We start from the raw sequence: 65546 nt of genomic DNA on the forward strand, positions 1-65546 counted from the left end.
CGAAGATTTTGTAGTCCGTGCTGAGGAGGGAGACCGGGCGCCAGTTCTTAAGGAGGCGGAGATCGCCCTTCTTAGGCAGCAGGACGATGACTGCCCTGCGCCAAGAGAGGGGCATCTCCCCGGTCGCCAGACTTTCCCCCAGGACCCGCGCGTAGTCGCTCCCCAGGACGTCCCAGAACGCCCTGTGGAACTCCACGGTCAGCCCGTCCAGCCCCGGGGATTTTCCCCTCGAGAGCCGGGCGAGGGCACCGGTCAGCTCCGCCAGGCTTAGCGGAGCTTCCAGATTTTCGGCGTCCTCCGGGCTGACCTTCGGCTCCTTGTGCATGAATCCCAAAAAGTTGGTTTGCAGGTGCAGCAGGTAATCAGGAAGTCGAATGGAATGTTGGCCTTCATTGCGAGAGGGATGGAGTACAAAAGCGGGGAGGTCCTGCTGCAACTGTATAGGGTATTGGTGAGGCCGCACCTGGAGTACTGCGTGCAGTTTTGGTCACCTTATTTAAGGAAGGATATACTCGCTTTGGAAGGGGTACAGAGACAATTCACTAGGCTGATTCCGGAGATGAGGGCGTTGCCTTATGATGATAGATTGAGTAGACTGGGTCTTTACTCATTGGAGTTCAGAAGGATGAGGGGTGATCTTATAAAAACATTTAAAATAATGAAAGGGATAGACAAGATAGAGGCAGAGAGGTTGTTTCCACTGGTTGGGGAGACTAGAACTAGGGGGCACAGCCTCAAAATACGGGAGAGTCAATTTAAAACCTAGTTGAGAAGGAATTTCTTCTCCCAGAGGGTTGTGAATCTGTGGAATTCTCTGCCCAGGGAAGCAGTTGAGGCTAGCTCATTGAATGTATTCAAATCACAGCTGGATAGATTTTTAACCAAGAAGGGAATTAAGGGTTATGGGGAGCGGGCGGGTAACTGGAGTCCACGGCCAGATCAGCCATGATCTTGTTGAGTGGCGGAGCAGGCTCGAGGGGCTAGATGGCCTACTCCTGTTCCTAATTCTTATGTCCTTATGTTCTTATGTAACGTGGACGAGGAAGAGAAGGGGATCAAGGATGGGTCCTGAGAGGACTCCAGAAGTAATGGTGCAGGCATGGAGCAGGTGGGGGAAGAGAAGCTATAGTTGGAGAAGCCATGGCTACAATTGAATAGTGGAACCAAGCGAGGGCAGAGTAAGGATAATGCCCCACAGTCACGGAGGATGCCATTTGTGACTTTGATTAGGGCTATTTCAGGGCTGTGGCAGGGATGGAAATCTAATTGGAGGGATTTAAACACATAGTTGTGGGAAAGATGGGCACGGATTTGGGAGGGGGACAACACATTCCAGGATATTGGAGAGGAAAGGGAGGTTGGAGGTGGGGTAGAAGTTTGCAAGGACTGAGGGAGTCAAAGATATGGGATCAGCCTCAACATGTGTGCTGACACACAGCTCTACCTCACGACCACCTCTCTCAATCCCTCCACTGCTTCTGTGTTGTCAGACTGTTGCTTCTACATTGATTTATTATTTTTATTGGTGAGGCCACACCTGGAATACTGCGTACAGTTTTGGTTTCCATATTTAAGAAAGGATATACTTGCTTTGAAGGCAGTTCAGAGAAGGTTCACTAGGTTGATTCTGGAGATGAGGGGGTTGACTTCTGAGGAAAAGTTGAGTAGGTTGGGCCTCCACTCATTGGAATTCAGAAGAATGAGAGGGGGTACTTGTGCACGAAACACAAAAGGTTAGTATGTAGGTACATCAAGTGACCAGGAAGGCCAATGGAATCTTGGCCTTTATTGCAAAAGTGAAGGAGTATAAAAGCAGGGAAGTCTTTCTACAGTTATACAGGGTATTGGTGAGGCCACACCTGGAATACTGCGTGCAGTTTTAGTTTCCATATTTACGAAAGGATATATACTTGCTTTGGAGGCAGTTCAGAGAAAGTTGACAAGGTTGATTCTGGGGATGAGGGGGTTGACTTATGAGGAAAGGTTGAGTAGGTTGGGCCTCTATTCAATGGAATTCAGAAGAATGAGAGATGATCTTATCGAAATGTATAAGATTATGAGGGGGCTTGACAAGGTGGATGCAGAGAGGATGTTTCCACTGATAGGGGAGACTAGAACTAGAGGGCATAATCTTAGAATAAGGGGCCACCCATTTGCAACTGAGATGAGGAGAAATTTCTTCTCTCAGAGGGTTGTGGATCTGTGGAATTCGCTGCCTCAGAGAGCTGTGGAAGCTGGGACATTGAATAAATTTAAGAGAGAAATAGACAGTTTCTTAAATGATATGGGAATAAGGGGTTATGGAGAGTGGGCAGGGAAGTGGAGCTGAGTCCATGATCGGATCAGCCATGATTCTATTAAATGGTGGAGCAGGCTCGAGGGGCCGTATGGCCTACTCCTGCTCCTATTTCTTATGTTCTTATGTGATCTTATCGAAACGTATAGGATTATGAGGAGGCTTGACAAGGTGGTTCCAGAGGATGTTTCCACTGATAGGGGAGACTAGAGTTAGGGGGAATAATCTTAGAATAAGGGGCCACCCATTTAAAACTGAGATGAGGAAGAATTTCTCCTCTCAGAGGGTTGTAAATCTGTGGAATTCGCTGCCTCAGAGTGCTGTGGAGGCTGGGTCATTGAATACATTTAAGACAGAGATGGACAGTTTCTTAACCGATAAGGGAATAAGGGGTTATGGAGAGCGGGCAGGGAAGTGGAGCTGAGTCCATGATCGCATCAGCCATGATTGTATTAAATGGTGGAGCAGGCTCGAGGGGCTGGATGGCCTACTCCTGCTCCTATTTCTTATGTTCTTCTGTTCTTATTGTCCTCAGTTTTATTTTCTATTCATTCTTACTTTATCATGTTTCTTAATGACATGCCAGTGTTAAAGTTCTTTTGAAAAATATCTCCTTGTATAACACAGTGACTTAAAACACTCTGATATATACAGTATATGTATCTTGAAACTACAAAGAAACAGTGACTGACAACAAATTATTAATGAAAAACTTTTCAAAAATATGTAGACAACAGCACCACCTGGTGCTTGATAGCACATTCAAAATCTACAAGTTTAGTGTCAGTGAGGAGCCGAAAGCACCTTGTACCAATGCTAAACTTGGAGTGTAAATGCGTATGAAGGAACAAACTGAATCCAAAGTGAGATTCCCTCCTCCAAGGAGTCATGCTGTCTTTCATTCTGGGGCAAAGTCAGGCCCTGACACTCCTGTGAAGCGCCTTGGGAAGTTTTACTACATTAAAGGTGCTATATAAATGTGGGTTGTTGTTGACACTAGATACAGGCTGCATTTAGACTATAACTACAGTGTCACAGTGAAGTAAAGCTGTTTCCTATTGACACTGCAGTTTTAGTGTGAATACACACTGCAAAAGAACTCGAGTGACATGTTGACGCATTGTTACTCAGGAAGACCATCCTCTGAGTCACTGTCTCTATCCACCTCACACTCCCCACGTGTCTACTGGACAGTTCCAGTACTCGGGCTCCCTCCACCTGTGACTGTGGTGCCCCTCCTAGATGGTCACTCACTTCCTTCTTTCTACTCAGCCCCTGTCCTACCCCTCTTCCTCTGTGAGCTGCCGGTTCTTGCTCGAGTTCTTAAACATTTGGCAGGACAGAAATTGTATTTGAAGTAGTTTGTGAACCTACTTGATTCCATTCTCATTCTCATTGGATATATTCAAGAGGGAGTTAGATATGGCCCTTACGGCTAAAGGGATCAAGGGGTATGGAAAGCAGGAAAGGGGTACTGAGGGAATGATCAGCCATGATCTTATTGAATGGTGGTGCAGGCTCGAAGGGCCGAATGGCCTACTCCTGCACCTATTTTCTATATTTCTATGTTTCTATGTTATAATCCCGAATTCAGCGGTGGTAATGACGGGTGAACTATCAGCGTTCGCCATCATTACCCCTCTGAAACTGACCATAACTTCAGGATTTAGCGCATGCGCCTGAAGTTGCAATCAGTCATTCCTGGCTCCACCCCAGGCTGCGCTGCTCCCCAGAGCCGGCAATCAGAGAATCAGTTGAACGGACGAAAACTTAAGCTTTTCTGCTCTAATATCGCTGGTAAACAACGCATAAAAATTTAAGCCTTGTTGGAATAGGTGTAACTGTGGTTTTAATGGAATATTGACTGCTGAACAACCATTCTATCCCTGAAAACTAATTTTGTATTTCTGAAATGTCAAATTTCTCCATTATAATAAAAATGACTAGATTTTTAAAATAATATATTTTTTTAAGTTTGTTTATGATATTTCAGTTTTTATCTTAACCCCATGTGTATGTCCCAATCTTTATTTTGCTCTCTGTAAAAAAAAAAAATAAAAGTGAATTGACACTCAGTGCTTTTTATTTCCTGGTTTGCAGTCTGTGAGAATTCTTCAATGTGATTGGCTGTTTAGACAGCTTGATGACATCACTGCTGCTCTATGCTAGGGATTCCCTTTTGACAGCACTACAATCAATTTAACATCGAGGAAGGTAACGTTTTTGCCATAGAGATCGCGAGATCTTTGTGGGCAGCTTTCTTCGAGGTCAGTGGCAATCGCTGTCACTTCACCACTGACTGCAAATTCCGGACCAATATCTGAATCAAGACAAGAATACAGTTAAGAAATATTGAGAAAAAAATGCATTTATAAAGGAAGACAGTACAAGAAAATTTACAATCAATTAATTACTTTTGAACTGTAGTCACTATTGCTTTGTACGCAAATTCAGCAGCTAATTTGCATACAGCAAAGTCCCGTAAACAGCCTTGTGATTAATGATCAGTTAATCTGCTTCTGATGGTGAGGGATACCTGTGAGTCAGGACACCGGGAGAACTCCCCTTCTCTTGTATGAATTGAGCCAAGGGATCTTATACATCTATCTAAGCGAGTCTTCAGGGCCTCTGTTTAATTTCTCATCTGAAGATGGCACCCCTGACAATGTAGGCATTCCTCAGTACTGCACTAAAGTGTCAGCCTAGAGCTCAAGTCTTGGAATAGAGATCAAACCCACAATCTCCGGTCTCAGAGGTGAGAGTGCTACCGATTGACCAAGCTGACATTTACAAATAATTTATTTTTCCATTATTTCTCCAAACCTAATTTTAGATTTTCATTGCCCTTTTTTGAATTAGCAGGCAGGTGACCTCAATGCTGCTCTGGAACCAGACCCTCAAGCCCAAAAGCAGGCAGGGGCCGAGGCAGACAACAACCTTGACAGCGTGAGGCCCGGTGATTTTGACTCCTTAGGCCTTGTCAGCCTCCTGTCCAAAGATGGCAGGAAGCAGCAGCTGGCCAATGTTGGGCAACAGGAGGCCATCGCTCAGGTAAGTGACCGAGAGGGGATTCAGGAGAGCCTCACAGTTGGTGGGGGGGAACTGAAGTCCGGGGCAAGGGAATCCTAAACATTTCCTTGTGAGGCTTGCCGGAACACTCCTGCTCCTCCAGGCCCCACAAGGAAACTCCAAACACTTACCTTTTTGGGCCTATTCTGGCCCCGGCTCTAGTTCCCGCCAGGTTGGTTGAGCCTGCTCCGCCATTTAATACGATCATGGCTGGTCCGATCATGGACTCAGGTCCACTTCCCTGCCCGCTCCCCGCTTCCTCTGCAAGATCCGCCCAGTGCCACTTTCGACGTGGCCTGGAGCGAGCGGGAGGGGAGTGGCGCAACTGACCTCCCACCCGTTGAGCTCCCATATTCATGCGGGCGGGGGTCGGTGCCAGAACGGGGGTGGACCGTTAGTTGGAGGCTGGTCTGTCCCCGACGGTAGGTGTGAAGATCCTGAAAAAAAGGTTAGTGAGCATTTTATATATTTTTTTCCACAGCGACTTGCCTGGATGGTCTTACCCTTGAAGGTCTTCCGATAGTTTTTTTTATTTTTCCTAATGATTTTTTTTCCAGCTGTTCGACCCTCCGTGGGCCCGACTCCATCCTCGGCGGCACTTGGGTGGCAAGCGCCTCTGCCGCCGAGAACGAGACCTCCCGGGCACTGCCACCCATATTGGCGGTGTACGTCGATCATTTGCCGCCTGCTGACCTTCGAGGGACCTCAGCGATGAATATCCCGCCGAAAGTACCGTACGGTACCTCGGCGGCCATCGGCGACACTTTGGGCAGCACCTGGGCGGGCGGAGGCCTCGACCAAATTTAGCCTCTCAGTTGTTACTGTAACAAATATTAAAAACATAAATTTAGAGGATTTTTAATATATCTGGTGGATGTCTGTGAGCATTGCTCACAGTAAGGCTGTGCATACAACCTCGCTTTTACCTGTGTTGCTGGTTCTCGCTGCTCTCCTGCTTCTCTTTATCTCTTTTCTGTTCTATTTCACCCCTTCTTTTTTTTTTCCTCTCCCTATCCTCTTCTACTTCTCTCTGTTTTTTTTTCCGTTCAGGTGAGAAGTGGCGGATGGTTTGGTGTGGCACTGGCAGGGTTACCTGCTGAGGGTTACGGGCTCTATTGCGACTGGTGTACACAGAGCGCCAGTCAGGCAGCGAGCCAAAAGCCATATTTTCAGGTGAGTGGTGGGCAAGGGTGCCTAGTAGCCCGATGACCAGGGTGTCCCAAGTCAGGGCGCACGGGCAGGCCCTGGGGAAAGTGGGCAGGAACAGAGAAACCTGAGGCCTTAAATAGAATCATAGAATGGTTACAGCACAGAAGGAGGCCATTCAGCCCGTCGAGCCTGTGCCGGTCTCTGCAGGAGCACTTCATCTAGTGCACATCCCCTGCCCTTTCCCCGTATCCCTGCAATTCTTTTTCCTTCAGGTACTTATTCAATTCCCTTTTGAAAACCATGATTGATTCTGCCTCCACCACTCATTCAGGCAGTGCATTCCAGATCCTAACCACTCGCTGTGTAAAAAAGTTTTTCCTCATGTCGCCTTTGGTTCTTCTGTCAATCACCTTAAATCTGTGTCCTCTGGTTCTCGACCCTCCCGCCAATGGGAACAGTTTCTCTCTCTCTACTCTGTCCAGACTCCTTCGTGATTTTGAACTCCTCTATCAAATCTCCTCTCAACCTTCTCTGCTCTACGGAGAACAACCCCAGCTTCTCCAGTCTATCCACGTAACTGAAGTCCCTCATCCCTGGAACCATTCTCGTAAATGTTTTCTGCACCCTTCACATCCTTTCTAAAGTGCGGTGCAATGAATTGGACACAATATTCCTGTTGAGGCTGGACTAGTGTTTTATAAAGGTTCATCATAAATTCCTTGCTTTTGTAAGTGAGGTCCTGTGAGGTTTTAAATAAACTTAAATTTAAAGCAAAGTAAAATTAAATAAACTTGAACTTACCTGCAGTGCCACCTAGAGGAACTGAACTGGGAGACAGAGCTTGGAGGAGCAGTCTCATCACTGAGCATTAGAATGACTGAAAGTAAGTATAATGTCAACTATACATACCCGATAATTAAAAGCAATATCCAGATGTTACACCCTGGCGTGATGCCCAAGCATGCCAAAATAGTGACACAAGAAGTGCACAGTAGGGAAAGGACATTTAATCATCATCATATCATATCATCAGCATAGGCAGTCCCTCGAATCGAGGATAACTTGCTTCCACGTCAAAAAGTTCACAGGTGTTTCAATGATGGACCTAAAATTCCAGGTCCCGAACTAAATCTTGAAGGGTGGAAGATGCCTGTGCATGGATTTTTTTTAACGTGTGATGACCATTGCACACCAGCCACCACACGGGCTTGACAGAGCTAGGTCTTGGTTCAGTAGCAAGGATTAACAAAGACAACTGGAGACCAGCTCTGCTGCATGGGCCTAGTGCGCGCACATATTGAAGTGTGGACGGGCCCATGCTGCCCCTGGGCCCTCGCTTTTTCTGGGCCCCGATCACATCCCTTTACAATCTCTCGCCGCTCCTCCGCCCTGACCTCGCCGCTCCAGCTGTATCTGCTCGCGCTCCATTCAATGTTATAATAACATATTGGTCAATCTCCTGTAGTGTTGCACGTGGTAAGTTGGAAAATATAGTTTTCCTCTTACCTGTCTTTGGTGTCATCATGCTGTTTCTCTCCCTGTCTCACCTGTTGTTTTTATCTCCCTCTTTTTTCTTCTTATTTCTCGCTTTGTTTTCTGCTGCATCTCTCTCTCTTCCTTTTATTTTGTTCTGGGTTGGATGTGGCGTGTGGCATGGAATGGTATCGCAGGGACAGGAACTGCTGGCGACAAGTGATGCGGGTTGTGAGGAAAATATTACCCCTCGCAGTTTGTTTCCTATTCCCTTCTTCAATCATTTGTGCTTGTCCCCTACTGCATCGCTCCAATTGCGTTCCTTACCCCTTCATCTCCCCTTCCTACCACCTACTCACTCCCATTACAACCTCTACATTTAAACTGCCCATTTTGTCATCCCCTCCCTCTTGCTCCGCTGTCATTCACCTCACCCTTAAAAATTCCATGTACTCCCATTACCCATATTGTTCCCCCAAGGTGAGTGGCCAGATGTCATAAGTACCCCCATCCTCAAGCTGTTTCTTCTCCTCTCCCTATCCCACCTTCCTGTCTGTTTTCCCTCAAAGAGGCATTGTTTACTTTCAAAATGTAACCTTCATGTTTTTAAATCAAATTAGAATGAAGAAAGACGCCGTCTGCCTTTCCCTTTCATTCTCTTTCTGTCTATCTCATATGTATTAGAAATTAGAATACAGGTATAAGCAATAATTAACAATTATATTTTGTAACTGTCAATAAAACACGGGTAAGATAATTAGTTGGCTTTAAAATTTAACTGTTTTGAAAACAACATTAGCATGATGACACTGTCGCTCTCTCTCTTCGCTCTCTCCTCCCCTCTGCCATTCTTTCTCTGATGCCAGTCTCTCTCTCTCTCCATCAGCATAATACTGTCTGAAGTTTATAGAAAACAAACGCTATGACAGCTTTGTAATCAGTAAATTGTTATTTCCCCTCACTTTCCCACATACACACAAATGCACAGATGTAGACACGGCCTCTCTTTTATTAAAACAAATATAAATGTGACCTCAAAGCTTTCAAAATCCTCTTTTTCAAAATTATTTGAAGAAAGCTACTGAGCAGAAGTTTCTATAAACTGAGGAAAAATATGGAATACAGCTGACTGAATGGTACTTATGCATCCTGGAAAATGAGGCACACTTCGCATGCTCAGACTGCACAAATACAACTCTGAGTCACAGCTCAAAGCAAAACTATCAAGTATAAACCCAGACTTTTGGGACAGACTGAGGCCTTCCGATAAAAACTTTAATGAAGACATTAAAGAAGATATTTGTTTGAATGGTTTATTTTGTTTAAGTCTGTGTTTTGGACATTAGAAATTTCAGTTACTGAAAAAAAATCAGAAAATATCTTGAACAATTTGTGGGAATCTGGTGAACAGACTGTGCGTCCACAGGGTGAGTTTAAATAGGCCAATCCCATTATAAAATGTGGGATATTATAATGGGAAAAAGTTGACTCAAAAAGTGCAGCAAAAACATAATAACAGAAAGTCAAATTGTGCAGACTGGAAATGTGCACGGGTGTAAGATTTTTAAGATTTACAGATATACATGATAGTTTGAATACTTCAATCCAGCATGAAAGGAATATTTACTGAATCGCTGGTGGATTCTTGACAGACCCTCATCCAGCGTAATGTTGCAGCTCAATTGTGAGAATTCCAATGTGTCTGATGTAATGGAGTCTTCATTCAGCTAACGCTGTAGGATTCCTGGGTGTATTCATATGTGGCTTCATGCACCATTACCAATATATGCAAATCATTGATTTTGCACTTTTGTTTTTATGCACATGGTGAGATAATTTTTCTTCTCCTGTCCATTGCTAATAGGGCAAGATCAATAAATGCTAAACAAAATCATATGTACTAATAATATGCATGTGCATGTAGGATCCACTGGTGACATTAGATATCCTTGACTTGAATAAATCTGCCCAGAACCGCTCAATATTTGTAGCCAATCCATTTAAGTCATTACCAAAAGTGTGTGCTTTGAATTGGTGCTGTTGAAATACTAACAACGAAACATCCTTTCGCTAATATTCAATAAAACCTTGCTTTTCCACCTATTATTTATTTAAAGATTCAAAGTGACTCCTGACAACGACTGGAAGCTACACAGATTAAAAAAAATAACATTTACAGCGGCTCTGTGGCTGTGATCAACTCTCGTTTAAAATACTTTTTACCAAAATCAATCACCCTAGCTCCGGAGTTCAAGGGGGACGTGACATTTTTGGAATTGTAAAAATCTAAATTTTCATTCGAAGAGGCGAATAATTGTTTTTGTTTGAAAAAAGATGTGAGGGGATACAGCTGTATAGACTGTTGCCATCACGCTAGACTGAAGTCATTTGTTAAAGATTATGGTAGCTGAAAATGTTTTAAAATCGCCTAGCTCGGCATCTGTAAGTCACTGGACCTGCTGATGCTCGAACAGTTACTTAGAGCTAATGGCCTCCATCGCTTATAACCACAATCATTGATTCTGCACAAAATGCAGCCTATGCACATGGTATTGATTCGTGTCGTGAATTTAAAAACTGCGATAATATTCTTCTCCTATCTCGGTGATGGATATCCCCAGTTGATCCCTTCTTTGAACGCTTGCCACATATAAATAATGCACATTACCAGTACAAGGCGGATGCAGCCCCCGTACACCAGTATGATCGGGGCAGCAGTTTCAGCTTTCACACAAGCAGGGCTAATACACACAACATATTGTGGACATAACTCACCTGCCTCAGCACCGTCCATAACAAAACCTCAGACACCGAATAGCCAGAATTTTGCCTTTTTATTTTTAAACAGAAAAACATTACGCAGAGAAGGAACAAAAGACAAATCTCCAAACAAGTACAGTTGCAACGGATTTAAGGGTTTTTTGTATTTTTGTCAAAACATACATTTTTTTTTATTCAGAAATAAATACACAAACTCAAAAATATATACAGGATTTTCTTCAAGTGTAAGGCCTCGGGGCATATAAACCTACAGTTTATTTAAAATAGAGTTTAATATGGCAGCATGTAGCCTCTGCTTCCTGGTTACATAAAGACAATTATATTCAAGATGGAAGCTCTCGCTTATATATGCTGACAGAAACCTGGAGTAGATGCATTGCAAACAGCCTGTCTTACTTATAGAGTTCCACAATGGAAGGATCACCCAGCTCATAAATTACACAGTGTTGAGCTTAAGGCTCTGCCCCCACCCACCCCCACCATGGCCTGATCAGGGAACTGGCTTTTATTCCGACCAGATCTTCCATCTTGAAAATCTTTGGTTTTGTCATTAAGAGACACCAGCCTGCACTCATGGAGAACTTGGCTGCTACACCAAGCTTTCTCTCAAACCAGTCGTTGGCTCCTCAAGTTCAGTGGTAGGCATCCAGGCTCACATTTAATGGGCTGTGATTAGGCAAATCTAAATCACTGCCGGGCCTCCCATTGCCTATGTCTTCATTGACCTGTAACATTCTCCATACCACTTGCATTCAACAAAAATACAAGTAAAGCTAGTCATGTATACTCAAGTTGTCACTAATGACTTTAGGCAGGCAAGTTTCCAGTTTGAAAGTGTTTCTCCTCCAGGGTGAGACATATATATGATTTAGATAATAAATAATTATGCCTTTCTTATGCAATCTGTCAAAAATTGATACTTCCTTTGCAGAATGCATATACTTCAGACTTAAGTAACATACATAGTGTGTTGTGATGACACTGAACATCTTTATAAACCAATAGGGAGGAGGGGAGGAAATTGCTTTTATATCCCATCCTCCTGAAAATGTTCCGACTCTTACAGAAAGGCAAAACAAGATGTTTTCCGGAGGTATCTAGATTTTATTCACACCTGTCCAGAAGATAGCAAGTCAGCAAACAATCTCGGAAAGAGACCTCGAAAGACGAGTAACTGAAGCCAAGTCAGAATTCATCTGTGAGGCAGCAGACGTACCCAGCTGAGAATTAAGACTGAAAGAGGTGCAGATTAAGAAACCATTCCCTTCCACACACAGAATCCTGGAAGAGTGCTGGACGGGCCATAATCCTATCAATCCTCTGGAAATACCCAAATACCAAGCCCTAGTGGGAAAAAAAAAGATGGGATCGATTTTTTGCCCGTTGAGTATGAATGAGTGGAAAATCTAGACCAGAGTCAGCACACACTGGTTCCTGGAACTTCTCTCTAAGGCTTCTTTAAACACCAACTAAGGCAAATTCTTAGATGTCCTCCTTACTGCAGCTCAGAAGGACATCTCCGTTAAGAGGTGAAAGACAGGACTTCTTCTCCACCCATCAATGTAAATTAAGGTGCTGCGGAAGATGGCTAAGTTTGGAAAAATCATACATCTATGCATGTACACAGAATAATGGCAATAAAACTACACCATGTACTAAACAAGATGCACTGTATCCAAGACAATTGTAACAAACTTTTTTTTTAAATGGTTCTGATCTGGGGGAGGGGAGAAAGAGAAGTAATGAAGCCACCTGCGAGATGGGGCTTGCTCATACGTTTTACCATTCAAATGTCAAAAGCACAGCTCCACAGATTTGATGTCAGCATTCAAACTTCTGCTTATCTCCACAATAAGCTGCTTCCCCAACTGAGAATAAAACCTGGAATGTTTCAGTATTTTTAAAGGGGCGGAGCTGTGTCCATTGTGGACAGCTGCCCGAGATGTTGCGGAGATAGATTGGTTCTGCAGCAGAGAGTTTATTTGCTGTTGCCCAAATAGTTTGACATTTTTATTGTTCCTTTTTATTAAAATGAAAACTTTGTTGCTGCGGGAGCAATTGGTGCCGCCGTTATTGCATCGCTGCCCAGTTGTTGTTGGTGTGCCGACACGGTAAAAGGTCAACTGAGACATTTTACCAAACAACTATACCCTTCAGTTCTATTTCTCATTAGTCGAACTGATCGGCTGAAGTCGACTTGAGGCTGCAAGGCAGCAACTTGGAAAGAAATTCTCCCACATGCTCTTACAGAATTCAACTCCTATCACCACTGTCATCATCATCATCATCATCATTGTCACTAGTTCTGGCCTAAGCTATTATTGAGACATCTCTCTGCTTTACAATCTGCAGTCTCAGCTGTCTTCACGTCTGAAAGCATTGAATTTATAGGTATTAATGGTACCACTGATGCCAGTGCATCTTATCTCTGGCCATATGCTGAATGTGGCCTAAGTATTGCAGATACCGTGGGCTGGATTTTCATGGGAAAGGCGTGTTGGGGGCGGAGGGTCTCCGATGTGGGCGGGAAACCCAGGAGAACGGGTTTCCCGTAGACCCCGCCGACTTTAACGGCACGACCTGATTTGCAACTGAAGCCTCTGTTCCCCCCTCATCAGCGGTGGGCGGTGGGGGGGGGGGGGGGGGAGTTGGGAGTGGGGAGGGGGATGGGAGGAGGATCGTAGAGGGTGGGTGGAGAAGGAAGGTTGGGACCTGCGGAGGATCGTGGGGCGGGGGGAAGGGTAGGAAGATCAAGGCCAAGGCTGGCCGCCGGAGGGTCGTGGCTGGCTTCATGCTGATGGGGAGGGCAGGGGGCAAGGGGTGGGAGAAAGATTGGAGCCGGCCTCAGGAGCATTGGTGGGGGGGGGGGGGGGGGCTCAGGGAAGGAGATCGGAGGCCTCCTGAGGGGTTCTCCAATCACAGGAGGTGGGCTAGGCAGGGACCCTGGATCCAGGAGGTAGGTATAAAGCACTTACCTCCTGGATGCTGCCGTTCTTGCCTTGGTGTAACTGCCGGGTTTTTACGAGGTGTGTAATAACCTACCAGCAACAATTAAACACAAAATGGAGATTAAAAAAGAGGCTTCCAACCTCATTAAAATATTTTAATTGATGTCCCGCCTCCTGGCAGATGATTGGCCGCCTGCCCCGCCCTGCCTCCATTAAAGCCAGAAGTGGGTGGGTTCAGGTTGGGATTCTGATTTTTTACAATTTAACTACCCCCCCACGCTCCAAACCCATCCTTATCTCAATTCTGTCAAGGAGCATCATTCCTATACAGAATTGTTATCATCGTCACTTTGTTGTCAGCACAGAGTAAGGATAAGAACAAATCAATAGCGGAGTTTCATTTAAATGCCTGTGCCCGCCATAAACAATGACCGGGATGATGAAACCTTGATGAATCCTCAACCTCAGCCGATATCATTTTGGATATCCAAATGGCGTCTCATTTCTTTGAAGTGTCCTAACACAGTTGAAATTCTATGCATGATGTCTCTTGCGCATTCACTAGTATTCTTAATGAGCCCACATAACAGGTAAACGCAGTTCTGTCGAAGGGTCATCGATTCGCAACATTAACTCTGTTTCGAGCATTTTCTGTTTTTATTTCAGATTCCAGCATCCGCAGTATTTTGGTTTTGTACTCATTTTAGGTGGTGGCTTGTCATATTTCTGATGTCCACCCTCTCTTTAGCAATGGATGTAATCTCAGTTTCTTTGGCACTGATGCAAGAGCCCAACATTTCTGCCCATGTTGATGGTGATAATGATGATGATGGAGTTACAAGGAGCATTTAACCCTCTAGCCAAGAATTCCTTCATGTAAGCCAGTTTAATTTAGGAGGGGAGGACAGTTGAGCTGCCAGACATGAAATCCAATGTAACATTCACAAAAGCAATCACTGCAACAGTTTCAAAGATATCAATCTGACCTGGAAAAACTTCTGTCTTGCAAGTCAACCACTTTCATTGGTAATTCCTCTGTAGCAGATTATCTCGGCAATAACTGAGCATTTCACTTATGCCCTATCACTTTCAGTACTCGTTTATGAGTGTTTCATGCTTGCGAATAATCCCATCAATTGTCTTGTACCAGTGTAATATCCTGTACCATTTCCACTTAATTACTTTAACTGCTGTTAAAAATATTCCACAGTAAACCAAACACTGCTGTAATCAGGAAATTAGCCCAACTCAAATCAGGTGGAGCTGTAAGATCAGCTACAATTTTGGTTCAGGATTCCAGATAGAAATTTAACAAAGGATAAATGGAATGTTAGTGCCAGAGTTAACATTTCTCTTCCCAAAAATATACATCCCATTGAATAAAACTACAGGATTAACAAATAGTCTAGAGCAAATTGCAAACTATTTTTGTCTGAATTTAATACAAGTGGCATACACAACATATTCACCAATAAGAATCATTACTAGGAAGCCTTTCCGGCTTCATAGGTGGCAGAGACATTCTCTTTTTTTTATGATGAGAAAGAGGGAAATTCAAAGTAAAGTAAAAGGTAATTACATTTAGTCTAAGGATATACTCAATTCTTTTCACGCTGTGCAATGTCATTCATATTACACACAGAATCATTGTTTTTCTGTTGTCAAATTAGAGAGCAGCTTCTTCTTGCTGATAAAACTACAGTGACAGGAATTTCCTGCCATGAAGATTCGTTGCAATCATTTTGGCTGACTTTTCTAGCATCGGAAAACAGAACCTGACCATAATTAGACCATCCCTTTCAGTATTATGTTCATGATTTCAATTAGTGGTTGAATTGCTCGTGAGCAGTAAAAGGGTCTGATATGCGTCCTTAATTACAGTATATTGGAAGATTATCATTTCTAATACAAAGTGCACACAGTTAATATTTTCAAGGCGACCACCGATGTACACAAACTAGGCAAAGAGGGTTTGAATTGTAAACTGACAAATATTAATATGAATTTGAATGGTCTGATTCATTGGTACTTTATGATCTGTGTTATCAAACATCAGAAATGCGCAAGCACATTAATGCCTCCAGTGTACATTTTTGTGTACGACCTTCAATTTTCATTATTAAAACTATATTCTGTTTTAAATTTTATTAGTAATGTCACAGAAATTTGTACCCCCAGCCAACTATTCCATCACCTCTTTACTTCAGTGGTGCGTATTGGCATTTGAATGCTGTCCCCCCTTACCCTGCTGAACAAACTAGACCCTGTTATAGTCACCACAGCTCAAACTGTGACTGGCATTGTAAGAGTTAAGAGCCACCCATAAATAGTCAACGGTTAACAGACAACTATAGAAAAACACGCAACAGTCATATTCTCATCAAACCGCTTTCATCACTAAATAAATCAATCCTACATGGTCGATTATCCTTGTAGCCAGAGATTTAGGGACCCCAGATGGATTTGGTTTTGTTTCATTCATTCAGAATAAAAAATACTTTCTCCTTTTTGTTAGCTGAGGGAATATGGTTTTAGTATATTTGTCAGTTTACAGTTACAGTATTAACAAACATCAGCAAGGGAAGACAAATTGTTTCTCTCTGTTGGTTAAGAGTCAACTAACCTTTTTCAATGTAACTAAAATGTAAAACATTTTCACATACATATTCAAATACATCATACATCATTACATTTCTGGATAATCTGTGTGCCATGTTGTAGGACTGTGACAATCAAGAACTATACAAGAAACTTCCAGTGTTTGATAAATAAAATCAGGATCTTTGTGGCAACTAATTAGTTAAGAAATCACTAAAATCAATAGCCATTTGAAACTTCCCAATTTAGTTCTTTGTTATGCCCAGATCTTAGTATTTCCTGTCCGACGGTGCCTCCTGTTCACCTGTTCCTCTTCACTCTCCCACATGCTAGTGCTACTGCCTTCCCCATAGTTCCCCAACGACAGCAGTATGAGTTGTTGGTATATTGGAGCATTAATCTACCGCCGTGAGGAATGCTTTAAAGACTGCTGTAAGATTACCATGGCAAGGTAATCAAACACTATATTGATCTGCGCTGCTCAATTAATTTAGGTGACACCCGCTAAGCCAAGGAAAAACCTGTCTGATGCTCAGTACTCTTCTGCATCTTAACAGCTCATACCAACAAGTTTCTTATACATGCCACAATGCTCAGTTCAGCATTTGTTCTCGTCTCCTGGAAATGATGACTCATCTTGGAGTACTGTTTTATGGGTAGCCGCTGGTGCCTTGTTCAATTGGCCACAGTGAGTATCAGCAAGCTATTTGACTGTGGGGCCATCACAACCAAACTCAATCCATCCTCGCCTGATGGCCACACGGTATGCACTCTTAAATAACTGTCACTGGATACTGATCAAGAGAAGAAACCTTAGCTGATTTGTTTTTTGCTCCTCCCTGGCCCAGGCATGCTAAGGTCAACTATAGAATCCCATTGCCACCTTGGCTGAGATACGTTAACTCAGCACAGACCAGCAATCAAACCTGGGACCTTTCTGGTCTATATGGCTTTGCAGCACAATGGGTAGTACAGTTACCAACCAAGGGAAATAAGTACTGTTTTAGTAACAAGTCCAGCTGTTTCCTGTTGTCTGAGACTGTGTAAACTGGATGCGCACATACACAGAAAGAGGTCAACAAAGTCTACCCAGGCTTGATATGCATTAAACAGCACTACGTTTTTTAAAAATCAACAATTGCACTCTGCCTGACAAGGTGTTGGAGGCCAAAACCCTCATCATTTTAAAAGCACTTGGATATGCACTTGAAATGCCATAGCCTACAGGGCTACGGACCAAGAACTGGAAAGTGGGATTAGGCTGGATAGCTCTTTTTCAGCCGGCACAGACACCATGGCCTCCTTCTGTGCCGTAAATCTCTATTGTTCTGTGAATTGGATGCAAAGTCTCAGTCTGTGTACTACTGCCATATAGGTCCCTGGTTTTCCCCTCATTCCCAATCTGTGAGCATCCAAGTACACTAATAATAATTCATGACTCTCTCCAAATCCAGTGAAGTTTAAATATGAATAACTTGAGATTCCTCCATATTATGAGGGAGCTCCAAGAAAACAACCTGGATTGTGAAGCCGAAATCCTAGCCACTTGTTGATACTTTTGAAAAGATTTTGTAAAGTAAAATATTTTTGAATGCCTCAGTCAGAATAGTCCAATTTCTGACCTTCTGCACAACTGGATGTGGACCTTTCAAATGTACACATCAATCTGACCTATGTGAGGGTTCTGCTTTGCAATTGAGGTTCGTGCTCTCATTTCTATTTCACGATGGTGAGAATAAAATCTTTGACATGACACTGCATGAATAGTTGGATAGGAATATTTGCATGGAATTCTTTTTGTCTCCTATTTTAGGGAAGTGTGAACCTATTTAAAATAATCAGGCTAGTGCCTCCATTAAAATAGCAGATAAAGGAGTCATATAAACATTTTAAACATTCACACACTAATATTTGCAGAACATGATTTCAAGGCCTGTTTTTCTACAACAAAAAGCAGTTTATATAGTGTGTATTACAGAAAATAGTTTGTAAAATAAGGAAAATGTAAAATATACAAAGGGTACACATTCAGAGGATTGCAATAGAAATATATGTATATTGTACATTTGTTTAATATAAAATCAATCATTTTAAACTTAAAATTACATTTGGAGCACACAGAAGTGCTATCTCTGGACTGTAGCTGAAGTATTGTTTCCAACTGTATTTGGTAATCCGATTTTATAACTTAGCAATTCTCCTAATTAAATTTCATATTGAGCCAGCCACTGAATTGCCATTTGCTTAATGTCATAGTGGTGATGAAATACATGCCTTGTACACTATATTGATTTACTGGCTATAAATATGGGCTGCAGTAGGCCATAACAGCCTAAATTATAATGTCTGCCAAATGTAAAACAGCAACGCCCTTATTGTCAGTCTGCATAACCTTTCCCGAAAGAAACACAACCGTGACAACCACAAGTTGCAGCAAGTAATAACGGATCAAGTACAACATGGGTGCAAAACTCTGCTCTTCTCACACTACCCGGACAACTTGTCTAACCCCAGTCTCAGGTGAGCAATCCCTTCTGCTGCAACAGCGTGACAATGTTCTTCCAAACACTGTCTATCACAGATTCTCCAAATGACATTACTAAATTAGTATTCACCATGTTTGAGATGTGGATTCATGCTCCCTGGCAATCAGATTGAAATGCCTTGCTGTTCGGAGAAAAACTCATGGACTGGCAAGTTTGAATGTTAGGGAGCACTGGAATTTGGTAGAAATCAACCTTATCATGGCACTACCTGCATCTGTTTCTATTTAATATCAGTTCTCAAAAAAGAAACTGGAAAGTCATAACAACATTGAAAAACCTACAGGCACATGCATCTCAGGTCCTTCTCCTATCTCAGTTTTCAAGTCAATAAAATAAAAATCCAACCTTAAATAAGTCTTTTTTAAAAATCAAATACACACATCAGGGGGCTGAAATTCAGGGTCTCAGAAAGACCCGTTACTGCTTGTTTGCGGCAGCCATGTGGCGGAATCCCCTAGCTGCCGCTTTGTGGTCAACTGGCCGCCCTGACCCAAATGCAGGTCGGGGATTTTTCAGCCTGGACCCGATTCTGCCCCGATGCTGATGACCGCCGCAAACGGGTCATCAGAACGCACACCGCCGCTCTCCCTCACCTGAAAAATGCACCAGCCGAAATTCACCTCATAAAATCGATGCCCCGCCGCGCGGTGCCGCTGACAGCTTTTTCTGTCGGTGCACCTTATCCGGAGTGTGTGCGGCCTGGCAGCACGGCGGCCCTTCAAGGGGAGAGCCCACTGCCACGGCTGCCATGTATTTATTTTTACTGGCCGACTTCCCGATTGGCCGGCAAGATAGTGCCCATGGGTTCAGCCGGGCAGCCAACGGGCAGCCTGGCACTCCCTCTTGTGTGCCAGGCCGCTGGCCCGGCCGAAACCCTCCCTGGTGGCCCCAATGGCCGAAAATTTAAAATGACTGATTCTCTCCCCTTTAACGGAGGGGGAGAGAGCGCTGTGACATCACCACCGCACCACCACTGAGTGACAGTGGCGGAGTCCCGGTCTGACCCATATTCAGCCACTCAGCCTGCCTTTCTGTCATAGAAACATAGAAACATAGAAAATAGGTGCAGGAGTAGGGCATTCGGCCCTTTGAGCCTGCACCGCCACTCAATAAGATCATGGCTGATCATTCTTCAGTACCCCTTTCCTGCTTTCTCCCTTGATCCCCTTAACCGTAAGAGCCATATCTAACTCCCTCTTGAATATATCCAGTGAACTGGCATCACTGCGGCAGGGAATTCCACAGGTTAACAACTCTCTGAGTGAAGAAGCTTCTCCTCATCTCAGTTCTAAATGGCCTACCTCTTATCCTAAGACTATGTCCCCTGGTTCTGGACTTGCCCAACATCGGGAACATTCTTCCCGCATCTAACCTGTCCATTCCCGTCAGAATCTTATACGTTTCTATGAGACCCCCTCTCATCCTCCCCCGTCGACCTCCCATTATGACCAACTTGTGGTCGGACTTTGAAAAAATGTCAAAGTCCTGAAAATCAATTGGAAGGCCATCTCAGGAATCCCAGCAGTAAAACCAGGTGAAAAGCCGTGGTGTACCAGCTTTCTGGCGTACCTGAATTTCGGCCCCCAGGTATCTTACTGCACAAATGTTACCCCTGAAAAATAAAACATCATTTAATGTCAAACATAAAAAAACACTAGCACTACTTTTAAAATATAAAACTAGCTACAGTGAAAACTTCATGATCCACACTCCAATTATCTGCCAGTGGTAAATAAAATATTATTTTTCTTTGCTATTTTTATTGTCCTTGTCTTTATTCTTGTCCCTAGGTATTGATGTAACATATGTGGAGGACTAGAGTTTGAGGACCCTCAACAATTTTCTTTAATCATCAAGAGAGGGTGAGAGGGTTTCCTTCCATTATGGTGGAGAACAGAGGTTCCACTAACAGTAAATCCAGTGTGTTAAGAGTAGTCACAATGAAGGTCCAATACACTGGAATCTACACTGTTGTGGAAGGTATTTACTCTTTGTATATAATTATAGTAACGCCTCATGTGCACATGCGAACAGTAGCATAGTGCTAATCCTACTGGACTAGTAATCCAGGGGCCTTGATTAATGATCCAAGGACGTGAGTTCAAATTCCACCATGGCAGACGGGGAATTTAAATTCAGTTAATTAAATAAATCTGGAATTTAAGCTAGCACGAAACTACTGGATTGTTGTAAAAACCCATCTGGTTCATTAATGTCCCTTTAGGGAAGGAAATCTGCCGTCTGGCCTATATGTGACTCCAGACCCAAGAGTGGCGGACTCTTAACTAGCCTCTGAAATGGTGGCTCACCACCACCTTCCCAAGGGCAACTAGGGATGGGCAACAAATGCTGGCTTTGCCAGCGATGGCCACATCCCATGAACAAATAAAAAAAAATGTTGAATACTATATTATCCCCATTATAAATCTTCTCTAGCATTTCATGTAACAAATGTAAAAATCTAAACTCAATGTGGGAACAAGTTGGCAGCCTGCAAGTCAAATGTGGTGCCCAGCCCTAAAGCATTTGGGCCAAAATTGATGAAGGCCCCCGCCCGCCCAAATGCCACCCAAGGGACCGCCGAGGTACCCGACAGTACGTTGGGTGGGGTTTTCATCGAAAAGGTCCTTCAAAGGTCGGTGAGTGGCAAAAGAGGGACTTACGGCGGCAGCCAGCGGGAGCTCCCAAACTCGCCGCACCTTTGCCGCCCAAGTGCCACCGAGGATGGAGTCGGGCTCACGGAGGGTTGAAGACCTGAAAAGGAAAAGCATTTTTAAAAAAAACCCATCGGAAGACTTTCAGGGGATCCCATCCAGGTAAGTCCCCGTTTAAAAAAATTATAAAATGTTTACGCACCTTTTTTTCAGATCTTCATACTCACCACTGGGGACAGACCAGCCTCCAGTCCACCCCCGATTTTGCACCGACTCCCACCCGCATCAATATGGCATCTCGGCGGGCAGGAGTCCACTTATGCCACTCGGCTGTCCGCTGACGTCAGCGAGCAGTTCCCGGCGGTTCTCCTCTCCGGCCCACTCCGGCCCAAATCGAAAGTGGCACTGGGCACAACTTGAGGAGGAATGTCAGCGGCAGTGGGCGGCAGTCAGTGGCAAGGCCATCAATTTCGCTCCCTTGTAGCCTTAGTTATATTATCAAATGTGATTAACTTCAATCTCATTTTTTCCACGATTCCTGCACATCTAAAGGCAATATACTCTCTACCAAAAATAAGAGAGGTCATTCTTCTCACTTTGACTGGCTGATGACTGAACTGTGTTGTCAAAGTGAGATCTTTGCAAGACAAAGAGAGATCCCCAACCACCCTCACACTTTGTAATTTATGCACTATGCTCCGTTTTTAGTAGCTCCAAGCCAGTGTTGATTTTCACCCACAATAAAAGGTAAAAATAGCATCACCTATGAATTAAGAGTGCTGTAATGACATTTGATATAAATCTAAGCCTCACAGCCAAGTAAAATGAAAATTAGAAGCAACTTAAACTGACATCTTAACTCTCATTTCTCCACCCACCCAAAATGTTCTCCCTTTCCCTCTTGAAGGCAGCCACTCTGAGGTCCAGTTCCACAGGCCCTGGTATATCGCCCGAGTAATTATTCTTCATGTGTGGGCATAGGCAACGACAATCAGCAGTCTATTCAACTATAGAGGGTATCATAGCCGAGTTTGAATCTATACTCACTCGACATCTGCGCATGGACATTTTCCAACACGAATCACTGGATAGCAACCGGGAGTGGGGACCCTTGTTGATACTCCCCTCCCTAGTCCATGGACACCAAGGACATTTTTCAGTACCCAGCTAATATCAGCTAACTTAGCATAGACTAGAGATGGAACCTGGGAGCCAACTTGGAAACCCTTTCTGCTCTATGTGGCTTAGCACTTACACCATGCAGTGCATTTACCCATGTAGCCATCAGGCACACCACATTTTAACATCTAAACAATAAAAGGAAAACTCTTGACTTTACATATCTAGTGACCAAAAACACTGAACATTTCAGCAAACAGATTTCGATAGCACCTGCAAAGCTGGAAATAACAAAGAAGTTTAGGTCATGCAAGGCTTAGATGATCTCTGTACGGCCCACCAGTGGCTAAAAACACAGCTTATATCATATAGTACTTGAACAATTGACAATATGAAAAACATCTTATTGCTACAGTCCTAATAACACACACTTTCCAGACACAAGAACAATTACAACATATTGCAAACTCAAAATTAGTTCATTAGGGCAAGGACCAAAGCTACTTTTCAACTTTTCTCAGGAGGTCCTTCAAATGTCCTCCGCCCTCCCTGCCTCCATTTTACAATTTTCTCTGCTAAAAACAAAACTTTCCAAAATTGATAAAGACGCACTTTGAGCTAAGTTCTCTTAATGTCGTGAACTTTACTATAATTAAAAAGGCCAGATTCACCAGTAAATTTGCTGACTTCGGCTTTTAAAGTACTATGGCCCGGATTTTCCGGGGTCTATGACCGCGTACGCAGCTGTAAATGCCCCACACGTTCCGGGTTTCCGTGTGCGCAGCGCATGCGCGATCTGTCAAGTTTCAGCTCGTCAGCTCCACCGCGTTCCTGGGTGATGGACATTTGCTGGCGGAGAGTTGGGCTATTTGCCCAATTACTGCCCAGCAAATGCCTGTGGAATTCTTACGCCTGGTAAAAGCAGATGTAGGGCCTTCTTTTACCAGCGTAAGAGTTTAAATAAATATTCAAATATATTTTTTAATTATTTAAAAATATAAAAACCTTTAAAATTAATTTAGGTTATTGTTAGATCCTTTAAAATGCTTCATTTTTTTTCCAAAAATTAAATTTTTGTTTCAAATGTTTAATTAAATAGTATTTTAATAAATTTTGAACATGTAATGTTTTATTTTTATTTAACTGGTGTGCAATTGTGTTTTTTAGGTGATTCCTATTCATGCTTATAGGGATTGCATACGTAAATGGAATCTACGTAAGCATAATGGGGATCCCCCTTTTTGATTGGTTGGCCCGGCCCACGTGATTCAAGGGGCGCTTGCAAACCGCGTGCGCCCCTGGGATATGCAGGCCTTTACGCATGAGTACGTGCAGAGGCCCAGGAGCGCAAGTGTTCGAACCTCCGGAACCATCAGGTGGGTTCGTACTTGCGGTTCGGAGGCATTCTGACCACAAATTCACGCCCCATACCTCACAAAGTGTCAAAATGGGGACTGGGTGGCGGACAGAGCACCAAATAAAATGTCTCAAGATCTGGGTTGTAACAAATGCTCTCTGGTTAGCGAGGTCATCACAATGGCGTGGGGGTCAATCATTTTCAGCCCAAGGAGTTCAAACCTCTCATCGAGACGCAATGACCAAAAGAATGAACTGTCTGTGTTTTACTGACCACAACAAAGAGTTTTTTTCTGTACAGGAAAGCTATTGAGATACATTTTAGGATTCATATAAGTTGGGAGAAAACATCCTACAGACTTGGACAAAATGTTAATCATGTAGAGTTTTTATTTCCTTAGATGAGCTAATGGGCAAATGTAACCATCTATTGGTTCTCTGCTAGAAATATATAATGGACTAATTTTCCATCCATTCATACAGGGAGTAGATCTAGCCCTAAATCAGGGAAAGACTGGGGAACACTTGCAATTCTGATGCTAACTAAATGGAGGGGTTGATATTTATTCCCAAAATGTGCTAACTTGTCAAGAGTGCCAAGTTGCTAAGCCTCCATGTATAATGTACAGGGGTTTACTGTACTCAATTAGTAGCCTTCGCTGTTACTGTCAAGCCAAGTAAATGTGCTAGCTGCAGAAGCTGAGCATTAAAACATTGCTGTACACGATTTCTACTGGTCCATTTCCTTCACTTGGATTGATACTTTCTGTTGGTCACAATCCAAAACAATAAAGTTCTCAAGGTGCGTCAATCAGATTTGAACGGTCTTACGAAATTTGGAGTCGTTCAAATCCATACTAAAATAACTGGGCTGCTGAAACCTTGCCTTTCTTTTTTTTTTAAATGTCCCTCAAACAAAGCCAATCCCACTGAAGAAAGAATTGAAACAATGAAGCTTTGTCCTAGCCCTAACGTCAACACGCAACATTTGGTACAATGAAACCTCAGGCATCTGTAAATTCACACCAGGCACTGGCTACTTCCAAATGGTTATTTAAGACTTAAGTTTACCCTCCTTAACCAGTTTCTCATTTAACTGACAGAGTTGTCGCAGGAACCCATCATTCGGCCCGATCTCTCTTTTCTGGCGGACAGTTAAGAGAGCGGTCTTGACATCCATCTTGTGGCGAAGCATGAGGTAAGCGATCACAAGGGTCGGTGATCGGCTGTATCCTTCTCGGCAATGCACAAACACTCGTCCTGGGGTAACAGAACAGAGTGCAATTAGTCTCAAATGTTCTTCAAATGAAATCCAACAGACAACTTCTTGTCTCAATTATTCTCCTGGATAGCCAACTAAAATTGAACTGTTGCACGGTTAACCAGTTTTTCCAACTTTTTGATTGTCTTGCATTATTCTTCATCTGCGACTGTATTTAAAAGAGTTTTCAGTTTTGTAGATTATTTTTTTCTTATTCTTGTTGTGTTAAAAGCTTTGGGCTGGATTTTCAGCTTGTAGGATTTTGGGGCATTAATACTGATACCGCCCGGGAAAAGTTTGTGCCTCAGTCAGCAAAATTGAGCAGCTGGGCCCTGAGTGTGGGGCGGAGCGGCAAGGGAGGCGGTTTACACCTCTCTTCGGGCGCTAGGCCGGCTGAGCATGGGAAACTCCTGAGCTAAAGAGCCGGCCTGGGAGCGCTCCGAGAGGTGTCGGGGGAGAAATAAAAAACCTGGAAAACAAACACCAAAAATATTCCCAATACATAGCCCACGCCGCCACAACATAAATCGCAAAAAAAAAAAAAAAAATGAAAGAAAAAAAAAACAATCACACTCATCTGAGGTCGGCGTTACTTAGCTCACTGCAGCCGCGACAGCTCGGAATGCCAGCTTCCACAGGCGGTCCCACCAAGGCGCGCTACGGAGCGCTACGGGTCAGGCAGGAGTCAAAAATCGAGCCGGTGTCACAACCAAGGGCGTTGCACACCAGCTGGCCTCTTCCGGACGGTAATGCTCCGGGCCCCACCGAAACCGGCCCCAGAAACCCCGGCGGGGCACTGGAATCTGGCCGCCTGCCCAGAAGAGCTCACCACCGCCACTGCCACCCCTCCGGGGAGAAAACAGAGGCAGACAGCACAGGAAAATCCAACCCATTAAGTTTAACAAAAAGTACAATAGAACATATAGATACTTGGTGGATATGTATCAAAAATTTTAGGAATTTTCTGCTGGGCTTGGGAGGATAGCTTGAATCATTCGAATATTTCAGAATGCCAATAATGTTCATTAGTGCGGGGTAGTGCTCTGTTGGATGTTAGTGTACTCTGAATCAAAGAACAGCTGAAGAACGCAAGATGGTACTATACTATCCACTGAACTAAAATTCCTTGAAGGCACAGGAAGGAATTTAATGAAATCAGCAGGATCTTTTTACAAGTTGGCAGCAGATGGTTCAAGACATTCAGCCGAGGATGTTTCTTGCAGGAAACCTATTAATATTTTCCATTAACGGCTACCAAAACTGGTTATGATTGGTATTGCCTATACTTACCTGTCAGCAAGATGGCACAGCATGAGAATTTCCCCAATTTTCAAAAGTCTATCAGCGCCATGAATGTTATTTGGGCATCAATAATATTATTAATTCAAAAGCTAAATACTGCAGATGCTGGAAAATGAAATAAAAACACTAATAATTAATAAAACTATATGAAAAGCTAAATACAGCAAATGCTGAAAAATGAAATAAAAACACTAATAATTAATAAAACAATATCAAAAGATAAACACTGCAGATGCTGGAAAATGAAATAAAGACACTAATAAGTAATAAAACTATTTACCTACCAAAGAGCCCCAGCGGTGTCGTGTTCGAGCACCACATCGAAAACCTCATGGGGGCACTGCCGGGAAAAGTCCTACCTTTTCCTCGGTGAATTTCGCTCTCCTGGTGGTTTTTCAGCAGCCCGTATGCTGCTTCCCTCTCCGCTGGAAACTTATCTTTACAGCAGCTTCACCGCGCTGTTTCTGGCGGAAATGAACACCGCTCAAATCCTCCCCGAGCTGAATGTGGCTCGGGGAGGGAAAAGTACCCGACTGCGGCGGCCGATCGATTTTTTCGATCGACCGCCCAAACTCCACGTAGCCGTCCCTTTGGGGACAGTGAATTTCGGGCCCGATGTAATTAAACTTGATTGATATAAAACATACACTTGGTGTACTGCATGCGAATAACTGAATAGTTTTCAGTATGCCTTGTTCACAGCCAATCAATGCCTACTGACACTGATCAAAACTTACTGAAACTGGCCCAAACCGACTGATTCTCACTCAAAACAATCAATAACAAAAAATAAAACTTGGCTTGGATCCAAGTTACGTGCCAAAGTGAGTCTAGCCTGACCCCAGCTTGCATTTCGTCCTAATCGTTCCAAATTCAGATCACTTTCCATTTCTGTCTTGGAATCATACTCAGAATGGATTTGCTAGGTTTTCTTTTCAAATTCTGTGCCCCTGGATTTATCAACAATCTTGTTATTGTGGCGGCCTTACTGGAAATGCAGCAAGGAGGTCAGGAAAACACTGAAATAATCTCAGTGTTCTTTCTGCTCCAAAACCACTTTAAAGGTTGGTATCTTGACATATAATCCATGAACATAGATTACTTTTTAGACCCATTACACTCCAATTAAGACCAGAGTCATTAATCTAATCGTCCAAAGCACATTTAATTGTAAGATTCATTGCTCAACATCGACAAAGATGCATCACAGCCAAGACCAATCTGGAGTACGCAAGTATCTGAACTGACTCAGAGTGACTTTCTAATCAGTAATGGCCAAGATGTAATCTTTGAATCATATTTGTGGTGCATTATCTTGTTGATCATATTTGGAACATTGCATTAGACATTTCTTTTGTAGAATTTAGAATACAGCCCTGGTGGATACAAATTATTAAAATATTTATTGCGAACTCTCCCTATTTTATGTTAGTGGAAAATGTGTGCTTCTTACCTATCCTGTACTTTTGTGGAGTGGACTGGATATTTAGTAATGAATGAGAAGTTGAAGTAGCAAACAACAACAACTTGTATTTATGGAAACATAGAAACATAGAAAATAGATGCAGGAGCAGGCCATTCAGCCCTTTGAGCCTGCACCACCATTCAATATGATCATGGCTGATCATGCAACTTCAGTACCCCATTCCTGCTTTCTTTCCAGACCCCTTGATCCCTTTAGCCGTAAGGGCCAACTGCAGTAAGACCTCCCTGCTCCTATACTCAAATCCTCTCGCTATGAAGGCCAACATGCCATTTGCCTTCTTCACCACCTGCTGTACCTGCATGCCAACTTTCAATGACTAATGTACCATGACACTCAGGTCTCGTTGCACCTCCCCTTTTCCTAATCTGTCACCATTCAGATAATATTCTGCCTTCCTGTTATTGCCACTAAAGTGGATAACCTCACATTTATCTACATTATACTGCATCTGCCATGCGTTTGCCCACTCACCTAACCTATCCAAGTCACCCTGCAGCCTCTCCACATCCTCCTCACAGCTCACACTGCGACCCAGCTTAGTGTCATCTGCAAACTTGGAGATATTACCTTCAATTCCTTCGTCTAAATCATTAATATATATTGTAAATAGCTGGGGTCCCAGCACTGAACCTTGTGGTACCCCACTAATCACTGCCTGCCATTCTGAAAAGGACCCGTTTATTCCTACTCTTTGCTTCCTGTCTGCCAACTAGTTCTTTAACCATGTCAATACATTACCCCCAATACCATGTGCTTTAATTTTGCACATTAATCTCTTGTGTGGGACCTTGTCAAAAGCCTTTTGAAAGTCTAAATACACCACATCCATTGGTTCTCCCTTGTCCACTCTACTAGTTACATCCTCAAAAAATTCTAGAAGATTTGTCAAACATGATTTCTCTTTCATAAATCCATGCTGCCTTGGACCGATCCTGTCACTGCTTTCCAAATGCGCTGCTATTACATCTTTAATAATTGATTCCAAAATTTTCCCCATTACCGATGTCAGGCTAACCGGTCTATAATTACACATTTTCTCTCTCCCTCCTTTTTTCAAAAGTGGGGTTACATTAGCTACCCTCCAATCCATTGGAACTGATCCAGAGTCTATAGAATGTTAGAAAATGACCACCAATGCATCCACTATTTCTAGAGCCACTTCCTTAAGTACTCTGGGATGCAGACTATCAGGTCCTGGGGATTTATCGGCCTTCATGATGGGCCTTCATGATTGGTCCCATCAATTTCCCCAACACAATTTCATGACTAATAAGGATTTCCTTCAGTTCCTCCTTCTCGCTAGACCCTCGGCCCCCTAGTATTTCCGGAAGATTATGTGTGTCTTCCTTAGTGAAGACAGAACCAAAGCATTTATTCAATTGGTGTGCCATTTATTTGATCCCCATTATAAATTTACCTGATTCCGACTGCATTTGTCTTCACTAATCTTTTTCTCTTCACATATCTATAGAAGCTTTTGCAGTCAGTTTTTATGTTCCCTGTAAGCATTCTCTCATATTCTATTTTCCCCCTCCTAATTAAACCCTTTGTCCTCCTCTGCTGAATTCTACATTTCTCCCAGTCCTCAGGTTTGTTGCTTTTCCTGGCCAATTTATATGCCTCATCCTTGGATTTAACACTATCCCTAATTTCCCTTGTTAGCCATGGTTGAGCCACCTTCCCTTTTTTATTTTTACGTCAGACTGGGATGTACAATTGTTGAAGTTCAACCATGTGATCTTTAAATGTCTGCCACTGCCTATTCACCGGCAGCCCTTTAAGTATCATTCGGCAGTCTATCCTAGCCAATTCACGTCTCATACCATCGAAGTTACCTTTCTTTAAGTTCAGGATGCTAGTCTCTGAATTAACTGTCACTCTCCATCTTAATGAAGAATTCTACCATATTATGGTGACTCTTCCCCAAGGGGCCTCGCACAACAAGATTGCTAATTAATCCTCTCTCGTTACACAACACCCAGTCTAGGATGGCCAGCTCTCTCGTTGGTTCCTCGATGTATTGGTCTAGAAAACCATCCTTTATACACTCCAGGAAATCCTCCTCCACCGTATTGCTACCAGTTTGGTTAATCCAATCTATATGCAGATTAAAATCACCCATGATAACTGCTGTACCTTTATTGCACGCATCCCTAATTTCATGTTTGATTCCATCTCCAACCTCACTGCTACTGTTTGGTGGTCTGTACACAACTCCCACTAGCGTTTTCTGCTCTTTGGTGTTCCGCAGCTCTACCCATACAGATTCCACATCATCCAAGCTAATGTCCTTCCTTACTATTGCGTTAATCACCTCTTTAACCAGCAACGCTACTCCATCTCCTTTTCCTTTTTGTCTATCCTTCCTGAATATTGAATACCCCTGGATGTTGAGTTCACAGCCTTGGTCACCCTGGAGCCATGTCTCCGTAATCCCAATTACATCATATTCGTTAACAGCTATCTGCGCAGTTAATTCATCCACCTTATTACGAATGCTCCTCGCATTGAGGCACCTTTATAGCGCCTTTAACAGGAGTATTATGAGATAAAATATTTGAGACTGAGCCGCATAAGGAGAAAGTAGCGCAGGTGACCAAAAGTTTGGTCAAAGAGATAGGTTTTAAGGAGCATCTTGAAGGAGGAAAGAGAGATAGAAAGGCGGAAACCAGAACTATTGTAGCACAAGGTGAAATGGAGCACTAAAACATGCAGCTTTCAACCCATTAGATTGGAAATGCAGTGCACACATTTTACAGCATATTATCCATTCTATAATCTTCCCGAATTCACAGCACCAGCTTTGATGCAGAAGTATGAGAAAGGTGGGTTGCTTGTTTACAAACTATGGTTTTATCAGAACACACCTGGATGTCTGGGGCTTGAAGTTACACCTTTTATTCCTTTTAATTAAAATATTGTCTGGCTCCAAAGGTTAACGGTTATGAACAGATCACCAGGATAGTAGGATAGTGAGAACTGTTTTTCTACTAATAAGCTCACATCATAATGCACTCTGGGAACGATTTGTGTTCATATGTTGGCAAAGCTTCTTGATGGACCTCTAAAGGTTCAACTTCTCTGGTTTCTGAAGTAATGTTGAGCTGTGTTGTTATCAAATATTATTTGTACATAAGTGGTGGATAATATCAAATATCCTTGAGAACAAGCAAATTCAGCACCGACAGAAATGAAGGCTATTGGCTTCTCATGTTGCACAATCAGCTTTTCAAAACTCATCGACCTCCCAGTGTTTATCTACAGGAAGTGCTTAACTAATGACACATTAGAATGTGTAGGTCATCACAAGGTTATAGTTCAGAATTAAACAGCTAACATCAATCTCCATTATTTTTTAATAACTTAATATTCATTACAAATTGCTGGTGCCCTATAGTTTTCTGATTTCTGATCTCCCTCCCTCTATTATCCAATTATTTCTACTGCACACTATGTATTACACACAATTTAGTAAGTGGAACTGTACAGACACATCTACATGGTGCAACTTCATTACACAAAATATTGGTATTTTAGTGCCATTGTTATCTACTGCAGAGATAGTGGATGCGTGGTTGTAATCTACCAACGTTCCTTGGATTCTGGGGCGGGCCCAGCGGATTGCAAAATCGCAAATGTAACGCCCCTATTTAAAAAACGAGGCAGACAAAAAGCAGGAAACTATAGACCAGTTAGCCTAACATCTGTGGTTGGGAAAATGCTGGAGTCCATTATTAAGGAAGCAGTAACAGGACATTTGGAAAAGCATAATTCAATCAAGCAGAGTCAGCATGGTTTTATGAAAGGAAAATCATGTTTGACAAATTTGCTGGAGTTCTTTGAGGATGTAACGAGCAGGGTGGATAAGGGGGAACCAGTGGATGTGGTGTATTTGGATTTCCAGAAGGCGTTCGATAAGGTGCCACATAAAAGGTTACTGCACAAGATAAAAGTTCACAGGGTTGGGGGTAATATATTAGCATGGATAGAGGATTGGCTAACTGACAGAAAACAGAGTCGGGATAAATGGGTCATTTTCCAGTTGGCAAACAGTAACTAGTGGGGTGTCGCAGGGATCAGTGCTGAGGCCACATCTATTTACAATCTATATAATGACTTGGATGAAGGGACCGAGTGTAATGTAACCAAGTTTGCTGATGATACAAAGATGGGTGGGAAAGCAAATTGTGAGGAGGACACAAAAAATCTGAAAAGGGTAAGTGAGTGGGCAAAAATTTAACAGATGGAGTATAATGTGGGAAAATGTGAGGTCATTTCCTTTGGCAGAAAAAAATAGAAAAGCAAATTATAATTTAAATGGAGAAAAGTTGCTAAGTGCTGCAGTACAGAGAGACCAGGAGGTCCTTGTACATGAAACACAAAAAGTCAGTATGCAGGTACAGCAAGTAATCAGGAAGGCAAATGGAATGTTGGCCTTTATTGCAAGGGGGATGGAGTATAAAAGCAGCGAAGTCCTGCTACAACTGTGCAGGGTATTGGTGAGGCCACACCTGGAGTACTGCGTACAGTTTTGGTCTCCGTATTTAAGGAAGGATATACTTGCATTGGATGCTGTTCAGAGAAGGTTCACTAGGTTGATTCCGGAGATGAAGGAGTTGACTTATGAAGATAGGTTGAGTAAGTTGGGCATATACTCATCGGAGTTCAGAAGAATGAGAGGTGATCTTATCAAAACATATAAGATAATGAGGGGGCTCGACAAGGTGGATGCAGAGAGGATATTTCCACTCATCGGGGAAACTAAAACTAGGGGACATAGTCTCAGAATAAGAGGCCATTCACGTGATGAGGAGAAATTTCTTCTCTCAGACGGTTGTAAATCTATGGAATTCTCTGCCCAGAGAGCTGTGGAGGCTGGGTCATTGAATATATTTAAGGCGGAGATAGACAGATTTTTGAGTGATAAGGGAATAAAGGGTTACGGGGAGCGGGCAGGGAAGTGGAGCTGAATCGAGGATCAGATCAGCCATGATCTGATGAAATGGCGGAGCAGGCTCGAGGGGCCAGGTGGCCTACTCCTGCTCCTATTTCTTATGTTCTTATGTTTTTATGTTCTATTTTATTTAATACCTCATCTAATTTTGCTCCTGTATGCCAAATATTAATAGATTATTCATGTGGGAGAAACCTGGAAGCTAGGTTTTGCAAGATAGGAACTGAAATTACTCTTGGTCCAGATTCAGTTACAGTATGTGAAGGGCAACTGTATGCTTAACTCCTATTCTTAACTTAGAAAAGCTCTGAGGGCTGGATTTTCAGCTTTGGTGATTTTGGGGCTGTAAAGTTTGCGCCAGGAATAGTTTGTGTCTCAGTCATCAAAATTGGGCAGCTGGGCCCTAAGTCTGGGGCGCAATGCTAAGGGAGGCATTGTATGCCTCTCTTGGGCGTTAGCATGGGAAAATCCCGAGCTAAAGAGCTGGGCCGGGAGCGCTCCGAGAGATGCCTGGGGAGAAAAAACAAAACCTGTAAAAAAACCCACAGGACCATTCTCAATACATAGCCCACACCAGCAGAACATAAATCACAAAAAAAAATAAAAGAAAAAAACAATCACACTTACCTGAGGACTGCGTTACTTACCTCTCTGCAATCGGTATAGGATCCCTGCCCGATTTCCCAAGCGTTCACTGTGGGGCGCGCTGCGGGGCGTACGGGTCGGGCGGGAGTCAAAAAGCGCGCCGGTGTTGCAACCAGGGGCGTTGCACACCGGCGCGGCTCTTCCGGGTGGTGCTGCTCCGCAACGCCGCAAAACCGACCCCGAGGATCCCTGCGGGGTGCTGGAGGCTGACTGCCCACCCAGAAGACCACAGTGCCACCATTGCCACCCTTGCCACCCATCCGGGGCGAAAAACAAAGCAAATACGACCAGAAAATCCGCCCCATATTGTTGTATAGGACAAAGAGATCATCTGAACGGCCTACATTCTATAGCACAGGGATCGATGCTTACAGTCACCTTTGGGGCCAATTGTTCTTTGTTACTTATTTATTCTTTGCTGAATATCAAACCAATCTGTGCATCAAATCTTATGACAAGTGAAAGTTGTAAAGTGACAAGTGTGATACCACTGGTGTGATTCAATCTTAACCAAGGCTACTTAATACCTAGAAAAGCATGTTCAATTCAGTACCCATGTTTAATTGAATTGCTTTTATTTAAGTATGTTATTTAAAAGGTTAGGCATGTGTCTAATGTTTTTCATAGTTGTTGGTCAAACATAATGCACTGTTAATTTGTTACTCATTTTTTTTATGTAGTTAGAGCATCGGTTCTTGTTCCCCTGTTCTTCAAGCTCCCCACGCCATGCAATAGTTGCCAACTGAGTGGGCAGGCATGTGTCTCTATCCCAATCTTACACTGCTGCTCGATCTGGTTGCTGGAAAATATGTGAGAATGGCTGATTTCCCTCCTTCGCTATTCGTAGCATCATTCCAAGAGCTACTCAGCTAATGAGGCTGACATTTATTGTCCATCCCTAGTTAGCCTGTGAAGGCCTTCATCTTGAAGCTGTTTAATGCAACTAAGGGGCTTGCTACGCCACATCAAGGTCAACCACATTAGTGTGGGACTGGAGTCACATATAGGCCAGACCAGGTAAGGATGGCAGATTTCCTCTCCTGCAGGATACTAATGAACCAGTTAGGTTTTTAACAATAATCTGACAGTTTCATGGTTACTTTTACTGATCCCAGCTTTTTACTTCCAGATTTTGTTTAACCTGATTTCAAATTCACCAAACGGCAATAGTGGGAATTGAATTTACTTTCTACAGTTTATCAGTCCACACCTCTGAATTACTAGTCCAGTAACATAACCAAATTAGCCATTCTTCATGTGTGAACATAACCACTACACTCCTATACTTTCCCATAGAGGCAAAACTATGTGCAATCATCCCATAATACAATATGTTTATATGCCAAATTCCCATGCCATTGATTCACTTGGCCCCTCTGAATTCTGCACATTCTGACTTTAACCTTGCAAACAGAAGTCCCTTTTGTGGCCTTGTACAGTTCAGTTCGCTATAAATATTTACAGTTGAGTGTATGTCTTCTCATGAGATTGAACAAAAAAATGATAAGTACCATCTTTGCCAAAATATAATTAATTCTAGTTTAAAAAATATAATTTAAACATAATTATATGTGTAATGTCCACCAAAGCTCCATAAAGAGATTTATTTTATTGTATCTTCTTTAGGCACCTATTACTTGCTGGGTACCCAGCTAATGCCAGCTGGCACTAGCAACTGGTTACATGTAAAGCCACGGGGTGATGGATATTTTATCATTGCATGACAGAACAAGTCACTGCATTAAGGTGCCAAGGGGGTTGCACAGTTGCCGATAAATTCATTAAAAATAACAAGTACAGTACTGTATAAGTGCTGCACACTTTCTGCTTACCATCCTTTTGTGCTAATGACTTGTCAATGAAATCTGCAGCTTCTTCAAAATAGGCACTGAGATTGAATGCTTCTGTGTCATTGGCCTTAATTCCATGGTAGACGATTACTGACCCTGTGTAGAACTCGGCATTGGTGTTAACATGCATGAATGAGTTTCCTTCTGCACTGTTTAGCACATGCGTTATCCCCAAACGCTCTAATCTCATAAGATTTTGTGCAACAAACCTGTAAAATAAAAGATTAAAGACCTTAGTCATTCAAAGACCGAAAGTTATTTACTTCTGGACTCAAAGAAACAAAATTGTCCCTGTGTCAAAATGGCTGCCGTCCGGAGTTGCCAGTGCTCCAGGATTGACCTGGAGTCTCCAGGAATTGAAGATTAATCTCTGGGACAGTACTGCAAGCAACCCAGGAGAAAAACCATAGGGGCTTTAAAGAAATGTGCATCTTTTTCATTTTCTGTCTCTGTGAGTTGTTATGATCTGGAATGCATTGCCTGAAAGGGTGGTGAAAACAGATTTAATAATATTGGGATACGTTATCAGAGTGTTTATGTTACTGGACTAATAATCCAGAGGCCCGGACTAATTATCCTGAGACATGAGTTCAAATCCCACCACGGCAGCTGGGGAATTTAAATTCAATTAAATAAATCTGGAATAAAATAACGGTGACTAAACTACTGGATTGTTGTAAAAACCCAACTGGTTCACTAATACCCTTCAGCGATGGAAATCTGACATGTTTACCCAATCTGGCCGACATGTGACTCCAGACCCTCCGAAATGGCAAAGCAAGCCCTTATTCAAGAAGGCAGCTCACCATTACCTTCTCAAGAGCAATTAGGGATGGGCAATAAATGCTGGCCTTGCTGGCGATGCCCACATCCCATGAATAAATTTTAAAAAACCCTTTAATTGGATAAATAGTTGAAAAGGAAAAATTTGCAAGATTTTGGAGAAAGAGCAAGGGACTAATTGGATAGCTCTTTCAAAGAGCCGATACAGGCACGATGGGCTGAATGGCCTCCTTCTGTGCTGTATGATTCTATTAGTTATAAAAGTATTGAATATGGGAAAAAAAGGTTGTTGATTTAGTCAAGAATGATCCAATTGGGTAATGAAGAGTCTTTTCACTTTCCAATTGTTGTGGAAAGGTGGTGTGCCATGAGGATGGATGTGTTGAGTGGCCAATGGCGGGAGCGTGGGGGCGGGGCAGTTGGAGACAGGAGTACATGTGATGAAACCTCAGGAATACATTCAACCCTACTGTCTCTGTATACAATAACTAAGATAGGATTTCAAATTGACATGCTACTCTACATGATCTTCATTTCTGCTTGAAACTGGCTAACGCAATCTAAAAAAAGGTACAAAAGAGTAGGGGGTGGAAATTCGGGGCAGTAACCCTGGCGGAGCGTTACTTTTAGTGCCTTGAAATGGTTTGTGCCTCCCGCCCAGAAATTTGTCACAAAGGGTCGAAGAGCTGACTGGAGCGATAAATCAGCCGTTGCAAGAGCTGGGAGGTCCGAAACGAAAGTTTAGTCGGTAAATTTGGCGGACCCATTGTAGCAAGCACGGAACTCCAAGTCAGATCCCGGAAAAAACCAAGTCTTAAAGACACGGCATAGTAATGCACCCATTAAAGTTTTCCAAAATCACTTGTTTTCAACCTGTACTGTTATGTCTGTCTGCCGTTGCAAACTCAGAGGCTCACGCACCGTGCTGTGTGTAAACGTTGCACTGACTGTGACCTCCGAGGGAAGCGCTTCCTCTTCTCTTTAAGTGACCACCAGTTAACGACTCTGCAAGCCTGTACCGACTGTTTTTCCAGACGTTCTTAGCAGCAAGCGTGGGTGTTGCTCCAGGACTGATGTCAGGATCGCACTGATCGGCAGCAGACAGGCGCTACTGGTTTGCGCCCCGTCAGCCCCTAATGAATTTTCAGTTGGGCGCTAAATGCTGCGTTCCCAGTTGGTAAGCTCTTAACGCTCCCATTAACGCCCCCTCTGGCCGCTAACTGAAGTGTCAGGCAACCAAAAATCCAGCCCGATAGATTCGAATGTTTTGTTAAGTGTAGCAGTGCTTCTAAATAAGTGGAGCAATAAAGCTGAAGTGAAGTAACAATGTGAGATTAGGAAAATGGTTTCCCCGGTCAGAGTTCAAATCCAACCCTTGACTACCATTCAATTTTGGTGCCCTTCATTGGGAGAGTTTCAGCTTTGAGTCATACAGTGCTGTATGACTCTCCATCTCAAAGAAATGAAGCAAGGAAAAACCTGTCAAACCTGTCCTGCTCCTGTTCTCCCAGCAGAAGCATTCACGCCTTTTGTTGCTTAATTATAGCATGAGGTTATGAGCGAGTCATCCTCGTTTCGAGGGACCGCCTATGATGATGATTAACATGAGGTTTAGGTCTTTCTAACCTCTCAATTAAGAGGAGGGACGGTGATATATCCTTACTATACAGTATAAATGCACAGGAGGCCCATACTTGAGAGAAGGTCACTCTGTGCCCAGTTACCTTTATTACCAAGACCTCAAGTGATGAAGGTGGGTGGAGCTTCTCCTTTTATACCTGAAAGTCCAGGTTAGGAGTGTCTCCCACAAGTTCACCCCCTTGTGGTCAATGTTCTCAAGGTGTACAACTTAGGTCAGCTTATACATGGGTTACAATGATAGTTGAATACATGACATCACCTCCTCCCGCAAAGTCTTATTGGGATCACAGATTAAATCTCACTGGTGGTTTACGCTCCCTTGTAGAGTGCCTGAGTTGGGGCTCCGGTTGTTGGGCGCTGGCCTGAGTGTCTGCTGTTTGCAGTGCCTCAGGCCTGTCCGGACTGCCCACAGTGACTGGGCTCTCCTCCACTTGGTTCCGGTGTTCGGTCACCTGTGGTGGAGTAAACTCTACATCGTGTTTTTCCTCTGCTTCTTCTATGGGGTTGCTGAACCTCCTTTTAGTTTGATCCACGTGTTTACGGCAGATTTGTCCATTGGTAAGTTTAACTACCAAAACCCTATTCCCCTCTTTGGCAATCACAGTGCCTGCAAGCCATTTGGGCCCTGCAGCGTAATTATGGACAAAAACAGGGTCATTGACATCAATACATCACGCCCTCGCATTCCTGTCATGGTAGTCACATTGTGACTGACGCCTGCTCTCAACAATTTCTTTCATAGTAGGGTGTATAAGGGATAACCTGGTTTTGAGCGTTCTTTTCATTAGCAGCTCTGCGGGTGGAACCCCTCTGAGCAAGTGTGGTCGGGATCCATTGGCCAACAGGAGGCGTGATAAGCGACTTTGTAGGGAACCCCCTTGGATTCTGAGCATCCCCTGTTTGATTATCTGCACTGCTCGTTCCGCCTGGCCGTTTGAGACCGGCTTGAACGGTGCCGTTCTGACATGGTTGATTCCATTGCCTGCCATGAAGTCCTGGAATTCAGTGCTTGTGAAGCACGGGCCATTGTCGCTGACCAAGACATCCGGTAGACCATGGGCAGCGAACATTGCCCGTAGGCTTTCTACCATGGCAGAGGATGTGCTTGAATTTAAAATGTCACACTCGATCCATTTGGAGTAGGCGTCTACTACAACCAAAAACATTTTTCCCATGAAAGGACCTGCATAGTTCACATGGATGCGTGACCATGGCTTGGCGGGCCAGGACCAGGGGCTAAGGAGGGCTTCCCTGTTTGCGTTGCCCAGCTGAGCACACGTGTTGCACCTGCGAACACAAAGTTCCAGGTCTGCATCTATCCCCGGCCACCAAACGTGTGACCTGGCAATTGCCTTCATCATGACAATGCCCGGGTGCTCATTGTGAAGTTCTCTGATAAACACCTCTCTGCCCCTCTGGGGCATGACTACTCGGTTTCCCCACAGTAGGCAATCGGCCTGAATCGAGAGTTCATCCTTGCGCCTATGAAACAGTTTAAATTCCTCAGGGCTTGCCCCGTACGTGGCTGCCCAGTCCCCATTCAGGACACATTTCTTAACTAAAGACAGTAGCGGGTCTTTATTTGTCCAGACTTTAATCTGACGGGCTGTCACAGGTGAGCCTTCGCTTTCGAAAGCTTCAACAGCCATGACCATCTCAGCATCATGCTCAGTTGCCCCCTCAGTGGTGGCTAGTGGGAGCCTGCTGAGTGCATCAGCACAGTTTTCAGTGCCCGGTCTGTGCCGAATTGTGTAGTCATAGGCGGCTAACGTAAGTGCCCACCTCTGTATGTGGGCCGATGCACTCGCATTTATGGCCTTGTTGTCAGCCAAAAGGGACTTTAGGGGTTTGTGATCTGTCTCCAGCTCAAATTTCCTGCCAAACAGGTACTGGTGCATTTTTTTAATTACATATACACATGCTAATCTTAACTACCATCCCGTAGTCCCTTTCTGCCTGGGACAGACTTCTGGAGGCATAAGCTACCGGGGTAACTGACCATTGGCATTCACATGCTGCAACACACACCTGACCCCATAGGATGACACATCGCACATTGGAACAAGTTTCTTACACAGGTCATATAACGTTAACAGTTTGTTGGAGCGTAACAAGTTGTGTGCTCTATCAAAAGCCCTTTCCTGGCTGTCCCCCCAGACCCAATCGCGACCTTTGCGTAGGAGCACGTGTAGCGGCTCGAACAGCGTGCTCAATTTGGGAAGAAAGTTATCAAAATAGTTCAGGAGCCCCAACAACGAACGCAGCTCCGTCGTGTTACGGGGTCTGGGTGCTCTCTGGATCGCTTCCGTTTTGGATGCAGTGGGTCTGATCCCGTCTGCTGCTACCCTCCTCCCCAGGAATTCTACCTCTGGAGCTAAGAAGACGCACTTCGCCTTTTTCAGTCGCAGCCCTACCCGGTCCAGTCTACGTAGCACCTCCTCCAGGTTGTGGAGATGTTCTTCAGTATCGTAACCCGTGATGAGGATGTCGTCTTGAAAAACCATCGTCCTTGGAATCGACTTGAGGAGGCTTTCCATATTTCGCTGAAAGATCGCGGCGGCCAAACAAATCCCGAACGGACATCTGTTATACTCAAACAACCCCTTGTGTGTCGTGATGGTGGTCAGCTTCTTCGACTCACTCGCCAGCTCCTGGGTCATGTAAGCTGAGGTCAGGTCCAATTTTGAAAAAAGTTTGCCACCGGATAGCGTCGCAAAGATGTCCTCCGCTCTCGGTTGCGGGTACTGGTCTTGGTGTGACACCCGATTGATGGTGGCCATGTAATCGCCACATATCCTGACCGACCCATCCGCCTTGAGCACCGGCACGATTGGGTTCGCCCAGTCACTGAATTCGACTGGCAAGTTGATGCCTTCCCTCAGCAGGCGGTCCAATTCGCATTCTATATATTCCCGCATCACATACGGCACCGCTCTGGCCTTGTGGTGTACTGGCCTGGCGTCTGGGTTTATGTGAATCACTACCTTGGCCCCATGAAAGTGCCGATGCCAGGTTGAAATAATGAGTCAAATTTGTCCAGGACCTGTGAGCATGATACTCTCGCCACAGAAGAAATTACATTGACATCACCCCATTTCCAGTTCATGACAGCAAGCCAACTCCTCCCCAGTAGTGCGGGACTGTCCCACAGGACAATCCAGAGTTGCAACCTGTTCTCCTATTCTCCGAATCTTTGTGGGTCACGACTACCGTGGCGCTGCCTAGCACCGGAATGATCTCCTTTGTATATGTCCGTAGCAGTGCGTCAATCGGCAATAATTTTGGCCTCCTGGCCTTGGACACCCACAACCTTTCGAACTGTTTGATACCCATCAGATACTGGCTGGCCCCCGTGTCTAGCTCCATTAATACTGGGATGCCATTGAGGAGCACTTTCATCATTATCGGTGGCATTCTGCTTTATGAACTGTATATATGCTCCACATGAACTCGCTGAACTTCAGCTTCCAGCGATTTCCCCCAGAATTCATTTGGCCTCGTAGGGCTTACATCGGGCCTGTCCTCCTCGTACATCAACCTGGCTGCAGGCTTCCTGCACATACGTGCCAAGTGACCGCTGACGTTACAGTTTCTGCAGGTATATTGCTGATACCTACAGGCTCTGGCTGGGTGTTTGCCTCCACACCTCCAGCATGAGCTGGAGGCCCCTTTGTTGGAAACAAAAGGTCCATTACCAGTCGATCGTCTCTGACTGTCTCTGTAACTGTCCTTAAGCGCACCATTAACAGGTGTTGATGGCCCCATTACTGGCCACATTGTCCATTGCGATGGCATGAATCGCTGTTCAGCTAGCCATTGTCTCTGTTGAATTCCCTCTTTGAGTTCGACTACATGCTGGGGCATGTCCGATTGCCCTTGTCTGCCGAGAGAACTGTGTGCCGCGTTAACAATGTTGACTCCCTGGTCGATTGCCACATTTGAGCCAAGATTTTTGTCATACATCATTCTGGTCTCTTCCTCCCCTGAGATAAATGTCTGGGCTATCAGAGCCGCCACTTCTGAGGTCAAGTCTTTGGTCTCAATCAGTTTCCTGAAAACCCCAGCGTGCCTGATGCCCTCATTAAAAAAGTCTTGCAGCATCTCCGCTCTGCATGCATCTGTGAACTTACATAGGCTCGCCAGTCGCCGGAGATCTGCCACGAAGTCAGGAACGCTTTGCCCTTCTCGCCGCCGGTAGATGTAAAACCGGTGTCTCACCATGTGCATGCTGCTCGCCGGTTTAAGGTGTTCCCCGATCAACTTACTGAGCTCTGAGAATGTCTTGTCCGCCGGCTTCTCTGGCGCTAGAAGGTCCTTCATCAGGGAGTACGTTCTGGATCCACAAATCGTCAGGAGATGAGCCCTGCGTTTGTCGGCCGAATCCTGTCCCAACCATTCCTTAGTGACAAAACTTTGCTGTAGTCGCTCAATAAAGTCGTCCCAATCATCACCAACACAGTACCTCTCTTCTGTGCTGCTAGTGGCCATGCTTGTGTGGTTTAAATCCCAGTTTCTCGTCGACAATGATATGTCCTTACTATACAGTACAAATGCATACAAGGCCCATACTTGAGAGAAGGTCACTCTGTGACCAGTTACCTTTATTACCAAGACCTCAAGTGATGAATGTGGGTGGAGCTTCCCCTTTTATACCTGAAAGTCCAGATTAGGAGTGTCTCCCACAAGTTCACCCGCTTGTGGTCAATGTTCTCAAGGTGTACAACTTAGGTCAGCTTATACATGGGTTACAATGACAGTTGAATACATGACAGAAGGCAATTATCAACAGCAGCAGAATGAAAATATATATCGAATAAGAAATCCATCCATCGAACCTGTGGTATGAGTACTTCTAGAAGAGAAAGAACACAGAAACATTGCACTTAATTTCTTCAGTAATGTAAAAATGGAAATCACTTTTAAACTTGTAAATTTATTTTCATTCTCAACAGGATTTCCATTGCAATGGAACAAAAATCTACGACTGTAAAAAAAGGGAGATGCACCCACATTCACCATATCAACAGAACCCAACTCCTTCATGATCCTTTCAGTAACATTTGATCTGAAGCTTTAAGAAGGTATTTCACAATTGTTATTCCTTTAAAAAAAGGATGATTACAGTTTTTAGTATGTCTTTTTTTTAATTTCTGAATCTTCTCTTCAGGTGGTGACTGACACTGGGATACAGGCCCAAAGGGCATCAGCTGACCTCTGATCTCTCACCCCAAGTGGCCCTTCTTCGTCAGGAAACGAGTGCAGGCCGTGCCAGTTAAAACATGTCAACCAGCAGCAATTTCAAGACACTCGCTCGGCAGCAAGGCTTTGCTAGTCTGTTTGGATCAATTCCACAACAGGCAGTGTTCTTGCAATTAAGTCACCATGAGAGCTTCCTTTAACTAAATTACTAGCAAAACAAAAATTCAAAAATGGAAGTTAAAAGATTTTGAAGTTTATTCTCTTCCCGCCCCTGCATCGTTACCTTTGGTGTCCCCCAAGGATCGATCCTTGGCCCCCTCCTATTTCTCATCTACATGTTGCCCCTTGGCGACATCATCCGAAAACACAGCGTCAGTTTCCACATGTACGCTGATAACACCCAGCTCTACCTCACTACCACTTCTCTCGACCCCACCACTGTCTCTAAATTGTCAGACTGCTTGTCTGACATCCAGTTCTGGATCAGCAGAAATTTTCTCCAATTAAATATTGGGAGGAGCTAAGCCATTGTTTTCGGTCCCCGCCACAAGCTCCTTTCTCTAGCCACTGACTCCATCCCTCTCCCTAACATCTGCCTGAGGCTGAACCACACTGTTTGCAATCTTGCCGTCATATTTGACTCTGAAATGAGCTTTCGACCACATATCCGTGGCATAGCTAAGACCGCCTATTTCCACCTCCATAACATCGCCCGTCTCCGCCCTTGCCTCAGCTCATCTGCTGCTGAAACCCTCCTCCATGCCTTTGTTACTTTTAGACTTGACTATTCCAATGCACTCCTGGCTGGCCTCCCACATTCTACCCTACATAAACTTGAGGTCATCCAAAACTTGGTTGCCTGTGTCCTAACTCAAACCAAGTCCCATTCACCCTTTACCGCTGTGATCGCTGACCTACATTGGCTCCCGGTTAAGCAATGCCTAGATTTTAAAATTCTCATCCTTATTTTCAAATCCCTCCATAGCCTCGCCTCTCCCTATCTCTGTAATCTCCTCCAGCCCCACAACCCCCCAGATATCTGCACTCCTCTAATTCTGCCCTCTTGAGCCTCCCTGATTATCGCTCAATCTTTGGTGGCTATGCCTTCTGTTGCCTCCCTAAGCTCTGGAATTCCCTCCTTTCCGCCTCTCTACCTCTCTTTCCTCCTTTAAGACACTCCTTAAAACCTACCTCTTTGACCAAGCTTTTGGTCACCTGCCATAATTTCTCCTTTAGTGGCTCGGTGTCACATTTTTTGTCTTATAACACTCCTGTGAAATGCCTTGCGATGTTTTACTACGTTAAAGGCGCTATATAAATAAAAGTTTTTGGTGTTGTTGTTAACAGAAGTTTTTTAAAAGAACAATGGATTCAGAGATGACAGGTGGTGCCTGCAATCAGTATGACAGCAAAATGCCTCACCCATTCCCTGGAATATTTTTTAACTTTACCTGCTGAGTGATTAGCAACAGGATTTCATTCCGAGTTCTCAAAAGGGACTTTTTCCTCCAAGGATTTTTATTTGCAAATGGCATAAAACCTCAGGAGTCCTGCAGGCGAAAAGCCTAGTATGTTTAACAGTTTCTCCGGGGATGATCTGACTGCTCACCAAATGGCCTGAACTTTCTCAAACACGCAGCAAACCAGCAGTTGCCTGCCACTGTGAACTGACGTGATTTCTATAATTAGCTGTGCATGTTCCTGGCAGATGTAACATTTTGCTTGGGCCACATTCCTGTTAAAAATAAATAAATGAGTCCCACTGTACTCCCAAACCATATGCAATTTGGCTACTTAATTGGAGGTAGCTTCCACGTGTAATAAATGCTACAGCAGTAAAGTATGTGCAACTTAGTGTAGTGATCCATGGATTCAGGCTGAAATTACTGTAATTAAGCTCGGAATGAACCAACCAGCATCACTCCTCCTTGAAAAAACTATTGCAACTGTGCAAATTCTCCCAGGCTGGTCATAAATATAAAATGAGTCAAATAGCGTCAGATGCAATCTTCCTGTTTAAGGGTTCCATCTCAGCAAGCCATGGCAGAATGATTTCTAGCTACAAGATGACAGTTTTTCATAGATTTTACCAGGCCTGGAGTTCGGAGGTGTGACTCCATTTTCGTCTCTTGACTCTCCTGTTTTCACTTGAAGAATCCACTAGATTCAGCCTTACAACGTGTCGTTCTCGGAGCACGAGGAGGCAGTTTGATTTCCTAGGTTGATGGATGGGGCAATGGCGAATTATGCTGTTAAACTGAAGCTGCCTTCTCCATGAAGAAGCTGGATGCGAGAGAGGTAGATTCATGCCTGCAATTCCCCATCCAGTGAGTTCCTATTGAAATCAGGTAAAATTGCTGAATGAATGCTAAGCACTTCCTCACAGGGTGTGAGGAACAAAACGAATGCAGGTCACCAACCGACAGACAGTTCCAGTGCAGCACTGATTGAGATCAAGGACCATGTTTCCAGCTCTCACTTTAATTTTGTGATATTGTGCGTGATGTAAAGAGACCCAGAAAAAAAGGGTAAGGAAAAAAAAAATAAAAGGAGTGGTAAATATGTTACTGATCACTGTGTTTGGAGTCAGGCAAGCACTAAGCTACTGGACTTAATTGGGTATGGAGCACAGTGGCTATGTTACTGGATTAGTAATCCAGAGGCCTGGACTACTGATCGAGAGACATGAGTTCAAATCCCACCATGGCAGCTGGGGAATTTAAATTCAGGTAATTAAATTCATCTGGAATTTAAAAAAAGCTACTATCAGTAATAGTGACCATGAAACTACCTACAGATTGTCGTACAAACCCATCTGGTTCACTAATGTTCTCTCGGGAAGGAAATCTGCCATCCTTACCTGGTCTGAACAATATGTGACTCCAGACCCACAGCAATGTGATTGACCCTTAACTGCCCTCTGAAATGGCAAGGGCAATTAGGAATGGACAATAAATGCTGGCCTTGCCAGCGATGCCCACATCCCGTGAATGAATAAAAGAAAACTCATTTCTTGATGAACTATGCCCCCAAAGCTCAAAGGACTCTTTCTTTCTCTGTCAACCACCCAACCAAACCCTTCCACCCCGCAAGTTGGAAGTAAATTGGTCTCTCAACCTTCATAACTATGTTCTATAATTGCTGTGTGACTGGAGTTCTCTATTTGTGCTCTACACATAGCTATGTCACTAAGTTACCGTAATACATACTTGTATATAGTTCAAACCAATGTATGAACAGAAGTGTACCATGAGTGAACCCGATATATACTGACAGGATTCTTTTCATAAATGTTTTGTTAAACAAACCAGCTCTAGTTGTTACTTTAGTACTTTATCAGGGGCCAAAGTATTTTTAAACAAACTGAGCTATTTAGATCCCATCCTGTCCTTGACTAACAATGATGTGGCAATACATCTGGATGATATGCAACACAGCAAGGTTTGGTGAAAAAAGGACCAAAGCCTCACTTTAGAGAGACTAATAAACCAACTATAATGAATGTTGCTGATGAAGAGATCTAGATGCTGCCCATCCGTCTTGGCATGATGGTCACTGCCCCATATTCCCCAATGTCATAATTGTTGGACAGGATGTGGAGCTGAAGTCTGCCTATACAGAATTTGCTGACATCAGTATTTTTGGGCCTATTTTTACTCTCCAGCAGACGAGCTGATGCAGTAAATCAGCTATGACTGCTTACAGCTAAAATGAACATGCAATCTGTGCACACTCTGGCTTTCCATGTGCTGCACTCCTTCCCTTGCACTCTCTTATATATCAGCGTCCTTTGTTTTACCTTTACAACATCCAAAACTAAATAAAGGTTCCGTGAGCTCACTCCTGACAAACACTAGCAACACACAACTTGTTTGCTATTGTCTCAATAAATTATTAATGATATTAGTCATTGCATCCCTTATAGCAACCAATATCTGGGATTGGAATGGCTGGCACATACAAAACAGCAATTTCAAAAGAATGGTCTACCTTTTATCGAACTGTTGCAAGAATCTGCAGCTTATCTGCCAGCTACCCCTAATTAGCAATTTTAAAGCATAAATATGTGATATAAGGGAGGACTGAGGTACTAGTAAACAAACATCTCCTTTTACAACATTTGGGAATAGTGTCAGTTCAGATGACAATAATTCCCCTTTCAGTATAATGTGGAGCCTAAACTCCACAAGCTAAAGAAATGGATTTCTAGGAATATAGGAAGATAGTAATGTCCATTCACCCCCTTGAACCTGTTTCACTATTCAATTAGATCATGGCTGATCTGTACCTCAACTCCATTTGCCCATCTTTGTTCTGTATTCTTTGATACCTTTACCAAATAAAAAAAACTATCAATCTCAGTCTTGAAAATTTCAATTTGACCCAGCATTCACAGCCTTTTGGGGAAAAGAGTTCCAGATTTCCAGTAATCCTTGTGTGAAAAAATACTTCCTGATTTCACTCCGAAATGCCCTAACTCTAATAATATTATACCCCCTTGTTCTGGATTCCCCCACCAGAGGAAATAGTTTCTCTGTACCTATCCTAACAAATCCCTTTATCATTTTTAATATCTCAATTACCCCTCAACCTTCTAACCTCAAGGGAATACAAATTAATTTTATACAACCTGTCCTCCTCATTTAAACCTTTTAAGACCTTGTACCATAGGATTTTAATTTGAAATTCTCCACGGTCCTTGCTGGAATGTTATTAGTCCATATCTTAAAGACATCACATCGCCAAAATCCCTTCCGCTAGAATAAATTATTTTAAATTACCACACTAATAAAAATGACAAATTCATAACTGCCTCACCGGCAGAAAAACATTTACTACCAAATAATCTACATTACAAATATAGGATATTGTACTCTCTTGGAAAATGTAGGTTGTTTTAACACTAAGCTTAGAATCTGTGTTTACTAGCTAGAATCTGATACCATTAGATGGACATTACACTTACTTAATTAGTCCTTACCGTGGATATCAGCTCTGCCTAAGAGACTAATAACCACTGTTTATACAAGCACTTAAACTGACTTACTGAGTTCCTTTTTTGAAATGGTTTAAAACAATTCTTACAAAAAAGGTTATGTACTGTACGGCCACGGTGCATATTCTTGGGTTTGTCCTGCATTTTTTTTTCTGACTCGCTATACTCAGGCGAACAGTGGGCACCCTACTGCTAGGTCCCCACCGGTTCTGTCACAAGGTCAGCCAAGGATGGCTTTCTCTCCAAAGGCCTGGTCTCTCTGTCCCATAGTGCACAGCTGGGAGCAGGAGCTCAGCAGATGGAGGGCTGCGAGGGCAACACAATGTGCCAGTCCTGTGGCGCCCTCACATGAGTACACAATTTTACAAGTCACTATAATCCCTTCACTGCACCTGCAAGATTTGTAGTAAAGTACAGCCTCTGATGGCTGCTCAATATACCAGTTAAATAAAAGCGTTGTTCCAATTTTCTCCTCACTTCATCTCAGGGTGTTACATCCAGCCCTCTGTAGCTCACCAAAGTGGCCATTCTTCGTGTGTGAATGTCAACGGTAAATGAGTAGGCTATTCGACTGTGATAGGATTGAACTCAGTCGTGATACCTATGCTTACTTGACATGCATGCTTGTACATTTTCTAGAAGGGTCACTGGCCAGTAATCAGGATGGGATGGGATTGGAGGAGGCCAACTACAGCACTAAGATCAGTCAGCCACTGCACTGCCCAGGGATTGAACCTGGGACCTCAGCTTAGATTTTCATCACTTACTTGACTAAGTTAGTAAAGGCCATTCTACACCAGGCAATCTGTTCCTTACTGCACATGTATTGTGTATTGCCTATGTGTGGCAATCGGACCCTTTGCATTAGGCCTGAGTTGGACTGTGAAGTCATCTTTCCACCTGCTGTCGGCAGAGCTGCACAAAACTCCAGCGGTACAACCTGCCGGCTGCAGCTGGTAGCAACAGGGCAGGCTGTAAACTAAAAACCCTTCGCCTGAGTGAACAAACCCGTATCACAGAGATAAACTGAAACTTAAAAATCCTGGCAGAAAGGTAATTTGCACCTTAAAAATCAACACCCTGTTTTTAAAAGAATGGCAACATTTTTTTTTAATATGATTTTTTTGGTTATGAATTAATTGTTGGGATGCATACATAATCTACAAAAAAAATCTGACAGGTTATAAACAATGTTTTACAGCACAGAAGATTTAAAAAAAAAAGCATTACTCAAGCGTGATCAGAGATACTGTCAGGTCAGTCAGAAACTGCAATCGATTTGCTAATAAGGAAACTAACAGAGGCGATCCGGCAAGCAGCCTGTGGCTGCGATGTCTCAAGTATGCAGCAAGCTGTAAATAAAACACTTACGCATTGCCCACATAGATCCTGGAGTAAACTTCATTGCAGTGCTGGGATGGGAGGCTGTAAAAGCCGCTGTCGTTGGCGAGCAGCTCGTTGAGTTCTTCCACCATCAGCCGGTGCTCTGACATGGTCCGCGACTGTGGCTGGACGCAGTGGCAATGGCAGAGGGGCTCAGCGCTGTTCTTGGCTGTGTGTGGGTGTGGGTGTGTTTTATTTTGCTTTTCAAATGTTGCTTCTGCTCGCTGCCGGTGGTTGAAGTTCCCGCATCTCCTGCTGCTCGAATTGAGACGTGAGGGAAGAAAATTCCACCACCCCGCCCCCAAAAAAGGCAGATATTTTCTGAGAGGCGATCAGCTGTTGCCAGACACAGCAATAACGCCCCTTTCTGTGACAGACGGCAGTCACCCTGGCTCTCACTCTCACTCAGGCTCCACACAACATAGCAACCGCCGGCAGTGTATCTGTTGCAAGGGGAAAACTGCAACACTCCAGTCCCACCACCCAGCCTTCTCCTCCACACACCCCATTGAAACTTGCTGCTCCCTCGCCACCCCTGCAAAAATGCAACAAACTTTGTGGTGTGGGCACGGGGGCTAACACTGAGGGAGGAGGGGGGGGGGCTGTCATGTGGATGGGCAGACGGATGATGTCAGTGTAAATGCCATGAGGGAGAAGTTTAAAAAAAAATATGTTCAATAGAACATAAGAACATAAGAATTAGGAACAGGAGTTGGCCATCTAGCCCCTCGAGCCTGCTCCGCCATTCAACAAAATCATGGTTGATCTGGCCGTGGACTCAGCTCCACGTAGCCGCCCGCTCCCCGAAACCCTTAATTCCCTTATTGGTTAAAAATCTACCTAGCTGTGACTTGAATACATTCAATGAGCTAGCCTCAACTGCTTCCTTGGGCAGAGAATTCCACAGATTCACAACCCTCTGGGAGAAGAAATTCCTTCTCAACTCGGTTTTAAATTGGCTCCCCCGTATTTTGAGGCTGTGCCCCCTAGTTCTAGTCTCCCCGACCAGTGGAAACAACCTCTCTGCCTCTATCTTGTCTATCCCTTTCAAAGCGAGGGCTATTTGAGCTTCTGGTTGCTTCGCTTGGTAATGCTTTTGGGTCGGGCATGCGTCCGCCCCATCATCAAGCCCGCCTATTTCCACCTCCGAAACATCGCCCGACTCCTCCCTCGCCTCAGCTCACCTGCTGCTGAAACCCTCATCCATGCCTTTGTTATCTCTAGATTCGACTATTCCAACGCTCTCCTGGCCGACCTCCCACCTTCCACCCTGCATAAACTTGTGCTCATCCAAATCTCTGCTGCCTGTGCCCTAACTCGCACCAAGTCCCGCTCACCCATCACTCCTGTGCTCGCTGACCTACATTGGCTCCCGGTTAAGCAGCGCCTCGATTTTAAAATTCTCATCCTTGTTTTCAAATCCCTCCCTGGCCTCGCCCCTCCCTATCTCTGTAACCTTCTCCAGCCCCGCGACCCTCCAAGATCTCTGCGCTCCTCCAATTCTGACCTCTTGCGCATCCTCTATTTTCACCGCTCCACCATTGGCGGCTGTGCCTTCAGCTGCCTAGGCCTAAGGTCTGGAACTCCCTCTCTAAACCTCTCCACCTCTCTACATCCCTTTCCTCCTTGAAGATGCTCCTTAAAACCTACCTCCTTGACCTCTGTCCTAATATCTCCTTTTGTGGCTCAGTGTTAAATATTGTTTGATAGCATTCCAGAGAAGCACCTTGGGATGATTTACTTTTTTCCTTTGAAGATAAACTGGTCCCTGCCTCAACCATTCCTTTTGGCAAAGCATTCCACCAGAATTGCAACCTGCTGCTTAAAGAATTTTCTCCAAACCTCTCTCCTCACTCGCAGGCTTTATATCCTATTGAAACTACCCTGGCACTATTCAGTGCCAGACAGAGGCCATGGCCATCTTCGTTCATCCTTCCATTGAAACCTTAGGGTGGCGCATAATTGCATCTCGAATTATTCCAACTTTTCTGCTCCCGCTATCCTTTCAGAGGACAACTCTTCATGAAAACGTGCTTCTTTGTTTTTACCAGTTGATACCCCTTGCCTTGCAAAGGGACAAATGGTGCTCTGGATTGAACTTTTCTATTCCACTTAATACCTTATATACCTCTATTAGATGACCTCGCATTCACTTCTTTTCAAGTTAAAATTTTTCGCGCCATTCTAACTTAGACCTTTGACATGAAGGATCAGCCTCGGGACACTTCTAGGATTTGGATGTTTCCCTTGTGATGGTTATTAATTTGGAGTTGACCCATAACCTATTTTGATGTCCCACGCTTAAAAATAAATATAGGTCCATTTATTAAATGAGTTTGTAATGTGTATTGAAAACCCAGTAAAATTGTTGATGAATCGTCATTCCAAACACTTCTTCAATCCCAGGGCAAGTATTGGCTGGGTTAGCTGATATTTTTAAATGTTATGCATTGCCCTATGAAAGTAGTAAGCCGTAACTTGGTTGTGTTACAGTAATGGTGATGTGTGGGGGGGCTGGGGGATGGCATAAAAAGAAAAACTTGCATTTAAATAGCACCTTTCACGACCACCGGACATCTCACAATGCTTTACAGCCAATGAAGTACTGTTGTAATGTGGGAAACGCAGGGGCCACCTTGCACACAGCTAACTCCCAAAAACAGGAATGTGATAATGAAAAGATAATCGTTTTTTGTTATGTTGATTGAGGGATAAATATTGGCCAGGACACCGGAGATAACTCCTCTGTTCTTCTTCGAAATAGTGCCATGGGATCTTTTATATCCAACTGAGTTTAATGTCTCATCTGAAAGATGAAGGAAACTCACTTCAGATTCTCTGTTTAATACCATGTCCTGCTTTCTAGCCTATAACACTTACTGAATGATATTTACAGTACTTTTTTCCCTTTTTGTCCATAATTTGAGAGTGACCTGTAAATTCTGACTGCTGGATGGCTACTTCACGAATGTTACTATGACAATGAAATCCAGTGATGTCACAAGCTCGATGACAAAAATACCATTTCAGCAGAATCCATTGGCGTTTGAAATTAGTGTGTTTATTTTTTTCTCTTGATATTTCCAGATTATCTCCTTTTGTCTCCTCCTGAAAGCAACAACCAATACTGGGTTGTGATTCCATAGACACCAACAGCCCTCCAGGACATCACCCAAATAACTATTGTCACATGTAAGCCTAGACAGAGTGTGTCAGCAGACTTTGAAACGTGGAGGATATCACAGTTGAACCCAATGCTGTCCTTCAATTGGGCCAATATAAGGCGTAAGGAGTGATTCCATAATCCTACATTCCAAGCAGGGTAGCCATGCATGCAGGAAGCAGGAGGTTGGAAATAGGGCCACATTACTGCAAGCATTGCTCCTTGCTGTGAATGCAGGTTTACAGAATCATGTGTAGACTATTTAGATTCCAGAACACAAAACATCTTCTCTGTGACTTTGGAGCTATTAGAAGCTTCCTCATCACTAGTTCTTTAGTACTGAATTGCTGCCTGGTTTTAAAATGGGCAAGGCACGCAAGTCCAGAATTCTAAAGGGAAAGGTAACCTGGACACCAATGTAATTGTCAGTTTGGCCTGTTCAGAGCAAGAAACACACATTCACATTGAATGTTTAGATTTATACTGGATTAAACACTAACTTGGAATCTTATTCATGAACGTTTCAAAGCCCATGTTAGGTGAAGTTTGGAAACCTATGAAGCTTAAGGCAGGGCCACTAAAGGCACATAGAACTACAAATAGTAAATGAAACCAAGAAGCTGACATCTCTCAGTTTTATTCAAGTCCAAAGACAAAAGTTCTGAGAAAGCTCAATAGAATGAATAACTAAGTGACTGATATGCAGAGTCATAGTTGTACAGTTTCTAGCCAGATGACTAATTGTTTGATGACACATTGGCTGATGGGTTTATTATTAGCACAATATTGCAGAAGAGGAACACAAAGGTCCATTCTCAAGGCATTGGGCAGAATCCATGAAATCATTCTAATATACTTGATATTATGTTCAATTGTTGGCTGAGTTTTTTGGAGGCCAAGCCAGTTGGCTAGGAAGTTTCAATGGTCATGTTTATTGAAGCACTATGCTCCAAAATGCCACATTTACTGAGACCATAACACAGCAGTAAAGACATAGTATGCCACTGACAATGCCTTAACAAACTAGCAACACAATCAATTAATATTTATTAAACATACAACCGTACATTTTACCAGGAAAACTTCAGGCAAGGGATCAATAACAGTATTATTAATACCATCGATTCTAAAGAGATAACCATGTTTATTCATGATTATTTATTCATTCTACCTCACATTTGCAACAGAATAGAAATCAATCCTATCTCTTAAAAGTTAAAAGGAATTTGATGCAAAGTAATTTAAACATATCAATGTCACAATTTTAAAATTCCCACTTTTGTTTTGCTGTTTATGACAAAATTAGGAGAAGCTGCAATTAAAACAGGCATCAGTGAACAAGTCTAAAAATTTACCTAATAAAACATTCTTAAAATGGATTATATGTAGTTGGGAAATTGGGGTTGCTTTCAGAGATTTTTTTCAGATACATCAACATGAATTCTGGTAGGATGCAGCAGGTCACATTCCTACAGTCAACAACTTGTATTTATATAGCGCCTTTAACGTACTAAAACGTCCAAAGGCGCTTCACAGGAGTGTTTTAAGACAAAACAAATAAATTTGACATCGAGCCACATAAGAAGACCAAAAGCTTGGTCAAAGAGGTAGGTTTTAAGGTGCGTCTTAAAGTAGAAAGAGAGGCAGAGAGGTTTAGGGAGGTAGTTCCAGACCTTGGGGCTTAGGCAGCTGAAGGCACAGCCACCAATGGTTGAGCGATTCTAATCAGGGATGCTCAAGAGGGCAGAATTTGAGTAGTGCAGACTTCTCGGGGGGGTTGTGAGGCTGAAGTAGTTTACAGAGATAGGGAGGAGCGAGGCCATGGAGGGATTTGTAAACAAGGATGAGAATTTTGAAATCGAGGCGTTGCTTAACTGGGAGTCAATGTAGGCCAGCGAGCACAGGGGTGATGAGTGAGTGGGACTCAGTGTGAGTTAGGACACGGGCTGCCGAGTTTTGGATGAGCTCAAGTTTACATAGGGTAGAATGTGGGAGGCCGGCTAGGAGTGCATTGGAGTAGTCAAGCATAGAGGTGACAGAGGCATGGATGAGGGTTTCAGCAGCAGGTGAGTTGAGTTGACAACCACCCTCAGCTATGTGTGTATTTTTGCTACAAGTTCGGGTTTACCCTTATGGTTTTGGATGTTTTATTGCAGCACAGATCTAGTTGAGAGAGCTCTAAGGTCTTAACCAGTATTTTCTGAAGGATTAGTTTTAATCTACAATGGATTAATTTAGATTGAGTATATTAAACTGAGCACATTGGTTAACTTAGATTGGCCATTCATAAAGAGATCTTCATTTGTTCTTTTCTTCTACTCTCCCATTACATAACTGTACAGCTTCCAGCCAGTTGCTGACTGAGGAATATGCAATATCAAAGGTAATTAAATTCCATCCTCACAAGCGGGCATATGTTTCTTACATTGATCCTATGTAATTATTTAAATCTTCAAAAAATTATTTTGTAATTTTTTTCCCTGAATTCCTTCTCACCTCTAGTTAGAATTATGTGGTTGTAAATGTTAGTTTAATCACGGGAATGATCATTTATCCCAGTAAAAAATTGTGTGTGTGAATTACTGATAGCTGTATTAGCATGCTAGTACAGTCTCATTGATATTCGGAGGAACCTTCTCTCCACATAATAAACAGACCATCCCTGCAATGACAGTGGAGCTGCAAGTGCTTTTTCATTCCCAGAAAGATCGTCATAAGTCACTTGGGAGTAATGCACCTTATTCGCAAAAGAACATTTGTAATTCACTGTCACTGGTGAGATAATGTGAAAACAGTGTAATAGTAATGCCGAATGTAGATTGTTTGCCTTGTCGATATTCTTGAAATGGACACCAGCACTACTGTGCCAATTGTCAGTGCAATCTTGGGACTGCCTAGTCTCCCTCTAAAAAATGTTAGCTGCTTATTTGGGCTGTAACAGTAGCTCGGTGAATCATCAACATTAATTGAATATGACAGTCCGTGGGCTGCTTGTAACCTAGTAAGTAATGCACAATGGCAAAAACTAGTGCTTGACCTAGAGTTAGTAAAAGTCTAATAATGAATTATACCACCACAGGAACAATTTTGCACAGCTCTGCTCCCAGCGTGGAGTCTAGCTGGATGGGAATGCTGATTGCAGAATCTGGCACAGGAGTCAGCATTCCTGATTTGTGCTGCTCTGAATATCCTGAAGAAATGTAAAACATTGTTTTGCAGGCCTCGTTGATGTCCAGCAAGGGTTTCATTGCACCTTAAAATCCCATGCAAATGCATGGTAATTGATTGCACGATAAGCTCATGATTTGGCAGAGGCCTTCTCTCCCATAGAGCTGCTGCTCCATATAAAAGAGGTACATGAGAATTTGAATGGCCTGGCTTTTAACAGTTGGCTTGAAAGTTTGCTTTACCCTGCTTTATCTGAATTTTTATTGGTGCATTACTTTCAGTTGCCATTTAGGCCTGATGTTTTTTTGCACTGCAATACTTCTATTCACCACTCATTTTCCTATAACAGTCTTGCTACGTCACTTGCAGTAGGCAAAACGGTCAGGACACAGTTCCTTTGGGGTTTCAAATGGCACTCACAAATTAGGAGAAGAAATATCAGTTCATGACAGGATACAAAGGCAGGTATGATTATACCTCAGGCATCACATAAACACACATCCTTACCCCAGTGCCCACAATTACAGACCACGACAATCCTATCTGGGGATGTCAGAGGAGTCCTGTTTCTGTCATCTCAACTTCACAAGAGAGGCTGCCACAGAGCAATGACAGCTTTTTGAGGCCAGTCTGCAGCAAACCTTTTCTACCATGACAGCTTTCCATAGGCTTTGAAAGTCACTGGTCCACTAAATAAACTACCCTACCAAATCATAACAACATAAGAATCATAAGAAATAGGAGCAGGAGTATCATGGCTGATCTGATCATGGACTCAGCTCCACTTCCCTGCCCGCTCCCCATAACCCTTTATTCCCTTATCGCTCAAAAATCTGTCTATCTCCGCCTTAAATATATTCAATGATTCAGCCTCCACAGCTCTCTGGGGCAGATAATTCCATAGATTTACAACCCTCTGAGAAGAAATTCCTCCTCATCTCAGTTTTAAGTGGACGGCCCCTTATTCTGAGACTATGTCCCCTAGTTTTAGTTTTCCCTAAGAGTGGAAATATACTCTCTGCATCCACCTTGTCGAGCCCCCTCATTATCTTATATGTTTCGATAAGATCACCTCTCATTCTTCTCAACTCCAGTAAGTATAGGCCCAACCTATTCAACCCATCTTCATAAGTCAACCCCCTCATCTCCGGAATCAATCTAGTGAACCTTCTTTGAACATCCTTCCTGAAATATGGAGACCAAAACTGTACACAGTACTCTAGGTGTGACCTTACCAATACCCTGTACAGTTGTAGCAGGACTTCTCTGCTTTTATACTCCATCCCCCTTCCAATAAAGGCCAACAATCCATTTGCCTTCCTGATTACTTGCTGTACCTGCCTACTAACTTTTTGTGTTTCATGCACAAGGACCCCACATCCCTCTATACTGCAACACTTTGCAATTTTTCTCCATTTAAATTATAATTTGCTTTTCTATTTTTTCTGCCAAAGTGGATAACCTCACATTTTCCAACATTATACTCCATCTGCCAAATTTCTGCCCACTCACTTAGCCTGTCTATATCCCTTTGCAGATTTCTTGTGTCCTCCTCACAATTTGCTCTCCCACCGATCTTTGTATCATCTGCAAACTCGGTCCCTTCATCCAAGTCATTAATATAGATTGTAAATAGTTGAGAACCCTGCACCGATCCCTGCAGCACCCCACTAGTTACTGTTTGCCAATGACCCATTTATTCCGACTCTCTGTTTTCTGTTAGTTAGCCAATCCTCTATCCATGCTAATATATTACCACCAACTCCGTGAACTTTTATCTTGTGCAGTAACCTTTTATGTGGCACTTTATCGAGCACCTTCTGGAAATCCAAATACACCACATCTTCTGGTTCCCCCTTATCCACCCTGCTCGTTACATCCTCAAAGAACTCCAGCAAATTTGTCAGATATGATTTCCCTTTCATAAAATCCTTCAAAACATCATTGCAGACATATGCCAAATCTGTCATTTGGCTGTTCATAAATGCATCAGACAAGTGACACGCTCACTTGCAAGAGCAATACATTCATCCCTTACTCTACAGAAAAGAAGCATTAGAATGATAAGGCACAGACCTGTTATCAGATGGCTGGGCTCCCAAGAGTGCAGGACATCACAGGTGACTTTCATGTGGCCAGCACGTTCCTGCTCCTCCTTTGTCATCACGAGTTGCTCCTCCTCACCTGTGCACTTTGCCAGAAATAATGCTAATTCATCAAGCTCACTAACTACATGCTACCTTGATGTGTATAGCTGTGTAGGTCCTTGCAAACCTTAGGGAGAGGACGCAGGATGCTGCATCATGCTACCTTGCTCTGGGCTACTGGCGGTGTTAAGGGGCTGCACTTCCAAGACCACAAGGACAAAGCTTACACTGTAAAATACTGTGTGTGATGTTTGTGTGATACACGGCAAGCGAGCCCCAGGAGGGCAGAGGAAACACTTCAAGGACACCCTCAAAGCCTCCTTGTTAAAGTGTAACATTCCCACTGGCACCTGGGAATCCCTTGCCCAAGACCGCCCAAAGTGGAGGAAGAGCATCCGGGAGGGCGCTGAGCACCTCGAGTCTCATTGCCGAGAGCATGCAGAAATCAAGCGCAGACAGCGGAAGGAGCGTGCAGTAAACCAGGCTCCCCACCCACCCTTTCCTTCAACCATTGTCTGCCCCACCTGTTACAGAGACTGTAATTCCCGTATTGGACTATAGAGTCACCTGAGAACTCACTTGTAGAGTGGAAGCAAGTCTTCCTCGATTTTGAGGGACTGCCTATGATGATGATGATGTGTGTATGACTCCGCGAGAGTAACAGAGAAGAGGGACAATATATAAGGGCTGGGTGGCAGTACACCGTAGTTTTGGGAAGATCTGCTGCTTCATTTTTTCCGACTTGCGCTATGATCTGATATTCCAGGATGTACAGAGTGGGTCACTTGATTGAACGTGTTTAGAGTGTGACCCCCCCCCCCCCCTTTAACCGGGGGACTTGATTATTATTTGCAACAAAATAGTTGTACAGAGTGGGTTCATCAATGATTTAGATGAAGGAATTGAGTGTAATATCTCCAAGTTTGCAGATGACACTAAGCTGGGTGAGCTGTGAGGAGAATGCTAAGAGGCTGCAGGGTGACTTGGACAGGTTAGGTGAGTAGGCAAATGCATGGCAGATGCAGTATAATGTGGATAAATGTGAGGTTTTCCACTTTGGTGGCAAAAACGTGAAGGCAGAATATTTACTGAATGGCGGCAGATTAGGAAAAGGGGAGATGCAACGAGACCCGGGTGTCATGATACATCAGTCATTGAAAGTTGGCATGCAGGTATAGCAGGCGGTGAAGAAGGCAGATGGCATGTTGGCCTTCATAGCTAGGGGATTTGAGTATAGGAGCAGGAAGGTCTTACTGCTGTTGTACATGGCCTTGGTGAGGCCTCATCTGGAATATTGTGTTCAGTTTTGGTCTCCTAATCTGAGGAAGGACGTTCTTGCTATTGGGGAAATGCAGCAAAGGTACACCAGACTAATTCCTGGGATGGCAGGACTGACATATGAGGAGAGACTGGATTGACTGGGCCTGTATTCACTGGAGTTTAGAAGAATGAGAGGGGATCTCATAGAAACATATAAAATTCTGATGGGACTGGACAATTTAGATGTAGGAAGAATGTTCCTGATGTTGGGGAAGTCCAGAACCAGGGGTCACAGTTGAAGGATAAGGGGTAAGCCATTTAGGACCAAGATGAGGAGAAACTTCTTCACTCAGAAAGTTGTGAACCTGTGGAATTCTCTACCGCAGAGAGTTGTTGATGCCAGTTTGTTAGATATATTCAAGAGGAAGTTAGATATGGCCCTTATGGCTAAAGGGATCAAGGGGTATGGAGAGAAAGCAGGAAAGGGGTACTGAGGTGAATGATCAGCCATGATCTTATTGAATGGTAGTGCAGGCTCGAAGGGCCAAATGGCCTACTCCTGCACCTATTTTCTATGTTTCTATTTAAGGGAGTTGAGGACTGTGATTTGTGATTCATTCTTCAATTGGGACTTAATCCCTTAAATTTTGTACCACCGTGTTGTGTCGGACAGTAATCTCCAGATGTTGCAAGTGAAACAACAAATGCCTAGTGACAGATGTGCCCAACCTATGTGACAATAAGTAACCATGAATCATGGAACTGTGTTGTGTTTTGATGCTTTCATGTCTGAAGCAATGGAAGATGCGGGTTTGGCAAGTCTTTTATTTGTACATCGCATCTTGACGATGTGCCCTATTGAGGTAAAGGTGTGCATTTCATGCACAGAAAGCTGAAAGGCTATGTGAGGGCTTGGCATGGGTGAGTATTAAATATGAAACAGATTGACAGGCAACATTTTATATCATGGAATTTTGAGACATCTAACAGATACTGTTGGGCAGTCTTACATTAGCAGATTCCTTGAAAAGTGCTATCTTCTTCCAATTCTATTCTGTTGTCCTGCAAATAATGTTAGGCCTGGCTGCTGCAATCTACCAAGCATGCTGCACTGCCATTCCCTGGAAGGATGCCCTGGAGCACCAAACAGGGCAACAGATCTTAACCCCACATCATGCACAAGCACATCACTTTGCGAGACATCAAACAGGGGTTGGCTACAGCACTCTTCCACCACTTACCCACAGATCATATTTTATGCCTCTATGATAGCATTTCCTTCTTTTCAGCCACAACGGGAGTCGAGAGAGGCGTACTTGTGCAGCTCCAGCTGAGAGAAGTCAAAAAAGAAGTAGAAAGAAATCAAAAGGTGACGTCACAGCCAACGTGGTAAGTGATTGGCTGCTGATTGGTGAGTAGTTTTTCTTTTTCTTTATTAGTCAGTAACTTTTAACATTGTTGTCGGCAATTTAAGTGTATCTAAGGGTTAAGTCATGGCAGGACAGCTCGGTCACGTGATATGCTCCTCCTGTACCATGTGGGAACACGGGGACAACACCAGTGTCCCTGACGACTACATGTGAGGGAAGTGTGTCCACCTCCGGCTACTGACGGTCTGCGTTGCGGAGTTGGAGCTGAAGGTGGATTCACTCTGGAGCATCCACGATGCTGAGAATGACGTGAGTATCACGTGTAGCGAGTTGGTCTTACCGCAGGAGAAGGGTCCACAACCAGCGAGGGAATGGAAGACCAGCAGGAAGAGTAGTGCAAGGAAGGTTGTGCAGGGGTCCCCTGTGGTCATCCCACTGCAAAACAGATACACTGCTTTGAGTGCTGTTGAGGGGGATGACTCATCAGGAGCGGGCAGCAGCAGCCAAGTTCATGGCACCGTGGCTGGCTCTGTTGCACAGGAGGGCAGGAAAAAGAGTGGGCGAGCGATAGTGATAGGGGATTCAATTGTAAGGGGAATAGATAGGCGTTTCTGCGGCCGCAACCGAGACTCCAGGATGGTATGTTGCCTCCCTGGTGCAAGGGTCAAGGATGTCTCGGAGCGGGTGCAGGACATTCTAAAAAGGGAGGGAGAACAGCCAGTTGTCGTGGTGCACGTTGGTACCAATGACATAGGTAAAAAAAGGGATGAGTTCCTACAAAATGAATTTAAGGAGCTAGGAGCTAAATTAAAAAGTAGGACCTCAAAAGTAGTAATCTCTGGACTGCTACCAGTGCCAGGTGCTAGTCAGAGTAGGAATCGCAGGATAGCTCAGATGAATACGTGGCTTGAGCAATGGTGCAGCAGGGAGGGATTCAAATTCCTGGGGCATTGGAACCGGTTCTGGGGGAGGTGGGACCAGTACAATCCGGACGGTCTGCACCTGGGCAGAATCGGAACCAATGTCCTCGGGGGAGTGTTTGCTAGTGCTGTTGGGGAGGAGTTAAATTAATATGGCAGGGGGATGGGAACCAATGCAGGGAGATAGAGGGAAACAAAAAGGAGGCAAAAACAAAAGACAGAAAGGAGATGAGGAAAAGTGGAGGGCAGAGAAACCCAAGGCAAAGAACAAAAAGGGCCATTGTACAGCAAAATTCTAAAAGGACAGAGGGTGTTAAAAAAACAAGCCTAAAGGCTTTGTGTCTTAATGCAAGGAGTATCCGCAATAAGGTGGATGAATTAACTGTGCAAATAGATGTTAACAAATATGATGTGATTGGGATTACGGAGACGTGGCTCCAGGATGATCAGGGCTGGGAACTCAACATCCAGGGGTATTCAACATTCAGGAAGGATAGAATAAAAGGAAAAGGAGGTGGGGTAGCATTGCTGGTTAAGGAGGAGATTAAGGCAATAGTTAGGAAGGACATTAGCTTGGATGATGTGGAATCTATATGGGTAGAGCTGCAGAACACCAAAGGGCAAAAAACGTTAGTGGGAGTTGTGTATAGACCTCCAAACAGTAGTAGTGATGTTGGGGAGGGCATCAAACAGGAAATTAGGGGTGCGTGCAATAAAGGTGCAGCAGTTATAATGGGTGACTTTAATATGCACATAGATTGGGCTAACCAAACTGGAAGCAATACGGTGGAGGAGGATTTTCTGGAGTGCATAAGGGATGGTTTTTTAGACCAATATGTCGAGGAACCAACTAGGGGGGAGGCCATCTTAGACTGGGTGTTATGTAATGAGAGAGGATTAATTAGCAATCTCGTTGTGCGAGGCCCCTTGGGGAAGAGTGACCATAATATGGTGGAATTCTGCATTGGGATGGAGAATGAAACAGTTAATTCAGAGACCATGGTCCAGAACTTAAAGAAGGCTAACTTTGAAGGTATGAGGCGTGAATTGGCTGGGATGGATTGGCGAATGATACTTAAGGGGTTGACTGTGGATGGGCAATGGCAGACATTTAGAGACCGCATGGATGAACTACAACAATTGTACATTCCTGTCTGGCATAAAAATAAAAAAGGGAAGGTGGCTCAACCGTGGCTATCAAGTGAAATCAGGGATAGTATTAAAGCCAAGGAAGTGGCATACAAATTGGCCAGAAATAGCAGCGAACCTGGGGACTGGGAGAAATTTAGAACTCAGCAGAGGAGGACAAAGGGTTTGATTAGGGCAGGGAAAATGGAGTATGAGAAGAAGCTTGCAGGGAACATTAAGACGGATTGCAAAAGTTTCTATAGATATGTAAAGAGAAAAAGGTTAGTAAAGACAAACGTAGGTCCCCTACAGTCAGAATCAGGGGAAGTCATAACGGGGAACAAAGAAATGGCGGACCAATTGAACAAGTACTTTGGTTCGGTATTCACGAAGGAGGACACTAACAACCTTCCGGTTATAAAAGGGGTCGGGGGGTCTAGTAAGGAGGAGGAACTGAGGGAAATCCTTATTAGCCGGGAAATTGTGTTGGGGAAATTGATGGGATTGAAGGCCGATAAATCCCCAGGGCCTGATGGACTGCATCCCAGAGTACTTAAGGAGGTGGCCTTGGAAATAGTGGATGCGTTGACAGTCATTTTCCAACATTCCATTGACTCTGGATCAGTTCCTATGGAGTGGAGGGTAGCCAATGTAACCCCACTTTTTAAAAAAGGAGGGAGAGAGAAAACAGGGAATTATAGACCGGTCAGCCTGACATCGGTAGTGGGTAAAATGATGGAATCAATTATTAAGGATGTCATCGCAGTGCATTTGGAAAGAGGTAATATGATAGGTCCAAGTCAGCATGGATTTGTGAAAGGGAAATCATGCTTGACAAATCTTCTGGAATTTTTTGAGGATGTTTCCAGTAGAGTGGATAAGGGAGAACCAGTTGATGTGGTATATTTGGACTTTCAGAAGGCGTTCGACAAGGTCCCACACAAGAGATTGATGTGCAAAGTTAGAGCACATGGGATTGGGGGTAGTGTACTGACATGGATTGAGAACTGGTTGTCAGACAGGAAGCAAAGAGTAGGAGTAAATGGGTACTTTTCAGAATGGCAGGCAGTGACTAGTGGGGTACCGCAAGGTTCTGTGCTGGGGCCCCAGCTGTTTACACTGTACATTAATGACTTAGATGAGGGGATTAAATGTAGTATCTCCAAATTTGCGGATGACACTAAGTTGGGTGGCAGTGTGAGCTGCGAGGAGGATGCTGTGAGGCTGCAGAGCGACTTGGATAGGTTAGGTGAGTGGGCAAATGCATGGCAGATGAAGTATAATGTGGATAAATGTGAGGTTATCCACTTTGGTGGTAAAAACAGAGAGACAGACTATTATCTGAATGGTGACAGATTAGGAAAAGGGGAGGTGCAAAGAGACCTGGGTGTCATGGTACATCAGTCATTGAAGGTTGGCATGCAGGTGCAGCAGGCGGTTAAGAAAGCAAATGGCATGTTGGCCTTCATAGCAAGGGGATTTGAGTACAGGGGCAGGGAGGTGTTGCTACAGTTGTACAGGGCATTGGTGAGGCCACACCTGGAGTATTGTGTACAGTTTTGGTCTCCTAACCTGAGGAAGGACATTCTTGCTATTGAGGGAGTGCAGCGAAGGTTCACCAGACTGATTCCCGGGATGGCGGGACTGACCTATCAAGAAAGGCTGGATCAACTGGGCTTGTATTCACTGGAGTTCAGAAGAATGAGAGGGGACCTCATAGAAACATTTAAAATTCTGACGGGGTTAGGCAGGTTAGATGCAGGAAGAATGTTCCCAATGTTGGGGAAGTCCAGAACCAGAGGTCACAGTCTAAGGATAAGGGGTAAGCCATTTAGGACCGAGATGCGGAGGAACTTCTTCACCCAGAGAGTGGTGAACCTGTGGAATTCTCTACCACAGAAAGTTGTTGAGGCCAATTCACTAAATATATTCAAAAAGGAGTTAGATGAGGTCCTTACTACTAGGGGGATCAAGGGGTATGGCGAGAAAGCAGGAATGGGGTACTGAAGTTGAATGTTCAGCCATGAACTCATTGAATGGCGGTGCAGGCTAGAAGGGCCGAATGGCCTACTCCTGCACCTATTTTCTATGTTCTATGTTTCTATGTTTCTATGTTTCTGCCAATGCACCCCCCCCACCCCAATCCCTCCCTCCATCCTCCAATCTCCCTCCATTACTCCCCTATCTCCCATTCCCCAACCCAGTTCTCCCATCCCTCAAACAGACGTCTTTGCAAAAGCTGCCAACTTTTTGGAATCATTTCTGAGTTTTCAAAAGGGCTCACAAATGCTTGCCCCCAGATGCTGTTGCTTCCCTTAAGAAAAATAAACCTGCATTTACATAGAAACTTATCACATCCTCAGGATATCCCACAGCACTTCATATCAACATGAATTACTTTGGAAGTCCAGTCACTGTTGCTATGTAGGCAAAATGCAGCAGTCAATTTGTTTTCAGCATATTCTCACAAACAGCAAATGAGATAAATGACCAGTTAATCTGTTTTTGGTTATATTGGTTGAGGGAGGAATATTGCCTCTGTCTTTCTTCAATTAGTGCCATTTAGGGCTCATTTACAGCCACCTATTATGCTTTAACTAAGGGTTAAAGACACATGCTCAATTCTGAGTGAGACTTGAACCCACAACTATTTTAATTCTAACTTTAAATCAAGTGCCCTTCTTGGCAAGGGGACTAGAACCCACAAATTTTAAACTAAAGTTTTACGGAAACTTAAATCAAATTAAAATTTAGTTACTTGAACCCACAACTATTTTAAGTTGAAACTGTAAATCAAGTGTCCCCTTATTAAAGGGGTTCTAAAGCCGACAAATTAAACTTTTAACGTTAAATGGATCAAGTTAGAATTTGGTTGTCAGGGGTGATGATGCACTCAGTCCC

At 43.7% G+C, this 65546-nt stretch overlaps 1 protein-coding gene across 1 annotated transcript; it reads right to left on the reverse strand.

The window, feature by feature from the left end:
• Positions 1-15139: 15139 nt before the first annotated feature.
• Positions 15140-50004, reverse strand: dusp3a (dual specificity phosphatase 3a). The gene is made up of 3 exons (XM_070864390.1): positions 49478-50004; positions 35470-35696; positions 15140-25249 (listed from the first exon to the last, which is right to left on the reverse strand). The coding sequence occupies exons 1-3, from the start codon at positions 49597-49599 to the stop codon at positions 25044-25046; spliced, it is 555 nt and encodes a 184-aa protein (XP_070720491.1). The 5' UTR covers positions 49600-50004; the 3' UTR covers positions 15140-25043.
• Positions 50005-65546: the final 15542 nt, after the last annotated feature.

This window comes from Pristiophorus japonicus, chromosome 21 (assembly GCF_044704955.1).
Source record: "Pristiophorus japonicus isolate sPriJap1 chromosome 21, sPriJap1.hap1, whole genome shotgun sequence".
Lineage (NCBI taxonomy): Eukaryota > Metazoa > Chordata > Chondrichthyes > Pristiophoridae > Pristiophorus > Pristiophorus japonicus.

Excerpts from the sequence above, each read along its gene's own strand:
- dusp3a (XM_070864390.1), bottom strand. The coding sequence starts at position 49,599 with ATGTCAGAGCACCGGCTGATGGTGGAAGAACTCAACGAGCTGCTCGCC. Across the intron at positions 35,697-49,477 it reads AGGATCTATGTGGGCAATGC|GTTTGTTGCACAAAATCTTA; the intron begins GTAAGTGTTTTA and ends TTTATTTTACAG. Across the intron at positions 25,250-35,469 it reads GTCATTAGCACAAAAGGATG|GACGAGTGTTTGTGCATTGC; the intron begins GTAAGCAGAAAG and ends CTGTTACCCCAG.